The sequence below is a fragment of the Nelumbo lutea genome, chromosome 5 (assembly GCF_056320005.1).
Source record: "Nelumbo lutea isolate HS-2025 chromosome 5, American lotus-T2T, whole genome shotgun sequence".
Classification (NCBI taxonomy): domain Eukaryota; kingdom Viridiplantae; phylum Streptophyta; class Magnoliopsida; order Proteales; family Nelumbonaceae; genus Nelumbo; species Nelumbo lutea.
Genome location: NC_142688.1, coordinates 79,541,236 through 79,602,692, shown reverse-complemented (window position 1 = coordinate 79,602,692; position 61,457 = coordinate 79,541,236). Strand labels below are relative to the sequence as shown.

Here is a 61,457-nt window from a genome sequence, read left to right as displayed (position 1 = left end):
GAGTTTTAGACAATTTCCCTTAATTTATTAAGTATGGATTTAATTAATAAAACTTAATGATAAGAAGAAACAAAAATGACTTAAATATATGATTCATTGAACATAAATGCAAGTTAATAACTTAAATATTAGATTTAATGAAAGAGAATTGAATGCATTGAATATCTTAAAATTACCTTTCTTAAGCTCATTTAATATCAAGAACCGATTACTTTATTTGCCTTCATTTTTTATCAATGAATTTAAATATTATTAGAAAAATAAATTTTGTCTTTAAAAAATTTCAAAAATATTTTTTAGGGCATTGGTGATTTTTAAAGTAGTATAGATATATACAGCGCCAGCCAAAGGCGTCCATTTTTGTGGGGCAGCTTCCTTTCATAATCAAGGCTTGCAGACAAATGGGTTGACTCAATGTCAACCCATACTTAAATCCATCGCAGACGACAAAGGAAAAGAAAGAAATTGGTCATTAGCATTCATCAAGGTCTGTGTAACTTGAACCACACAATGGCTACAGCTGCTGGGAGAAAATTACTATACAGAGAGGAAAAATCCATCCAATCAGGGGGCCCCACAAAATTGATTAAGGCTGTATTAGGTGTGTCTTTATGAGTGGTCTTTTGGCTGTTTATAAGTTAGGAATATGAAAATACATGAAAAGCCCATTTTAGGCTGATTTTGGGAAGCTCTAAATTAAACTTTTCGTGTTTTTCATGTTTTATTCTTCTGGGAAAAGATGCATATCTACCAAACTTACTTCAAACTGCTCAGATCTTTATGCAAAATCTCAATGCGTCTTTTAACTATCAAAATTATCAGAAAATATTTCCAAAAAAACGTACCAAATGGGCCCTAAATTACACCATGCATTTTTTTGATAAAACAAAAAAAAAATCTAACAAGGTTCTGAAAGCAACAAATAATGTACATCTGTAGATGTAATGAACAGCCTTAAATTAATGTTGTGTAAAAGACTTAAATCTCCTTGAGTTTTCTCATCAGACAAAGACCTCCCCTCCTTTAACAACCCGTCCAAATCCGTTAGCATGTGATATTAAATGTTGCTAATTGTTTTGAAAACCCAAGTTTGCCCTTTTGTGTTCCTTTGACCATGATTCCAGAAACAACGGGTAAATTTCAATAATATGATTTGTTTATTTTCCATGAGAAATTTCAATATGGTTTATGTTTCATTTGTCACAATATTGAAGTGAAGTTCACAACTGTTGGATATTTGGTTTTTGTTTTTGTTTTTCTTCTCTTGGTCTTCTTCTCTTAGTTTATTTCTCAGAACCAGACCAGTTTTTTTTTTTTTTAATCTTTTCTTGTTTTTCTGTGGACCTTCTCAAACTTAACAAAAAGATTCTATTTTCTTATTCTCCTTTATAATCACGTTTTAAAACTTAAAATTTGCATAGAATTGGCTTTTGAATCTAGTGATCTAGGCTGAATTTTCCTTTCTAGTTATTTCTCTATTTTGATAGTTGATAGTTGATACTTGATACCATTATTTCTTTCTGTTTATTTTCTTTTCCAGAAAAGCAGTGAATTATGTGTTGATCCATTGATTTGATTCCATTACAATGAGCTAAAGATATAATAACAGAGAATTCAGGCCAGATCAAGTGTTGGGGGGAGAGGAGGATTTGAAAGTGTTTATCAAGTAGCTGATGATAAACACTTCCAAATGATGGGGATGACTCTTTTCAGGTCTTCATTTCTATTTTTGGTTGCTCTATTTTCTCTATTTCTCTTTAATGATTCCTTCTCTCTTTCAATTTTGCAGAGAACATGGTTGGTCTATGCATAGGCAGAGGTTATATTTCTGGGACAGATTTCTCATGCAACCAAGCAGACAATCAATCTCTTCCATCTCTAATGACCATATTTTCTCAGAGGAGTTAACAATAATCACGGCTGTTGGATTCCACTATTTTGAAAATTTAAAAACTTAGTAAGGGCAAAAAAGTCTTTTACCCATTAATGTTTTGGTAATTAGACTAAATAAGTAAGGGAATTTTCATCACAACTGTTTGGACAACTAATGCAAAGCAAATATTGGTCCAAGTCTTTCTCCAGGGTCTTGAACGGATAGGACACGGTTGGTTAGAAATTCAATAGTTACCAAAAAATCGGCCGGGTTATAATTGATGTCAAGCTTTCCATTTATCAGACTAATCTGGAAATGGTTGATTAGTTCCACAATTTGCAGAGATTACATGAGCAAGAGGAGTAGCTTATCCACCAACTGGGGTTTTAACTTTGTAATCACAAAGAAGAAATCTGATATGTAATTTGTCTTTCTGAGCATTTGGGGTTTTGAATTGTCACCAACATGAATCACAGAATCCAAGCCTGTCTGCTTGTTCTCTGCCCAATATCAATTCTAGCTGTGCAAGCAATCTCTCCAGATGGTATGTTTGTTTCCTGAAGGAGGATGCAATTAATGTATTCTGTAGTTAATTTAGTTTAATGGATATATGGAATTATGGTTATAGTACAGTTCCTAAACCTGTATTTTTTTTTCTTTCATTTATAAGAGTGCAATTTCAACATTTGAAGTTCAGATATTGAACCTTCATTTCTTTATTTAGTTCTTATGTTTCTTCTTTTTTATGATACAGAGACTGATCCCTCAGAGATTCTAATAATCATTTGACTCAATTCTTTATATATATATATATATATATAGCTACTTAGAAGTTCATCTGCACTGGCAGCAATTCTGTTGAGCAGTAGCCTCATGACTGTGAATTGGTTAAAACAGAAAGAACAGAATCAGTGAAATTTGAGTTGAGGAATAGAATTATGATAGTCTACTGATGAAGAAGGTTTAGAGTTGAATATTGCTCATAGACAGACTGAATCATTCTGTTCCGTCTGTTCTAATCCTAACCTTAGCTATTAACTCTTGTTTTTGCTGTTGCTGATGCAGCTGGTCCTCTATATTCGTTGAGGTCTCTCTGGCCAAAAACACCAACAAGCTGGGACAATCCTGATCCATGCAATGGTTGGGTAGGAATTATCTGCAACAACGAGTCTCGCGTCATCTCCATGTAATTACTCCTACTTAGCTTAATTAATGAAGCTTCAAGCTTCTACTGCCGGCTTAAAGATGAAATCATATCATCTTTGCACTAACTATGAATTTCAAAATCATAGAAAACTGTCAAGCCTGGGCCTCAAGGGTCAGCTGCCTGGAGATATCGGATCCCTAACTCAGTTACAAATTTTGTAAGTGTTCTTCTGCTTGCTTTTTCTGCTACATTAATGTGTTTTTTTTTAGGGTTGTTATGGAGTTCAGATCTGCACCCACAACGTCCCACAGCACATCTTCGCCGTCTATTGGGAACATCTCCCGATGATAGTACTAGAACCAATAATATCATCATTGGGAGATGTTCCCAATACACGGCGGCGGAGATGTGCTGTGGAATGTTGTGGGGCGCAGATCTGAACTTGTTTTATTATTCAGTCCACCCCAGAAATCTGAGCCCCACCGTACAGGTGGGATGAATTCTAACTGTGGATCGATGCCAAATCTAGGCCAGGAAGCAGTTTATAGGGGGGCTACTAATAGACTAGGAGGAGGCTGTAATTTCAGATTTCTGAGGTGGATTGCAGTGTAATTAGCTCGTTTTTTTTTTCAACAACTTTGGTGCTGTTTACTTCCATTGTCTTTTATTTAAACAGCATTTTGTACGACATGCATCTTGAAAATCCAGAAAAGCAAAAACACTTTATTGACTTATTTTTTTACAAATATGCATCATTAGATGCTATTAAGCACCACATAAGCTCTATAGCAAAAAAACTTGTGGAGAAACATTTTAAATTCCATCAAGGAAAGTGATTATGTGGTGCTGAACTGAACTGGCATACGTTTTTCAGATAAACAGCAATGAAACCAAACACCATCTTTGGGTTATATTGTAAAAATGTTTGTGATTTGTGAAGATTGAATACAAACAAGAATATAGAATAAACACAATGAAAAAATTAGAAAGAAGTACCAATCAGCCCAAATCAGAATTTATTAGGCCCAAAGTACAGGGGGAATGCATCCTGACCGTGAATTGATGCCAAATTCACAGGCAGAATGTGATTTATAGGAAGGCAGAGGGCTATTTGTAGGGGTTGGGTGGGTGGATGGGGGGGCTGGAATTCAGAATTCTGCATCGTGTGTTTAGTACTTTTCCCAAAAAATTAAAGCAGAAATCCTTAAATCAAAGGGAAGAACCATGGGGCAATCTCGAAATCTTTACAATGTAAGGATAATAGAAGAGTTAATTTCAATTTCTGGAATTACAAAACCAACTCCACCAAAAATGGTAGATACATGATTAAAATAAAGAAATGAGATAGAAATTTTCAACAACTGAGCTGAAAAATAGCCTCCAAAAATAACCTAGAAAAAGGCCTGATACAGTGAAGAAAGATATGTAGATTGAAACTTGGGCATTGAAAAATCTTTTTTGGCACAAAACAACAAGAACGAACTCCCTTCCACTTCTGCAAAATCTTTTCTTCCAAACTTTCCCTTTCTCCTTTCTTGGGAAGTAAAACAAACCCCTAACTTACGGGTGTAAAATGGGTGAATTGGGTCGGGTTCAGTGACAAACCAACCCCACCCCTAATACCTGTTCTTGGGCCTTGACCTAGCCCAATCCAAGATAAAAGCCCCAAGTTGGCCACCCCAATCCCACATCAATTGAATTCAGTTCTACCTGTGTCAAGCTCGAGATTGTGTGATCTCCGGAGGGCTTGATTGTGCCTTGGTGTATATAATGGTGCAAATATATAGTACAAACATATATACATAGTATAGCATAAGTACAAAATTTGTACTTATAAACATGGTTTTTAAAACCAGCCCAGAGACTGAACCAGTCAGGGGTCCGGTTACCGTGTCGAACAGTCTGACCATTCGAACCAAACAGTCAGCCTGTTCTGACAAAAAATTAAAAAAAAATAATAATAATGAACAGTCAAAACTGTTCAAATTGTTCGAATGGTTAACTGTTCGGGTCAGCGGTTTGCTAACCAAAATCAAAGGTTTTTGGAGAAAATCCGATTTTGGGGAAAAATGGAACCAATCAGGTGACCAGTTTTTAGTTTTTTCCAGTCAGACCGTCTAGTCCGATCTGGTTTTGAAAACCATGCTTATAAAAAATACAGGTACACAATGTGTATAGACATTTTATAAATAAATCATAAAAGTAACTGGGCAGGCTAAAGTTGGGCCGGGCTCAAGAGGATGGATCAGCCAAACTTGGTCTCAAGCCCCAAAAGCCTTGAAACCAAACCCAACCTATGTTGTGATCAAGTCCAATCTTTTAGGACCAAGCAAAATAGAACCCAAAAATTCAAGCCAACCAATAATATAAAAGTTGAATAGAGTGGGCACAACCAAGGCCATGTTTGGGAGTGCTTAAAAATAAGTGCTCATTCAAAATAAATGCTTATTTGGACCGGAATCACACCACTAAACACTTATTGGTGTTTGGTAAATAAGTCCAAAATAAGTGATTATTTTAAAAATAATGGCTTATTTTTAAGCCCAAATTTCTAGTTTTTTAAGTGCTTATACAATAAACACATTCATTTTTTTTCCAAAATTATCCCTAATTGAATTTTAAAATACCACTTATAAAATTATCCCCAGTTGAATTTTATAAAAATGATTTCATAAAGTGCTTTTATAAAAGTACTTTTATAAAATTGCTTTCATAAAAGCAATTTAATTAAAGTATTTTCATAAGGATGTATGTTTTGAAAATTTAAAAGTAAGTGAAGGATAAAATAGTTACAAATGCTTATTCAAGTGCTTATTGGAGAAAAAGACTACCAAATGCCCAATATGAAATAAGTGCTTATTTTTTAAAGTTGGATGTCTAATGTAAATAAGTATTTAATGGAATAAGCACTTATTTTTAAACATTTATTTTTAACATAAGCACTCCCAAACAAGGCCCTAAGTTACATTCCAACCCTTTTTCTCTTCATCAAAGAGCTAAACCATGGCTTAAGATAAATAACCAACTTTTAGCTGGTTTACCTAAGAAGCCAACTGAAGAGGCCTTTGACTTGAACTCTATTCGCCCAAGTGGCGATGGAATTGGTTTCAATTCTTTCAGAACTGTAAATTCTGATGTTATTCTTGTCAAAAGATGCAATATCGCCTGATTCTGAGTTAATTACTGCAGGGACATGTCTTACAACAAAGGTCTGAGTGGCCCTATCAACGGAGCAATTGCTGGCTTGACGAACCTTACAAACCTGTAAGAAAATATGATGGATAAATGAAGTGGTAGAATCCGTTCAGGTCTTTGCAAAGAAGTAATTAAGTTTTTATTTTCCTTTGTTCTAAATTGTCGCAAAAACACATTCTTTAGGTTCAGTTTGGAAAGAGTACAAATGCAAATATGTACACTGAAAATACATACAAAATATAAGGTTTTGTGCTCTACAATTTTGCATTTGTGGGTGGCTCAGTTGGTATATTTGTTTGTTCATGTTGGTTTATTTCAAGAAAATACAATACACGTTTTTTAAACCATTAAGGTAGTGTTTGACAACCAAAAAAAATCAATAATATTGTCAAACGCCCCCTAAAATGATGGTTTTAAAAATAAAAGCAAATTTTGTAGCGAAGAAATTATCTAGTTGCTTTTCTTTTTGAAAACAAAATCAATCATACTGTCAAACACTCCCTAAAGTAATGGTTTTTTAAAACAAAAGCAAATTTTATAGCATAAAAGTTAAGATGAAAACATGTTATTTAAAATGGAAATTTAAGAACATGAGTATTTTTCATTTTAATGTGTTTTTTTAACAAACTTATTTTCCAAACCACTTTTTGCTATGAAATCAAAGCCTTGGACATGATGTTGTGGCCCTACCATGAATTAGATGAGGTGACATGGTGGTAGGGCCACAGCAATACATTGAAGCATGGTTTTCAAAACTGGAATAGACTAGATGGTCGGACCGGAAAAGTCGGGAACAGATCAGTTGATCAGTTTTGTTTTTGCCAAAACCGGATTTTGATCAAAAAACATTGATTTAGTCAGCAAATTGCTGACCCGGGTGTTCGAACTGTTCGAACCGTTTAATGGTTTTGACCATTTTTTATTTTCTAATTTTTTTATTAAAACGGGCCAACTGTTCGACCTGGAAACCAGACCCTGATGGGTTCGTTCTATAGGTCGGTTTTAAAACCTTGCATTGAAGGCCATGAATCATGGTTTTAGACACAGGGCTAAAAGCCTAAAACCATGTTATAGTCAAAGTGAACTCTGTTTTCGAAGCAGCTGGTTTAGTTTTCTTTTTGGAATTTCAACAAGAAAAACAATACACAGAACACCCTCCTAAATCAATGGTTCTCTTCATGTTTAGGATTCTGATTGGATGCAGTTTCTCGGGGGTGATTCCTGACAATATAGGATCTCTGCAGCAGCTGGTCATTTTGTAAGAATTTGAATCTTTTTCGTTTCTTTGGTAAATAGTTTGAACCTTAAAAGATAATAATCTGCTCATTCAATGGATTAATAGATACAATATGAAGGGCCCATTTGGTGGTGGCAATAAGGGCTTGGAATTCGGAATCAGAACCCCAACTGTTTGGTTGGATGGAATTGAAGTTTCATTCTCATTCTTGGTGGAATAGCATTTCCTCATTATGCCCATTCCCTCCCCTCCCTTGACAATAAAATTCTATTCCAGTGGATTTCAATTCCTATCTGAACCAAACAAATTATGAGAATAAATCATTATTATTCTGATTCTGATTCTGATTCCCATTCTAAATCCATATTACATGGGGATATAGAATATCATGATAAATTCTAGAAGAAATCATGGATTGATATGCAACTGGAAGATAAAGGGCCATTTGGGAGGGTTTTAACTATGATTTTAGCTTCCTAAAGTTACCATGGTAGAGATTTGTTTATAGAGCAATGTAAATAGGAGTCCAGATCAGGTAGGCATGTTAAATGAGAACTTTCAAATTTTTTTTACACCTGTCCCTTGAAATATCCCCAACCTACCCTTGAAAAATATTAAAAACAACTTTTAACAGTTGTTAAAATATTTATAAAGTGTCCACTAAATGTACTTCCTATGTTGTGCCTATTGTAAATAGTTGTACAATACCAAAATTTGGCTTCCCAAATTATTATTATTTTTTTTTATGTTCTAAGCTTCCCTAATTCTTTATAAACATTGCCTATAGGCTTTGCTGGTGGGCCCCACCTCATAAAATCCCCATAATTAAATAGAAAACCTTTCTAAATTCTAATGGACTCCACTGAATCCACATTATCTTAGCAATGATCATTTATGGACTGGCCAGGCCCAGCCCACCTTGATTGGCCAACAAACTTTTGGGCCCAATCAGCCATATAGTCATAATATTTTTAAATATACTCTTCCCATAAAGTTAAATTAAAATTTTAATTTATATGGGTGATCCTGGATGTCCGACCCAGCCTAGACCTTGGCATATAATATCAAGCCCAAGATGTGGGTTGGGTTGGGCCTGGCCCAAGCAGGTCTTAATGGTATTGATGCCATGTAAAAACCAGACCCTATTGCACTCTCTGGACGAATTGATCCCGGGAATTAAAACATTTTTAAACATTTTTCATAAAATATATAACAAATCTCAAATAAGTTTGAAATCAACTGTTGGTAGTTTAAGTTGCCATCAGAGAGAATGTTGTCCCCGACCATTCACTTTGTCTGACAATGGGGCTGATTCTGTCACTATGATCACCCACTCAGGTGAATTCTCAGATTGCCCCAACATACCAGGTTTTGACCCCGCTAAGGATCTCGCTGATTGGTATATCAAAGAAAGCCCAATCCAACACCTAGTGTAGTATCATAATCAAGTTCAGGGGTTAGGTGTAACTTTCCAATTTTGCCCATCAATCTCCAAGGTCCAGGGCACAAATGGAAATTGGTTGGGTTCAATGTTTCTAATAAATATACACTACATGTGCTTTGGGTCTAATCCTGGCAACTGAGACAAGCTAACCCAACCGATTTGGCAACACATTAGTATCAGCCTTGGTAGGATAAACCTCCCCAGGTCTATCCAATGGTTGAGAACATTTTAAACTAACATGAGTCTCATAAGTGTCCAGTTTAAGGGTAATTACATAGAAACATAGCAAATATAACATGAATTAATTATGTACTTTTATTCATTTACAATAAATGGATATGTATAGTAATCTGATTTGGGCTATAAGGGCATACAATGTCTAATACTTATCCAATCTCCTCACCTTATATAAGGATCATTCTGGAGGCCCCTCAAAGATGATGCTGTTAAAAGTCCGATTTAGAGAAATTGGTCTAATGCAAGTTTGAGGGGTAATAAGGCTGCATTTCCATTCCTTGTTTTAAGGACTTATCTCCTTTTTACAATTAAAATGCCTCTACGAACATTAAGTTTTTAACAACAAAAATGAGATAAGTCCTTAAAATAAGGAATGCCAAATAAAGCCTACGAGAGCCGGAGAGAAAAGGGTTAAGCTTGATGTAGCAAAAAGTGTTTTAATAGAAAGGTCATTACCCAATGTTGGGGTCTTGGGAAGTGATGGATTGGATACAATCCTAAACCTTTGTCATGTTTTTTTCTTTGCACAAAGTGACCACCTTCATATTTGAACCCGCATTCTCATATTTACCAGTAGGGATTGATACAATCTGAGCTTCCTACGAGCTATTCAATCTTAGCTGTGAAAAGCTTGATCCATCTCAATCTAAACCAAGCTTGGAGATGAGAACGAATCTAATCATGCTCAACTCATGACTCTAATTGAGCTTATATTATATATAACATTTTTAATTTTTTAGACATATTATATATATAAGAAAAAAAATTATATGTTTATATGAAGTTTGACTCATTGTCAAGATCAAACCAACATATAAGCTTTTGAGTCGAACCAAATTTGAACTCAAGATTCTAGAATGAATTGAGCTTGAGCCTGAAATCAAACCTCAGGTTTTTCTACCGAACCAAGCTCAAATAATTAGATATTCAACTCGGTTCAGTTTGGCTGGAATCCACTCCTATTTGGCCACCCCTAACTAAAAAGAAGATTTAACCATTCTCATTCAATAATGGATTCACATGGAATGGCCAAAAGGATTCACATATTGTACAACAATAGAAACATCACATTTATCTAATTTATAATATAATAAGCATACTAGGATTGAAAAAGAAGAAGGAAAGCTGATGAATTTTATATTGCATATTATTCATGTAAAATTTTACTGATGAGATTCTTCATTCTCAACCATTCTATTCTATGTAGATCTCTGAATTCTAACAGTTTCAGTGGATCAATACCTTCTTCCATTGGTAAACTATCTAAACTTTATTGGTTGGATCTCGCTGACAACAAGCTCACTGGAACCATTCCTGTCTCTAGTGGGAACCAACCTGGTCTGGATATGCTAACCCATACTAAGCATTTGTACGTACCATCTCATTTTCATCATTGTATTAGTTCCAAATTAATTTGTTTTATTCTTTCTCCAACTCATTTGAAACATAAATAAAGTAAAGTTATGCCCTTTTTACTAAACAGTCACTTCGGAAAGAACCAACTCGGTGGTGAAATCCCGGCTCAACTTTTCAGAGAAAACATGAGCCTTATACATGTGTAAGTTCTAGACCAGCTAGTATTTGTTCAATTAAAGACCTGATTCTACCATTTACTTGCATAAATTTAAGGTGAATTTAGCCATAGAAAGATTTTCTTATTATCTAAGCATAGGTTTCCATTCGTTTTTTGGATTTTGAGGGGGAAATATCGTCAATGGGATTTCTTCCCACTAGGGAAGAAATTTGACAACACCTTGATAAGACAAAACTGTCCCTTTTAATAATGGATTTTTATGGTTAAAACAGTCATTAATTATCTTTTTTACACATTTATGTAGAAAAATATGTATAAAGCACTAGGCAAGTTATATACGTTATCTTTGTTCGAAATCATTCTGCAATAAAATTCATGTAGGCCACTTGATTAGTTTGATTTAAGATGTCTGATCACTTCATTCATCTGAGATTTACATCCACTAAAACTCTTTCAAATCCCAACCAAATGCCTAGATTCTTCCTAGAATCCAATATCTTTGTACAGAATTGTAACCTTTGAAAGCTATCTCATCTTTGCTAGTCTATATGTCTTGCCAACAGAAGGAACAAGGTATTGTCAGGATTGATATATATCTGAGAGTTTCTTACAGTGGGATCAATTGTGTTCCTGTGAATCAAGGCAGAGTAGTTCAGAATTTTTATGTTTTCCTTGAAATACTAATTGATTGTTTTGAGCAGGATTTTCGATAATAACAAATTTACTGGGCCTATTCCTACCACAATAGGACTATTGAACAAATTGCAGGTTCTGTGAGTATTCAACATCCACTCATCTAATGGTCGATTCATTCTAAATTTTCTACTACTACTACTACTACTAATGGATTTTCTGTGTTCTGGTTTCGACCATTTTAATCCCTACAACAGGCGCCTTGACAGGAATTCATTAAGTGGACATGTCCCTTCGAGCCTCAACGATCTTACAGACCTCCAGCAGCTGTGAGGACTGAGGACAAACTATAACTCACTCTCTTAAAGCTTGTTTGAGTGAGTGGAAAGTGGTTTATATATATTTCACTGCACCTTGAACTGACTTTTGGCCTTCCATTTTCAGGCAATTGTCTAACAATCAACTGACAGGCCCAATGCCTGACCTAAGTGGCATGAAGAACCTCAACTATGTGTAAGTAGGCAATAAGAAGCAAAACATCACTTAAATGAACTTTAGTTCTTCTCATCCTTCAGTTTCAAAATAATCTGAAGTACATATTCTTATACCAAAACATATTTTATTTCTGAGATGAACATATGTGCCCTGTAACATTTGACACAGTTCCATTGTATTTCACTAACCCCTTTGTGAACTGCACCTTGTAGGGACTTTAGTAATAATACCTTTGAAGCATCAGATGTTCCACAATGGCTTTCAACCTTAAAAGTCTTGACCACATTGTATCTCCCTCTCTCCCTCTCTCCCTCTCTCTCTCTCTCTCTCTCTCTCTCTCTCTCTCTCTCTATCTATCTATCTATCTATCTATCTATCTATCTATCTATCTATCTATCTATCTATCTCTTTCTATCATATATCTAATCTTGCTAGCTGGTATGCAGAATAATGGATAACACACAACTTCAAGGATCATTAACATCGGCCCTGTTCAGCCTACCTCAACTGCAAAGTGTGTAAGTATTAGCTGACCTTCAAGTCTCAAGAGCACCACATTAGCTAACTAGTTCATCAAGTATTATAAAGAAAAATGAGAGATTTATATATACATCCTCATAGCATAAATAATAGATGCTTAGAGCGAGGATTATGGTTTAAAAATGTGGTTGTGAATGGCAGGAATCTAAAGAACAATCAAATCAATGGTACCCTAGACCTCGGCTATAACTACAGTGCTGCATTGCAAATCGTTGATGTGCAGAATAATCAAATCATGTCTGTGCAAGATCATGAATACCATAAGAAGTTGCTGTATGTTTCTTGACTTTTCAATATATATACAACATTCAGAGATGAATTGTTATTAGCATTTTTAATCAACTTTGTCATGCATGAATTCTCTTCTATAAGTACAGCCTCTCACTACTTTTATTTCAGCCTAGATGGTAACCCATTCTGCAGCAGAAACACTGGAGCTGATCCATTGAACTACTGCACGAATCAAGAGCTATCAATTCCACCATATTCCACAAGCAAAAAAAACTGTATGGCTGATTCCTGTCCTTCAGATCAGGTGTCCAGCCCCAACTGTAAATGTTCATACCCGTACATGGGCACCCTATATTTCAGAGCCCCTTTATTCTCTTGGGTTGGTAATGTGACCTATTATTATGAGCTGGAAAAAACACTTACTGGATCATTTAAAAAACTTCAACTTCCAGTAGATTCAGTTTTTCTGAGTAACCCCAGAAAGAGCTCAGATAATTACCTTGAATTGGATCTCCAAGTCTTTCCTTATGGAACAGAACGCTTCAACTTTTCTGGGGTCTCAAGTGTTGGGTTTGTTCTCGGCAACCAAACCATTAAGCCCCCACCATCTTTCGGGCCATTCTTTTTCATTGGTTCAGAATACAAGGCCTTTGCAGGTAATAAAAAGACTCCACTACTACAAGGAAAATTTTGATCATGTCTCACTCTAGTATATATTTCTCTTTGATTCATGACTCAGAATCATCCCCAACATCGAAAAAGTCTATGAGCCTTGGAGTAATAATTGGAGCAGCAGTTGGTGTATTTGTTCTTGTGCTAGCACTACTTTGTGCAGGATATTACGCCTTCCGTCAAAAGAGAAGAGCTGATAGAATTACAGAGCAAAGCAAAGCTTTTTGTAAGGCCATGATTTAATTGAGAAAAGTTTTAATCAATTTTCCTGATACCCATGTGGTGAGCATTATTTGATGGCTTTAATGGCAACCAATGCAGCTTCTTGTGATGCCAGTAGCAGTGGCAGCATACCTCAGTTAAAAGGAGCAAGATGGTTTTCATTCAATGAACTTAAAAAATGCACAAACAATTTCTCAGAGGCCAATGTCATTGGATCTGGGGGTTATGGGAAGGTAAGCTATTGTTCTATGTCTCTTGTTTGATCATGAAGAGCCTATTTGATTATTCTGATGATGAAGATATATTTGTATACAGGTTTACAAAGGAACACTTTCTGCCACTGGCCAATTGGTTGCCATTAAAAGAGCTCAAAGGGGATCAATGCAGGGTAACGTTGAGTTCAAAACTGAGATTGAGTTGTTATCTCGGGTTCATCATAAGAACCTTGTCACTCTTGTGGGATTTTGTTTCGAGAAAGATGAACAAATGTTGGTCTATGAATATGTTCCAAATGGTACTCTAAAGGAAAGCATTTCAGGTACTTCCAACTCATTTGCTTCTTCAAAAGTGAATCTATTTTCTCTTTTTCTCTGGAAACTTATTAGCTATAGCATCTGAACCTTCTAAACATTATGTAGCTAATTATGAGTGTTTCAAAATCCCTCATGGTCAATCATATATTATCAATATAACAAGCAAAGCAAAAAAAAAGTTTTTAGTTTCTACAGGCAGGATTCATTGATTTATTCGAAAAGCTCATCCTCATTACTTGGGGTTTTATTTATTGATGTATATGATTTGTGCAGGGAAGTCAGGAGTCCGATTGGATTGGACAAGGAGACTTAGGGTAGCCCTTGGCTCAGCCAGAGGTTTGGCTTATCTACATGAACATGCCAACCCTCCCATAATACACAGAGATATCAAGTCAACCAACATTCTCCTGGATGAACGCTTAAATGCAAAAGTTGCTGATTTTGGACTCTCCAAGCTTATGGCTGACAATGAAAAGGATCATGTCAGCACTCAAGTCAAGGGGACAATGGTAAGTGAGTACTCAGCTATGAATCTGTTCAAACAATCTCTGGTATTGCTCGAAATGTTAAATAAAGATGTCTTGTGTTGTATTGATGCAGGGTTACATGGATCCCGAATATTATACCTCTCAGCTGTTGACAGAAAAGAGTGATGTATATAGTTTTGGGGTGCTAATGTTAGAACTGATAACTGGCAGGAGACCAATAGAGAGAGGGAGATACATAGTGAGGGAGGTGAGAGTAAAGATGGATAAGACAAAGGATCTATATGACCTAGATGAACTTCTTGACCCAGTCATTGTATTAGGCACTTCTCTCAAGGGATTAGAGAAATTTGTGGATCTAGCCATGAGGTGTGTGGAAGAATTAGGATCTGACCGCCCAATGATGAGTGAAGTGGTGAAAGAGATCGAGAGCATTCTGCAGTTGGCTGGTCTGAATCCAAATGTTGATTCTGCATCCACTTCAGAAAGTTATGTAGGTTCCAGTGGAAGTCACACCCAACATCCTAACAGTGACAGTAAGGAGTTCTTTGATGATAGTGGGGGTTACCCACCTTGCAAGGTGGAAGCACAATGAGTTGAAGTGTCTGATTAGGCTCTGTTTGGTGTAAATGTATAGAAGTACATGCAAATGGGCCGAGTGTCAATCCTGGTTTTCTATTGCTTCAAATTAATTTAAGCTTTGTTTTTTATTTTATTTGGAAGAAGTAAAACAGGAAGTAAAAGGATGTAATCACACAGCACTGGCTATTTGGCTATGATTTGCAGATACAACAGAAAAAGAAGGTAGTTTTCTCAAGTTTCTAAATTATTTGAAGATTGTTTGGATTAATTTTAGGCTGCATTTGGCATTCCTTATTTTAAAATGCTTCTATGAACACTAAGTTTTTAACTGCAAAAAGGAAATAAGGAATGCCAAATGCAGTAATAGTCTTCACTTTTCCTTTTTGATAAAGACATGGTCATGGAAATGGATCAGGTTTGATACCAATTTTTTTTCCATAGGCTGCGTTTGTTTTAGGTGTAAATTCAGTTTTACACCGATGAAAAAGTTTGTGCCGGTTCGGTGATCGATGAAAAATTAGAACCGGGTGAATTTAAATTTTTACACTGATGATGTTTGGTTGTCACAGTGTAAAGTGAAAGGCTTCCACTCTGTTTCTGCTCTGAAACTCTCCCTATCTCGGCAATGCAATGCCGGAGACTAGCGTGTCATCGCCGGATAATTTCCTCTTCGGAAAATACGAACTCGGGAACGACTCTCTCTTTCTCTCTCTCTCGATATTCCCCACCCTACTCTGCTTCACCGCCATCCTCTTTCTCCGTGAGGTCCCACCGTCCTCTAGCTCCACCCAAGAGAAAGAATAAGATCATTATTTTTCAATATCTTCAACAACATCATCACCATCATTATAGCCGTTTATCTATTGGCTTTTGATGTCACCGGAAATCATGGCCGACTTCTTTCCATTACTTTTGCCATCGTGCTTTTCATCCAGCTACTCTGCATTTCAGAACTAGAGACTAAAGTCAAGATCCAGAGATCTTGAACATCAGATCAAAGAGCCATTGTTGGTTCGTGGAACCACACCGGTGACACAGCAGCAGAAGCCACAGGCGAAGATAGGGAAAGTGGAGGTGAGGCGTCACCCCCTGTGATCAGAGAAGAACACACGATCCTAGAAGTGATCAAGATCCTCCATTTCTTTATTCAGTTCTTATGCATCTTCTCTACGATGATCCGGAGACTGATCTCTTCCAGATTCTAACCAAACATCTACTTATCATGTTCTGAGCATTATCCCCATATAGAAAAGTAATTGACAACACCAATTCATCTGAATTTATGTTCAAAACCCAACTTACCAAACTAGTACTGTGTACAAATTAAATTTACTCATAAATTCTCCCCTAGGTTGGTTTTTCAATTTTGTTTGTCTTTGAAATGATTGGGGAAGGTTAGAATTAGATTGATGCATCATTTTTTTCTAAATACCAATTCTACACTTTTATAAATTATTTTACATACAAAATTACTGAAATAACTCCATTTCAACAAAAACCTTTTTTAACAATTATTTCAGTAATTTTACATACAAAATTATTGAAATATGTTTTTTTGTTGAGTTAAAATGCGATTATTTCAGTAATTTTGTATGTAAAATAACATATAAAAGGGTAGAATAGATATTTGGAAAAAACTGGTCATCAATCTAACGTTTTCGGTATGGGACAGAGACAAAAGGGAGGTTTTTGTTGAGTTTCTCAAAAGTTCAGGAGAGGTATTTGTTAAAATGAAACTATAGTGGAAGTTTTTATGATTATCAAAAAACTTTAGGGGAGGTTTTTGTATTTTACCCTTATTATTATGGGTTCACTTCGAATTATGTAAAAGAAAACAGAAAACTAAAAACCATGGATTCACTTTTGGACCGAACCCGAATGGAGGACCAATGCTAAGTTGCTAGCATCGAAGGCCTCAGTCAAATATTGCAAAAAGGACATTAAGCACCTCAGATTAGGGGTGTCTGGACCGGTTTTGGGTTGGACTTCGTCCAAATCAAAATCAATTTGGACTGATTGAACAGATTGGATGGATCAATATGATATATTGGATTGGACCTGGTCCGTTCATACTGAATTTATATTGGATTGAGCCAATATCTGGTCCATTGATAGAGGATAAAAACATAGGTGTTGATTGACCAGGCTTGAGTTGAAACCAATCTAAATTAACAAGAATTTAAACAGATTGGACAGTCTCTAGACCGATCCAAAATGGTCCAAAATATTTATTGGATTGGATTGGACCCGGTCCATTTGTAATGGACTCACATTGGACCGAGACCAAATCCAATCCAATTGACCCTCGAAAGTCAAAATACTAAAACAAACTTCACTAGAAACCCAATGTTTTGGCTAAATGACAATGATAAACAAAAAATGAAGTAAAATAGTACTGATAAACAAAAGTGATGTAGTGCGATTGGGTCACTCCTAGTTGGCACGCACGTGGCTCCTGAGGGATGCCTGAAACGAGAAGGAAGAAGAACTCCCGGGGGGTTTTCCCAGTGGGAACACTCTGATGATTAAGTCAATATTCTATGTGAGAAGCAAAGGGAAAACGAAGGCTAAGAGTGCGGATTGCGCAGGTGGTTCGAAGATACCTTGTTCCTTGAGAATCAGATTCTTATAACAGAATTCCGTTGCATCAGGCCCTCTGCCTTCTGACAGGGCAGGTATAACCGCCACTGTCAATCTACCACAGCCGTTATAGGCAAGGCTAAGGTGGCACGCGCGGGGCCGTCATCGCAGGGTACGTGCCTGTCAGGTGTAAGACACCTTCTAAAGGTGGCAGGCGCAACGATGTCTGACGAGGGACATGGCTGTTGTCCCCAGATTTGTCGGGTATGGTGGTCGGGCAGGAAATCTTTCGGCGGTGCGCCGAACTACCCTTTCACGAGTCACCCCGTGTCGGGCTATCCCATAGGTGGCGAGCTGCCTGTGGCAAGCTATGCCGAGCTGTCTGGCCCGAAGTGTTTTCACCCCGGGGTGTCTAGAGGTGGGTCGGTAAGCTCCCATCGAGGAGTGGCCCGAAATCCACCAAGAGGAGCTCGAGTATCGAGAAGGGTCAGGGTACCCCGACCTCGGGGCACCCCGAAGTGCCTTAACGCCGGGGAGGAGATGCAAGCCAGATAGCTTCTGGCAAGTAGTTTATCTGCCCAATTGTCGAGCTCAACACAATGGGACCCTCCCCCGAGTTGAGGTTATGTTAGTTGCACTATCACGCTGAGTCACTATTTGCGCAAGGTCACGCTCACGTGTACCCGTGCTACGAGGTCGGGCCAAATCACCCTCCATCAATTGCCCCCCACTCCCTGCACTGGCGGCTATTACCCAGCACGGGGAGGTCATGACGTGCCGGGTGGATTTGGCGTCAGTATTTTTGTTGCTTTGTCGTGCACTCCATCTAGCTAGACTGGGCTAGAGCCCGGTTCGATCGAAAAAAGACTCGAGTCGCGTCCAGATTACGCGTGGACTTCACGCGACTTGGACTTCACGGACGTCAAAAAAGCGCTAAATCGTTTTTGCCTCGATGAACCCGCAGCTATGGCTATAAATAGGGGGTCCCTTGGCCATTTTCTTCGCCACAAAGCTTTCGTCGTTAGCGTTTGAGCTCGTGCCAGGGGTCTCTTAGCTCGAGTCCTCCAGTTTGTCCTGTTCTCCCAGTCCGGTTGTGTTACTTTGGTGAGTCCTCCTGAGCTTCCTTTTCCCTTCTAGTTTGTTTCCTTCCCTTCAGTCCGCTATGTCGTCTAGCGTAGACAACCTAATCGATGAGCCCAAGGTGGGTACCTCGGCTCGGGGTGTCCCTTCTGCCGCCTAGCCATCCGATGTATGGGTGGCTTCGGGTCATCTGGCATCCACCTCCCACCGAGGTCGGAGGCCATATTAGTTCGGCCCTTCTATAATGACTTTGGAGAGGCTTCAAGACCTCATACAAAGGTTCAACCTCCCTAAGAAATACTCATATATTCTTCCCACCAGCAAATTTCCATGGGAGCACTGTCTTGACGAGATCGTGATCTTTAGGGATCAACTGATAGTCGGGCTCCGACTTCCTCTTCACCTTTTGATCGTTGAGGTTTTGGTACACTTTAACATCACACTGGACCAACTCCACCCGAACTCCATACGGAATGTGGTGGGGTCCATTTATCTTTGCTTTGATCGTTCTCTATCCATAGATTAAGATATTCTTAGCACAATTTTGGCCATAAAGAAGAGTGCTTCGGGTGCTCTCCCCAGGCACAGGCGGTCCTACTACCTGTCCCCCCGCCTGGGTTTCAAACTCATGCACAAGCTCCTGAGTAAAGTCCCAGCTTGGAAACGGGACTACTTCGTAGTTCAGAGCAGCACGGGGTGGCCCTTCCCCACTGATTGGAGGATGGTCGTTCAAGACCCCGGTGTCATCCTAGACGGGAAGACTAAGAAGGCGCTCCAGTCACTGGCTCAGCTCGGGTTGAATTATAAAGACTTCACATCCGAGGAGAATTTCATCTAGACCAACTTGAGCCCGGGTAGGTTTTCCTTCATTTCAGCTTTCCATTCATATGTTTACTTCGGGTTGCTGATGTCATGTTTTGTTGTAGGTCCCATGGAGGCGAAGAGAATAGATAACCTGAAGCTCTTCTACCAGATGAAGGGAAAGAAATGCGTAGCCAAGAATGTGTGCATTGAGTCCCCGCGAGCTTCAGCCGAACCCCAACCTCCGCAGACTTCAGCCTCAGGGCACGGGGTGGTAGCGAAGCCTATTATCGATTTGGAAGAAGGGGTTGTGCCTCATGGGCCCGAGGTGATAGCGGAGCCTATCGTTAGCCCCACCGAACCTGTTGCCAAACCCACCGGTCTTGCTGGCGAAAGCGTTGTCAAGGCTAGTGCTGTAGGTGCTGCTGCGGGGCTCATCCTGCCGAAGCGGCTGCCAAGGGCTCTGAGAGTTCCACTCGTGATGTGGAGATGACGGCATCCAGCTCGGAGGGTCAAGGGAGCCAAATCGTCCTAAACCCCCAGTGCAGCCTGAAGAAGAGTAAGCTGGCTGCATACCCGGGGGAGGTCAACGAGTGGGCTGAACTCACTCCTGGACAGCTCGGTGCCCAAGCTGCCACTCATACTATGGTGGTGAGTCTCCCTTCTCTTTTCTTCTCTCTTTTTTTTTTTTGACTGGTTTTCCTTTTGCAGGTGAACTCCGCCATTCGCACCTTGACCCTTCAATCAGACCGGCACCTGAGGCAGGCTTTGGAGGCTGAGAAGTCATCTCGCACAGCCCATACTGAGTTGAGGCCAGCTCGCTGTCAGGTCCACCGCCTGGAGAGTGACGCCTCGGCTCAGAAGAGCTTCATCGAGGTGTTAATGGCAGAGAAGGGGGAGCTGGCCCGAGATAAGGATAAGTTGAGGGTCGAGGTAAATGGGTTCAAGGTCGGTCAGGAGGCCTTAGGGCTCGAGGTGAATAGCCTCAAGGCTGAGCGGGATGCCCTGAAGCTCGAGGTGCAAGGCCTCAAGGAGGCAAAGGGGAAGATGGAGCACGAAGTGGGGTACCTCCAGCAAGATATAAGAGAGAAGACCACGGTCTTCGAGAGTGCTCTCGAGGAGGCCAAGAATCATGCCATCATCGACTATGTCAATTCTTCAAGGTTTGACGACGTGATGACGGAGGCCTACCGTAAGGGCTTCAAGCTCAGTCGGTGGCTAATCAAGCACCTCTACCTCAACCTGGATACGAGCGCCATCATACTACGCGAATTACTGACGACATCGTGCATTAGCCTAAAGATGACCCAGATTCCGAAGATGAGGGCGCCAAAGATGAGGCAGAGGATGCTGGTCCAGCTACTGACCCTGAGGGGGTCCCTGACAGAGGCGGCGAGCTCCCAAAGTAGTTTGCTCTTTGTATTTGTAAATTGAATCTTCTCCCTTTTTCTTTCTTGTAGTTAAGACATTCTCAACGAAATTTATGTACTAAACTTCTTGTAATGAAGAGATTTTTTCTTTCTTTTTGCCAAAAGTTTGTGCATTTTATTTTGTCAAAGTGGTCATTCACCCCAAGTTGATAACCTATCGTATTGAACTTCCGAAGTGGGTGTTCCTTAACGGCCATCATACTATTTTGTAGGGGTAGCCTTGTGTATGTCGGGGTGAGGGACATAGTAGGGCGCATGCCCGACCTGTCTGCACTCGGGGTAGTTTGCCGTTAGTTGTCCTTACGGGTTCAACTCTTCGCATGCCAGGGCGGACTATTTGTTGTAGGGTTTGTGCCCGAGCCGCCTGCACCTCAGGCGCTGCAAGTACTTAGCTCATGTTGATGGGGTAACTTAGTTTTGTACACTGTCGAGGTTCCTTCATTAGCTCGGCGTTTCAGCCCTTAGGCTGGAGGAGTGGCTCGTGGCCCACTTTCGGAGTCTACCCATGCCATGGAGGCGACTGGGTCCTATTGTGCCGAGGTCATATTAGCTCGATATTCTGGCCCTTAGGCTTTGGGAGTGGCTCGTGGCCTACTCAATTCCTACAGATAGTATTGTCTTAGGTTGACAATATTCCATGCCCGAGGTACTTGTTTCCCTTCGAGGGTCTCGAACTCGTACATTACTTCCCCGAGCACTCGCTTCACTTAGTAGGGACCTTCCCAGTTGGACCCGAGCTTGCCAGCGCCGGGCTTAGGTACCACAACTTTATGAAGGACTAGGTCACCAACGCGGAGGTTCCGCCTCTTGACCCTGGTGTTATAGTACCGAGCTACTCTTTGCCGGTAGGCTACGGTCCTGATGTATGCAAGGTCCCTTACTTCGTCGAGTAGATCGAGGTTGGTACGTAGCTCATCTTCATTTGACTGTTCACTATATGCTTCTAGTCGCAGCGTAGGTACTTCGATCTCTGCGGGGATCACTGCTTCAGTGTCGTAGGTGAGATTGAAGGGTGTTTCTCCCATGGCAGTCTTCTCCGTGGTCCAGTATGCCCATAGAACACTGGGTAGTTCATCTGCCCACAATCCTTTAGCTCGGTCCAATCGTGCCTTTAATCCGCGGAGGATGGCTCTGTTCGTGACTTTTGCCTGACCGTTTGCTTGAGGGTGTGCGACTGAAGTAAAGTTCTGTCGGATTCCCATGTCTTGGCACCAGTCTTGAAATTTGATGTCCTCGAACTGCTTGCCGTTGTCAGAAATCAATACCCAAGGTAATCCAAAGTGACACACGATGTTCTTCCAAAAGAAGTTTTGAAAATTTCTGGTACCATGTGTTGGCTGCTCCCCTGAAGGTGGTGGAGAAGGCCACGCACATGCACGACTCACTTGCTCTTGCTAGGTGCATCTACGACTGGAAGGCATCTATGTGATCATTTGGGTCGAATGACCCGTCGTACTATTAAGAGGGGGGAGTTTGAAATCTTTAGGCATTGGGACTGCCAGGAGCTCGGGAGATTGGGGGATTGAACTGAAAGAATGAGCGCTTTGACCTTACCTGAGCTTACCTCTTCTTTGCCTCCGAGATCAGGTAGGTCGTGGGTAGCAGACTGGTGAGCTCGGTGGCGGTGTCTCTGCTTCCTGGCGGGCTCAGCATTCGTGCTGCTCACTTCTGTATTGTTAGGAACGATGTGCGTGGGAAGTAGCTCAGGCCACTAGTGATGGATTCAGACAGAGGGCTCCTACTTGGAACCTACGACCAGGACTTCGAATCAGTTTTCCAGGAATGGAGTACCAGTCTTTGAGGGCTGAGACGACGTGGTCCTAGAGAGATGAGGTCCTCCCGACCTGACTGCCCATGTCGAGGTCGGGGCGGCTGGTCTTTCTTGTCTGCTGTGGGTGGAGGCCTGACTCCTTGGAGGGTTCTAGGGGGCTCTCCTTAGCGAGATGGGTGCTCCTCCTATCAGCGAGACCTAGCTCGCTATGAGACTGGGTGTCGAGGGGGAAGCTGTGATTGCTGAAGCTGAGGTTGAGGTAACTGGGGAAACTACTGCTGATACTAGTACTGGGAGACCTGGTGCAGCACATGTTGTTGATAGAGCTGAAGTTGCTAGAACTGTTGCATTTGGGCCTGCATAGCCCGCATGCACTACATCAAGTCCTCCAGTTGGTTCGGGCTGGCCATTGGGGGCACGACCGAAGGTTCGGTGAACGTCGCTCCGATTGTAGCAGGGTGTGGCGCAACAACAGGTGCCACTGCAAGAGGCACATTCAAGCTGGGGATTCCATCTGCCGAGAGGGGGTCGGTGAACTGTCTGATATAGATCGTAGGAAGCTAGGGTTGTTCCCTAAAGTTATCCATTTCCGTGCTTCATCCGACGTTGCTAGAGGAAGCCATGAGTGTTGAGTTTCTAGAGAGTAAAGAGACATGAAAGTTTGGAGAAAGGCTTTTCGAAGCATTTCCCACAGACGACGCAAATTGATGTAGCGCGATTCGGTCACTCCTAGCTAACACTCACGCGGCTCCTGAGGGGTACCTGAAACGAGAAGGAAGAAAAAGAACTCCCGGGGGGTTTTCCCAACGGGAACACTCCGATGATTAAGTCAGTATTCTGTGCGAGAAGCAAAGGGAAAACGAAGGCTAAGAGTGCAGATTGCGTAGGTGGTTCGAAGATACCTTGTTCCTTGAGAATCAGCTTCTTATAACAGAATTCCGTTGCATCAGGCCCTCTGGCTTTTGAGAGGGAATGTGTAACCACCACTATCAGTCTACCATAGCTGTTACAGGCAAGGCTGAGGTGGCACGTGCGGGGCCGTCGTCGCAGGGTACGTGCCTGTCAGGTGTAAGACACCTTCTAAAGGTGGCAAGCGCAACGATGTCTAATGAGGGATATGGCTGCTGTCCCCAGATTTGTCGGGTACGGTGGTCGGGCAGGAGATCTTTCGGCGGTGCGCCGAACTACCCTTTCGCGAGTCACCCCGTGTCAGGCTATCCCATAGGTGGCGAGCTGCATGTGGCAAGCTATGCCGAGCTATCTGGCCCGAAGCGTTTTCACTCCGGGGTGTCTAGAGGTGGGTCGGTAAGCTCCCGTCGGGGAGTGGCCCGAAGTCCATCGGGAGGAGCTTGGGTATCTAGAAGGGTCAGGGTACCCTGACCTCGGGGCACCCCGAAGTGCCTTAACCTCGGGGAGGAGATGCAGGCCAGACGGCTTCTGGCGAGTAATTTATCCGCCCAGTTGTCAAGCTCAACTCGATGAGACCCTCCCTCGAGTTGAGGTTATTTTAGTTGCGCTGTCACGCTGAGTCACTGTTTGGGCAAGTCAACACCCACATGTACCCGTACTGTGAGGTCGGGTCAAATCACCCTCCATCAAAAAGTAAGAAACAAAATACAAACAGATTTACGTGGTTTAGTTTAGTCTACACCCATTATGGAAGGAAAAGCAAAAATTCACTATAAAATCAATAATATAGATTAATTACAGGTTATCCACAACCTCTCACAAAAACCCTAAACCCCAAAAAACACCCCCTCCTCCCTACTCCCTCCTCCCAAACTACAGCCCTAATTCTTATTCAGGTCGGAACCAATAAACTGAATATGAATCGGATTTAGTGACTCAAACCCTATCCGTGTCACTCATTGCTCTCTCTCTCTCTCTCATCCCTCGTTGATCTCCTTACGAGTCTTTGTTTCCTTGGGAATTGGGTAATGACTTCCTTATAACAAGTCAATGCTTATCGCTCACCCAAGCAACATGGGAATCTGGGTCAGCATTGTAGTACGTTGTGAGGGACAATCTTGTGGGTGGCTGATTTGAAATCTTCTTTTTCTTTAAATAGTGAACCAGCAATTTGGTCTATGGTGACAAAGTCAAATGAACTACATACTTCCGCTACTCTTTTTCGTTAAGCAGGGGGACCGGGAATTTGGAGTCATTGGGTCCATGATGACCAGGCTAAATCAAATTGCCAAGTGGTAATATTCTATTGTTATCAACTTCCATAACGGGCAACCGAAAGAAATTTGGAGTCATTGAGTCCATGATGACCAGACTAAATCAAATTGCCAAGTGGTATTATTCTATTTGTTATCACTTCCTTGGAACGGCCATCCAGGTTGTATTTATGTGTTTGTAAGGTGGCTGGTTGGTGGTCCTTGAATCACCAAAGATTCTTGGAGGGGCAATACCTGGCTCCGGACCCTATGGACCCGTAAGATTGTATTGTAGCCTTGACTTGCTACGTGTCCTATATTAAGAGGATAAGGTCCCACCATGGAGACTAATTGCCAAGTGGTACCTCACTGGTGGCCCCATAACTGAGACAATCCCGGTCTCCCATTTGTAGAGATCAATTGTCTATGTGAAGAGAAACTTCTTAATATGTGAACAGAGGAATTACAGTGTTAAGGAGTAAGGACTTCCAAGACCCCAGATTACTGGGACCAACATTGGGTAATGGTAGGCAGAGGGCCTCTTATTTAACTACTCTCGTATAGATGAATACACACATACATAGTCTATATTATTTTCTCCAAAGATATAAAAAGATGACAGGACGTGATCAATAAACAAAAGGATGCAACCAAACAAATTATAGTGATGTGCAGAGATGGTCATCCAACTACTACAAGAATATTTGAAAAAGTATTTAACAAGTTTGTGATATGATTTTCTTTTCTCCTACAACTATTGACTTTCCTGCAACTGCTAGGTAAGACTTTCAAAATCGATTGCTCATGGGGAATACTTGAAAACAGTATAGATATTTACATGACGCAATTAGATGCAGGCCTTTTTATATGGTTTAAAAGAACCAGGTATGAATGGGAAGAAACTTGAAATTGTCAAAGAAGAAGAGAAAGAACAAGAAGAAAGAGGAGGAAGAGCTAAGAGAGTTCTAATCAATGTTTAGCTTGTCATACAACAGATACATGAAAAAAATTGATGGATCTCTAGAATAGCCAAAGGGTACATGAGAAAGAATACAGTTTTCTCCATTGGGACTTCAAAACAAAGGAGTTTTCAAGTTTTGCAGCAGTTGTGTAAGAATCGCTCACCAATGAAACTGTGATAGAATTTGTCATTTCTTTGACATTTGGGTGTCTGTGACAAATGGATCAAAGAATCAAGGCGTTCCTGCTCGTTGTTCTCTTTCAAGTTTCATCTGCAGCTGCTCAGACAGATCCTCAAGATGGTAGTTTGATATTCTGATTTTATTCAGCATAGAAAAGTGGAATGATGGTTGCAGTTTCAAGTAAATTACTTTGTTGAGTTTGATAGAGAATAACTGTATAGGAGAGGACCACTAAACTGTTCACAAATTCAGTTTCAAGTAAATTACTTTGTTGAGTTTGATAGAGAATAACTGTATCAGAGAGGGCCACTAAACTGTCCACAAATTCAATTTCAAGTTAATTACTCTGTTGAGTTTGATAGAGAATAACTGTAAAACAGGATTCATGTAGTGACCCATATAGAAGGGACAAGGTTCTGTAAGAAAAAGTTTGAGTTATTTGCAGGAGAGAATCATGTACCTTAGACTATAAGTGACCATTTTGTATGCCAAAAAGGCTTAAAAAGCTCGTTTTCCTAACCCAACTGCTGTTGGCACTGATTTTATTCTTTCTTTTCATTCCATCATACTTTTCTTTTAGAATTCTTACTCCTAGTAAATAGGCACCAGAAAATGATCTTTGTATAATATTTCTTTCTTTTTGTTTTTCCTAATGCAGCTGCTGCTCTGAATTCATTCAAGAGACTATGGAAAAATACACCATCCAATTGGAATAATCCAGATCCCTGCAATGGCAATTGGGTAGGAATTACCTGTAATAGCAATTTCCGTGTAATCTCCATGTAAGTTGATAACATTAACAAATATTATATACTGCTTATGGATGATTTTTTGTTCTGAATCTATCACTTTATACCATACACAACCAACTTCAATGTTTAGAACATTGTCAAGCATGGGATTGGAGGGCCAGCTGTCTGGGGATATTGGGTCCCTATCTGAGCTACAAACTTTGTAAGTCTTCTATTAGTACTTCACATTCTTTTCCCGTTAATCCAAGATATCTTTAACAACTTTCTGCTTCAGGTTTAAAACAAGAAGATGGAACAACCTGACCAGATGGCCTCCCCCTTCCCCCAAGAATTACCCACTGGCTATCTTCAATTTATTTATTTTTTATGTAATAGTTTATGATTTTAATCTTATGAAAAGAATTATCCCTAATTAACAGTTGATTCATGCAGAGATCTATCTTACAACAAAGGTCTGACTGGTTCTCTCCCGGAAGCAATTGGGAGCTTGACGAAGCTTTCGAACCTGTAAGAAATCCATATACTTTTCTAAATATTAGTTCAAGTTCAACTAGTTTGTAATAAGAACAAAGTGATTTTACCAACTAGTTTTTTTCCTATATCAGGATCCTCCTTGGGTGCAGTTTCTCTGGGCCGATTCCAGATGCAATAGGATCTCTGAAGCAACTGGTTTTTTTGTAAGATTTTGGAATTTGAAAGATAATTCTTCTGTTTTGTCGAATGATTTAATAAAGATTCTCTTTCTCATGAATTCTCATCTCTTGACATTCAATAAATGATAAAGTCATGCAGTCATATATCTCATTTGAGTAGGAGATGAAGAGGATGAAGATCCTGAGGCTCCTTAAATATGCTATTTGAAACTTCCTTTTATTTCTTCTTGAAAATTATTTTTTCCAATAATTAAGTTGAAAGTGCTTCTAATAATCTCCTAATTCCATCTTTCCATTATTGCCCAATAAGAACCATCTTTCAGTTCCTTATGATTTAATATGTTGTGGACAAGTTATTTGACCTCCTGTACCAAATATATGGAAACACGACAAATTTTTTAACATTCTTGCAACATAATTTCAACTCTTGGAAACATCAGAAGTATCACCAAAATTTTAGAAAATGATAATCAAACATGAAAATATACACATTAAACCATTTAACCAACTATGAAAAATAAAAGGAGAAATTATATAGTTGAGTAGAAAATATTTTATCCACGTCTCTCAGAAACTGATTAACTGCTAGCCATGAATTTATCAATAATAATTTAACAAATAGAAGCATAAACATCATGTTTCTTCAGGGTCTAATTACCTTATACCATAAACAACACCAAGTAATTAGTTGCATCCTGATTTTTGGACAACAATTTGGCCCAAAGTTATAAAACTATTAATTCTCCTCAACATTTTTTCCCTTGAGTAAATATCATATTAAATACCACCTTTTTTTCTTAGTATAATAACTGATTTCCCTAATAAGTTTGTATAAATAATTTCCCCCCAATGTAAATAGAATTAAATATTATTACTTCGAATGTTTCCTCATCCTTCTTCTCCAAATTTTTTAAAGTCAATCCTCTGTAAACATATGATTTAGTTCAAAATAAATAAATAATTATGCATGTTGTAACCATTTAAGGAGGTTCTTTCTAATGCGAATGGTTTTCTTCTCTAAAAAACAACTGCCGTGTCAGCAAAAACAATACACTTTCTTCTGATGTGGTAGTTGCTTTTTTGAGAAAATAAAACCATTAACATTTGCAAACACCCTCAAGTTTCCATGCATTTTTTTCTCAAGTAAAACAAGTTATTATGTAAATGTTAGAAAACCCATTCAAAAAAAAATTTCGGTCCATAGAGGTTGAAACATCACGAATTATTTTACCCCAGAAAAAAAAAAGGAAAAAAGAAAGAAGCAGCATTCATATGTCAGTTCAGAACAGAATATAATAGCTGTTACAAAAACCAGATCTCATGCTATTGTATATCTAATTGAGAAAATCTCTGTATATAAATCCAAATATGAATCAGATATCTCAAAGAACCACATCTGCAGAATTATATGATATGTTAGTATACAGTTCAAAGTTTTTACCTGTCTTCCATTCCATAATGTTATTTAAATATGATTTGAATGACCAAAAAATGTGAATGGACATTAGTTGTATCATAACGAATATACTGAGGTACTGGGATGTCAGGGATAAGATTCAGAAATTCAAACCATTTTGTGATACTGCATTCATCATCATCAGCCAAGCCTTATCTCACATTTTTTGATACTGCATTAACTGATAAAAATTAGATATTTAGCAATTCTGATGCAAGATGTTTCTAGCTCTATTTTTCTGAAGAGGATTTGTCTGAAATTATGCACTGTCATTCTCTGCAGATCTCTAAATTCTAATAGCTTCAGTGGTGAAATACCACCTTCCATTGGTAATCTATCTAAACTTTATTGGTTGGATCTAGCTGACAACAAGCTTACAGGAACGATTCCTGTATCTAGTGGGGGCACGCCTGGCCTAGACATGCTAACCCATACCAAACACTTGTATGTCTAAACTTAGTCCAATTGAATTGGTTTTATTCCTTACTTGGAGTCATTTTAAGTCCAAATAATTAGAATTATGCCCATGGTGCAGTCATTTTGGCAAAAATCAACTCAAAGGCACCATCCCGTCTCGACTTTTCAACCCAAACATGGTTCTTATACATGTGTAAGTTCTCTAAGTGGGGTAGCTACCATAGAAAATGTTACTTTTCCATTAAATGATTGTCTTGTCTATATGCATACATGCTACTGATGCTAGTGTGTAAATAGAACAATATAATTTTTACTTAGAAGTTATAGATTCAAGTTTCAAACAAATTATTTTCTATTCATTTCGTTCATGATATAATAATACCAAAGGTATTTTTACTTCACTTTATTAATAATGTTTAATTTTTTTATCGTTTTTGTGTTTATTTTAGAAAGCCTAATCAATATGCGATTGCAATCCAAATTCAATAGAAATCTTATATAAATCTAATGGCTAAGATTTGATTTGAATTTAAATATAAACAAATTGAAATTGGATATACCTAATATCTGATTCAATTTGATCCGTTTGCACTCATATATCTATAACAGGTCACAAGCTCAATTTTCTTAATTGGAAGCTTGCTTTTAAGAAGCCATATCTGTATCTTAACAAGGATTTCTTCAATATGCCCTCATTTTATTCATTATTAAACCACAAATAGTTTTGTGTTTATACATCTACAATAATTTCTTAGAATGGATGATCATATCTTTACAATTTGTTCTCATTGAAAGCATTTCAGGTCCTCATTTATAGTATATCCATTTAAAACTCCTTCCTCAAATCCTATCAATTGTCACCCTGGGAACTTTGTTCAACTCTAAGATAATAAAGACAAGGGAAGGTCTTTCCTTTTCTCCCTTAAATTTTCCATCAATTGCCCACTCCTCAACATAAGTAAAATTTGTTGTATAACAAGATGGAATCATGTATCAATCTTCGACCAATTTCTTCCTCACAAAATTTCATAGTGACACTCAAAATTTGATCCACCAATAATTGATTGAGCTCTTTTGTTTATCTTTCTATTATTATATGTAAATTATTTCATTAATCTGAAATTTTAATTTTACATAAGCTCTGTTAAACAACTAAGTTAGCCATGACAGACTAATTCCTCTTGTTTCTTGCCCTCATATTTCTCAGAGCTTCTTAAACTATATAGATACCAGTATGGGATACATGTAGTTGATTTTTATCTCAAAATTAATGAAGTCCTCTGGTAATAGAAAGCGCAAATTGGCAAAAATTGGAAATATAGAAATTTACTATAATGTAAATGAAAGGGAAAGTTAACAATGATCAATGATATGTATGCAAACATATACACTACAACTGGTGTGTCATTTTGTACAGATACTAGTGAACTGGGCATAGATTAGCAGACATGTAGTGAACTCCCATTGTGGATCCAAAGAAATTATAAATATTTTGTCCAGGTATACTAAGTGATTATGTTCACAGACTACTTGATGGTAACCAACTCACTGGGAGCATCCCTTCCACACTAGGACTTGTCAAGACTCTGGAGGTTGTGTGAGTATTTCCAGCCACTTAAAAGTCAATCCATCCAAAACTTCTAGTACCAATGGATTTTCTGAATTCATGTTTTGATCATTTCATCTTTGTGATAGGCGCCTTGACAGGAATTCATTAACTGGAACCATCCCCTCAAACCTCAATAACCTTACTAATGTCCAAGAGCTGTGAGTAAAAAATAGCCTGCTACCTTAAACTTGACACTTGTTTCAGTAATGAAATGAAACTATTATTTTTAGTGATTTTAGTTCACAATAACTGAGTTTTGGCTTTCCATTTTCAGGCACTTGTCCAACAATCAACTGACAGGTCCTATGCCTAACCTTACAGGCATGAATGTTCTCAACTATTTGTAAGTAGATATGGTACCATTGGGACACATATATTAACTGTGAGATGCAAATGAAAGAAATTTCATCCTTGAATTATTTCCCAAGAAATATGAATCTTCGTTCTCCTCTATAAACAAAAGTATGCACCTATCCCAAAAAAATGGCTACTCCTAAGATGGAAATCTAATCACTGTGGTCTGTACAATTTCTATAGAATGCCATTCTATTGTTTACTAACCAAATATGCTTTGGACATGATAGGGACTTGAGCAATAATAGTTTTGATCCATCAGATATTCCTCAATGGTTTTCAACCTTACAAGGCTTGACCACGTTGTATGTTCCTCTCTCTCTCTCTCTCTCTCTCTCTCTCTCTCTCTGTGTGTGTGTGTGTGTGTGTGTAAATTTCATCACAAATAACAAATCTCATAATGCAGAGCAATGGAAGGAACACATCTTCAAGGAGAAATAACATCAGCTGTGTTCAGCATTCCTCAGCTGCAGAGTGTGTGAGTATAAATTGGCATTCAAACTTTCAGTACTATATCTAGTAGGAAAAAAATAAATCAAAACGCCCAGGCATACAAAAATTATAGTTTGTAGTGCACATTTATCTACTCAAAGCATCAACATAGGAGATATATCCTCATCATTTGCATAATTGATTCTTAGAGTCTAATTATTTGAAAATTTGGTGGTGGCAGGATTTTAAAGAACAATCAGATAAATGGTACATTAGATATTGGCGCTAAGTACAGTGGTCAACTGCAGCTAATTGATTTACAGAACAATCTCATTAGTAATGTTTTGGAAGGAAGAGGATATAGTAATTCCTTATTGTAAGCCACATTCATTGTTTTATTTAATTTCATTACTTCCACGGGCAGTTTAACTAAGGATTTTCTTTCAGTTATCTGTCAATTTCAAAGTTTGTAGGTGGCATCTATTTCCCTTTTTTCTTTTGGTATATCAGTTTACTATGCTTATCACAAAAAATAAGGGAAGGCTCTCACTTTTTTCCCTTTCTTTTTGTAATATTTCTTATTCAGCCTACAGGGTAATCCTTTTTGTGATTCATTAACCGGATCATCAACCAACTACTGCACACTTTCACAGCAATCTATTCCTACATATTCTACAAGACCAAAAAATTGTCTACCCCCTTCCTGTCCTTCAGGTCAAATGTCCAATGCCAACTGTAAATGTGCATTCCCCTACAACGGCACCTTATATTTCAGAGCTCCCTCTTTCTCTGATTTGAGTAATGAATCCCTCTATATATCTCTAGAAAGTTCACTTATGAATTCATTTAAAACGGCTCAACTTCCAGTTGATTCAGTTTCCCTGAGTAATCCTAGAAAGGATTCAGATAACTACTTCGACTTGGATCTCGAAGTCTTTCCTTCTGGAACAGAACGATTCAATGAATTGGGGATTTTGAATATTGGATTTGTGCTCAGCAACCAAACATTTAAGCCCCCAAAGGGTTTTGGGCCATTCTTTTTCATTGGATCACCTTATGGTGCCTTTGCAGGTAATTAAAAGCATATCCTAGTATGACCAAAGTAATCTGATGTACTATTGTTAAATTTCACTCTAATGGATCTTACTCCATATTTATCATTTAGACTTATCCTCAAGATCAAATAATTCTGTAAGCATTGGAGTTATAATTGGAGCAGCAATTGGTGGTTTTCTACTTGTATCCGCACTACTCTGTGCTGGATATTATGCCATCCGCCAAAAGAGAAGAGCGGACAGTGTTGAACAAAACAAGCCTTTCTGTAAGAACATGATTTACTTGCAATAAGTTTTCCAGTTGCTTATATCTTGTCTCTGCTTTGTATACCTTCTTAGTTCTTAAGGATTATTGTGAATGTTATTGCCATAATAATGCAGCTTCTTGGGACCCCAACAGTAGTGGCAGCACACCTCAATTAAAAGGAGCAAGATGGTTCACATTTGATGAGCTTAAGAAATGCACAAACAATTTCTCAGAAGCCAATGCTATTGGATCAGGGGGTTATGGGAAGGTAAACCTGTTTCTATATCTCTTGTTTTGAATATGTATAGCTCATGTATTCTGATGATAATACCTTAACAGGTTTACAGAGGAACACTTTCCACAGGTCAATTGGTTGCCATTAAAAGAGCTCAACGAGGATCAATGCAGGGTAACATTGAGTTCAAAACTGAGATAGAGTTGTTATCTCGGGTTCATCATAAGAACCTTGTCAGTCTTGTGGGATTTTGTTTCGAGAGAGATGAACAAATGTTGGTCTATGAATATGTTCCAAATGGTACCCTAAAGGAAAGCCTTTCAGGTATTTGAACTCATTCCTAGCTTTTGTAATGAATTTTTCTCCATTTCAAATAAAAACTACTACCTGCATTATCTGGAAATTCCATGTTGCCTAAGTTTGAATGAGTGTCTGGCATTTGTCCATGGTGAAATCATATATTATTAATCCCCATAGCTCAGAACTTGATTTATTTTCACATATGACATATGCAGGGAAGTCAGGAATCCGGTTGGATTGGACAAGGAGATTTAGAGTAGCCCTGGGTTCAGCCAGAGGGTTAGCTTATCTGCATGAACATGCCAACCCTCCCATAATACATAGAGATATTAAGTCAACCAACATTCTCCTGGATGACCGCTTAAATGCAAAAGTTTCTGATTTTGGTCTATCCAAGCTTATGGGTGACAATGAAAAGGATCATGTCACCACTCAAGTCAAGGGGACAATGGTGAGTAACGAATCAACCAAGGCCCTATTCACACACACACACACAAAAGAAAAAAGAAAAGAAAAGAATCACATCTTGCCTATAGAAGGGATTTAAAGTGATTTAAAGTGTGCTTCAATTCCTTACAAGAACCAAACTTATCTTGGTGCAGGGCTATCTGGATCCTGAATATTATATGTCCCAGCAGTTGACTGAGAAGAGTGATGTATACAGCTTTGGAGTGGTAATGCTAGAGTTGATAACTGCAAGGAAACCAATAGAACGAGGGAGGTACATTGTCAGAGAGGTGAAAATGGCTATTGATAAAACAAAGGATCTATACGGCCTTCATGAGTTTCTTGACCCAGCCATTGGGTTAGGCACCACCCTCAAAGGATTTGAAAAATTTGTGGATCTGGCAATGAGCTGCGTGGAAGAATCAGGAGCTGACCGCCCAATGATGAGTGAAGTGGTGAAAGAGATTGAGAACATCATGCAGTTGGCTGGTCTAAATCCAAATGCTGATTCTGCTTCTACTTCGGCAAGTTATGGAGGAACAGGTGGAGGGCACCCCCGACATCCTTATAACGATGACTCGTTTGATTATAGTGGCGGTTACCCAGCTTACAAGGTGGAACCACATTGAGTAGAATGTGTTTGTCTAGCTGGATATTGAAGAAGTTGGTTCCTTCAACTCTTTAAATTACTTTGGAGGCTATCTGGATCTTAATAGTCAGTGCTTATTGGGAAGGACAATCACAATACTTAAGTCCTTGTTATGAAGGAGAATCAACAAATCTGGATTAGAAAGGGAACATGGGTTGAATTTGCTTATTATTTTTGACATTGATATTAGAATAAGGTTTAGATCAAAAACATTTTTTGTTTCAGAACACCCATAGGAGTACAATTGTTGATATTTTTTAAACTCATGAAAAGAATCAATGCTTTGTTTGTATTAGGAAGAGGATTCCCCAGTAACAAATGCATGGGAGTGCAAATTGGGAGGGTCATGTTTTTATAGCCTTTGACAGATGTGCACTATGTTGTGCAGAAAGAAAGTTAAAACTGATGAATTGAAACTGAAAACAGGGGAACTCAAAGGTGTTAAGGATCTATATATTCACTATGAAGCATATTCAAGTCCATTTTACAATACTTTTAGGCTGAGCTTGTGGGTAATGCATATTTCTACAGAAAGCTATTTCTACATACGGCTTGGATATCTTATCCATGTTACAATTACAAGGATCTACTACCAAATTCTTCTAATTGAGATAAATTAAATTTATTTTATCTGCATCAAAAGAAAACACTAAAACCTATCAGGAGAAACATTCATCTCTCTCTCTCTCTCTCTTGATATTGAAAACTGAAATCTTATCACAAAAACCCCAAGTGGTCTTCGCATTTATCACTGCACATGTTAATGTGTAATGGCGTAGGATCCTATTTTTTCCTTTTCCCCTGTTCATAATCTTAGAACTTTTGTCCAAATGGCCCTTTCATCCACCATGTCTCGGTTTCTCACATTTATTTATGGAAGCATTTCCCCCACCCTTCATTTGGCCAACAAGAATCAAGTCACGGGCTTCTCCAACACGGCTGAAAAGTACCACTCATTCATTTCGATGCCCCTATCAAACTTTCGGCCAGAATTCCACCTCAATTTCCTGAACCCAATACGGTCAATCATGGGAATATAGGTTGCGTTCAGCTGTGACCCGAGGCAGAAGAAACGATCAAGCCAGAAGAGCCCACCAGGCCTCAAGACCCTATAGATGTCATAGAGCGTAAACTCAAGCATGGCATCTGGAATCCAGTTGCTGAGTACATGCATGGAGTGCACAATATCCAGTGTGCCTTCAAAGAAAGGGAGCCTCTGTGACACAGTAAGATGGAGAGGGATCAGGCCACGCAACGCAATGAAGCTGTTGAACGGGCCGTCCAAGTTGATTGAGGTGGTGATGATGGTGATATTTCGTTCCCTCATCCTGGCTGCAAATGTGCCGGTTCCACCTCCTATGTCCAACCCAATACGAATCGTACCAGGTGGTTTGGCTCGCAAAACCTCGTCAATCCCATAATCAAGTCCCCCATTGTCGACGATCCACCTGCTCTTCTCCCGGCCCTCCAAATCAAAGCAATCCTTGCAATCGTAGTGACCCTTGGAGCGCTTGCGATCGATGAGGCACTTGTAGCTTTTGCAGCTGTAAGGATCCCATATGATGCTGGTGTCGGCAGGGGTTGCCCAGAGGCTTTCTGGGAGAGGGGTCGGGTCTACGTATCCGACGGGAGACTTGGGGTGGCACCGCCGGCGGGGGAGTGGCTCACACCCTTTTAGCATGAGCCTCTGTGCAAAAACGTCATCTACTGGGCATTCACCTCCGACATCATATGTCATGTACTGTTTCAGCTCATCTAGGAGTTGAAGGCAAGCTGCACCAACTGGGGGGAAGACTTCGTCGGAGCCCACCCTGGGCGCATACCCCAGTGGGAGCTTGTGTGGGCCTATTGCTAGCTTGAGCTCATCCGACAACTGAACACTACTGAACCCAGAGGATTTCACTGGCTCGGTGGGCTCCTGGAGGCGGCCACCCAGCTCGGAGAGAAGGGTCTCTAAAAGCGATTTGGCAGAGATGAGCTGCTGGTGCAGCTGAGCAATACGGGTATTGCTGGAGGCAAGATGGGCTTGAGTGGAGTTGAGCTCTTGCAGAAGAACCTTGGGGTCCAACTCCCAGAGAGAGGGATGGTGAGTGTGATCAGACAAGCTTAAGTTGAAGGACGAACCTGTGAAGATGTAGATGGTGAGAAGATTGGTGAAAATTACCAGGAGAAAGATCTTGAGCCTAGTCTTGTTCTGGTTCTGTTGATGTGGCTTTCGAGGGTAGTCATCCATACCACGCCCCATCCCCATCTGCCTAGCTGCAGCTCTGTGGATGGTGACTGGTGAGTGTAGTCAAGTGCTGTGACGGGAGAGAAGAAGGCGGGAAGGGTGGAGTGGAGTGGTGGTGGTGGGGTTGATACTTGATACTTGATACTTCGATGAGGTTACATATTTTATAAAGTTAGAGCTCGTCTCGCTCATTGTGATCCGCCGTTGAACCTGCAACCTTACTTTCAACTCAATCCAGGAGGGTGGATTGTGGGTATGGGTAACTAACTACCTGCACGGCTGCACCTGGCAGTGGCACACTGCTCTGCATTGGTGAAGGAAATGGCAGTGGCACACCTTGTTCTTTTCTGATTCTCTCTTATTAATTTCTCTCGTCTGTTTTTACAACTAATTAGGTTTGGATTGCCTTATAAAACAAGTAAGATCGACAACTTTGGGTTTTGACATCAATTTGAATTATGGGCCAACGTCCATCTTCACAATTGGCCCTTAACTACACCTAAATCATCTAATTTATACACCCACGGTTACAAAAAGGTTCAAATATATTTAAGAGAGAAAAGGAGGGCCTGCTTTTTTAGAGACGGTTACAAAATGGTTCAAATATAGTGAATGTTGCAGCAATCAATCAAATGGTGTAGCCCATCCCCTTTCCCTTAACCCCTAAACCCTGGTGGCAGCCGGATTTGATCTTAGGTCTCTATTCTGACGAGTCAGAAAATCTATCAATTAAGCCATTATCAGTTGGTTTCTGCTTATGTATTTGAACACTTTTAAACACCTCTTAGACTGGAATTTACATCTCTGCCGTGTATTAGAAACATGTTCGGACGATAATATCAAAACAAAGAGATGCTGTGGGACGGAGATGTGAACTCCTTAAACTCCAAAGAAGGCATCAATTCCTGTTAATACAGTGCTGCTAATAGCTTTAACATTTGGCAATTTGGAAAATCAAACGTCTTAAAGAAGCATAACTTTTTGTTGAAAGATGTGAATCTTGAAACCAGGGTTGTCCATACCATTCTCTCTCTCTCTCTCTCTCTCTCTCTCTCTCTCTCTCTTTCAACATATCTATCCTTCAATGACCATCACAAGTGAATTCCTTTGTATCATTTGGTAAATTTGGCAACATTCCTTCCTGCCCAATTACGTGAGAAAGGTAAAGTGGTAATTGGTAAACCATTTCTCTATCCCCAGCATAGCATACTTTGTGAAAAAAAAAAAATCCCATCGACGCCCTCCGTGAGGAAGATGGAAGCTTCTCCAGTACCTGTTTTGTAAAGACTCCTGAAGCAACAGTGCTCTGTCATCCAGGGAAGAAGGGAAAAGACTCCCGAAGCAACAGTGCTCTGTCATCCAGGGAAGAAGGGAAGAAGTTGGGACTTGGAACAATAGCAAAACAAAGTTAAGGTTGTTGGGTTTGCTAAAGTTGTAGTTTTTTGTGGGGGATTTTCTTCATTGGTACATGGTTAGTTTAACTTTGAAGTATTTGACTGAGTGGATGTAATTGGTTTGTAGTGATCCTTCTTCTCTATGCATTTTTTTTGTGTGTTTGGAGCCTGAATTGAAGCTTCCCTTTCATCTAGGAGTTTCTATTTCTCAAATATTTGTTTTTTATTTCAATGATCTGTGTTCTTGTAGTGTTATATTTTCTATACATAAGCATGTTTGACAATTCTACTTCCTGAAGAGGGGTGGAGGGCCTACAGACCCTGAATTTGAACCTTGACGATATCGGTGCTCATCCATGCTTCAATGGAGTTTTCTATACCTGAACATGATAGGCATGCAATTATTTGAGTGTCCATAACTCAAATCCGATGACAGATCAAACTTTATTGTCTCAACAAAAGAGGAGCTTCCCTTGCTCATGTAGGATGTAGCTATAAATCATGAAATATGCATCCCAAAGATTGGATGTATTGACAAGTCCATTTAATTTTCAGTTTAGTTGGGACTCGGGAAAGAATATTACAGAAGGAATAAGGTAGAACTTGAAGGAAGAAAGAGGAAAAGAAGTTAGAAGTTTAGAAGGTTCATTATAGTTCTATTGGAGAATTAGAAACTAACAAAGAAGAAGAATATTTTTTGGTTAGTTTCTGTTAGTATTCTATCAAAATTACTCTCCTTAATTCTATGAGAGATAGTCCTATCCAAAATTGGCTGTACTTTTCCTCTTTGTATTCTAACTTAGGTAGCCGACCTTGGCTCTCTAGCTCCTAATAAATAAAGGTTGTAATCAGTTGAATGGGATACGAAGAATTATTATTTTTTCATTCGTCTTCTTTGCTTATTTCTATCATGGTATCAGAGCCTGCAATTTGATTGCAGGTAACATCGGTCGGTCGATGAGAACGACGCCGTTCTTCCACTCTCGCCCTCTTCGCTTCGATTTTAGTCGGTTAGTCCAACTGAAGAGAAGGGTCATGTTCGTCAACGTCCTGATCCAAGTCGTTGGACCAGTAAGGAACTGAGTAATTTTGATAGAATACTAAAGAGGTATGGGATTTCTTACAAGCTCGGTATTCTATTTCTGATGATGTGCATCAGTTTCAGCTCTATAGGCGTCTTCACCATATGAAGCAGCAACCTGAACAGACCATTCACAGTTATGTCTCTGAGTTACAAGTTCTTTGGGATCAGTTAGCATAGTGTGAACCTGAATGGGATAGTACCTCTGCAGCTACTACTTATTCTAAGCTCCGCGATCGTCAACGTGTTTGGCATCTTCTGATGACTCTCAGGGATGAGTACGAACCTATTAGTGGTACTCTACTTCATCGTAGCCCATTGCCTTCCCTTGAAGTTGTAATCAAAGATTTGCTCTCTAAAGAAACTCGACTAAAAACACTTTGACATGAGTGATCCTTATTATCTACTGATGTTGTTCTTGCTACTTCGGGTACGTCTGCTACTTCTTCAACTTCATCTAAATCTTCAAAAGGGACTTTCTGCAATTACTGCAAGAAGACTGGCCATACTATTTCGGAGTGTCGCCGCTTGCAAGCCAAAATGGTGTCTGGACAGAAGTCCTCATCCATGAGTTCTCAGGCTTCGAGTTCTACTGCAGCTGCTACCACAGAGGATTCTTCTGCTAACACCTCTCCAAAATTCTCTCTTAGAGATCTCCAAACTCTCCTTCACCAGCTCCAACCTGATTCTGGTATGTCTTCTAATACAGTCTTGCCCGTCACTCCAGGTACTACCTCATCATGGTATTTTGATTCTGCCTATTGCAATCATATGACATCCAACTCACCCCTGTTTACTTCCAAGTCAAATCCTTCTATTACACCAATTGTTCATACTGCCGATAGTTCCACCTTAACTGTCACAAGTGTAGGAACTATTTCAACATCTCGTTTGTCACATCCTAACACTTTTCCAGTACCTCAATTATCTTTAAATCTTATATCTGTTGGACAATTATGTGAACTTGGTTTTGAAATACATTTCTCAAGTCGTGGTTGTACTGTGCAGGATCCACGAATAGGGAAGATCATTGGAACAGGCCGTAAGGTTGATAGACTGTTTGAGCTATCATTTCTTCAATTACCATCTCTTGCTGCTATTGCCACCTCTAGTGTCTGGCATTCTCGCCTTGGTCACATTTCTACCTCTAGATTAGGATTTTTAATTTATAATGGATGTTTGGGTCCTGTTAAAACAACCCACGTTGATTGTGTTTCATGTCCTCTCTCAAAACATTATTCTTTGCCTTTTAATATTAGCGATTCTGTTTCTTCTGCACCGATTGATCTTATTCATTCTGATATTTGGGGACCTTCGCCTCATAATACCATGGGTGGTTTGCGTTATTTTGTGATCTTTATTGATGATTTCTCTCGATATACATGGATTTATCTCATGCATAAGAAATCTGAATTACCTACAATTATATTCAATTTGCCACCATGATCAAAACTCAGTTTTCTTCTATCATCAAAATTTTTTGCACTGATAATGCCATGGAATATAGAGATTGTATCCTTATCAAATTTCTTTCACAAAATGGAACTATCATTCATAGATCTTGTCCAGGTACCTCTCAACAAAATGGGCATGTACAACGAAAACATAGGCATATTCTTGATATTGTTCGAGCTCTCTTAATCTCTTCCTCTTGTCCTGAACGATTTTGGGGGGAAGCAGCCCTCACTGCGGTTTATACCATCAACCGCATTCCTTCTCCTATTATTGATAGCATTTCTCCTTATGAACAATTGTATAGCCATTGCCTTGATTACCAGTCTCTTCGTGTCTTTGGTTGTGCTTGTTTTGTTCTATTACAACCTCATGAACATACTAAATTGGAACCAAAAGCACGTTTATGTTGTTTTCTTGGGTATGGTATTGAACATAAAGGATATCGATGTTGGAATCCTCTTTTCCAACAACTTTGCATATCTCATCATGTTACTTTTTGGGAACACAAAATGTTCTCAAGTCTCTCCCCATTTCAAGTTACCATGACCTCTTCACATTTTTTGTCTAATCCTACTATTTCGCTTTTTCCTGATGATTTACCTGCTGGTCTGACTACTTCTTCATATGATAGCTCTAACAGTACTGTGCAACCTGCAACCTCTCCGACTACATCTACCTTGGCTATGGATCCTCTAGCTCTACCTTCTTCTGATCCCTTGATTGCTCCTACTGAGTTTGACTCTAACCGTTCTAATGCTCCTCTCCGTCGTTCTGGTAGAGTCACTAAACCTTCAATTCTTCTTCGTGATTTTCATTGTTATTCTACCATTGTATCTTTATATGAGCCTTGCACCTATCGCGAGGCTAGTACCGACCCTCTATGGCAGAAAGCAATGGCAGAAGAAATTTAAGTTCTTACAAGCACTCATACTTGGGATTTAGTTGACCTGCCTCCAGATAAATTCGCAATTGGTTGTAAATGGGTCTACAAAATCAAGACCCGGGCAGATGGTTCAGTTGAGCGATATAAAGCTAGATTGGTAGCAAAAGGGTTCACACAGGAGTATGGCATTGATTATGATGAGACTTTTGCCCCAGTTGCCCATCTCACCTCTATTCGCAGTCTTATTGCAATTGCTGCAGCAAAGCACTAGCAGCTATTTCAGATTGATGTTAAGAATGCTTTTCTCAATGGCGATCTTTCTGAAGATATTTATATGCAACCCCCTCCTAGTTATGATCATCTCCCTAATCAGGTTTGCCGTCTCCGTAAGGCTCTATATGGACTTAAGCAGGCGCCTCGCGCATGGTTCTCCAAATTCAGCTCTACTGTTTGTTAATGTGGTTTTAAATCTAGCACTTATGATCATGCCTTATTCATTCGTAAGACCTCTCAGGGTTGTGTCCTTCTCCTCCTTTATGTGGATGACATGATCATTACTAGCAATCATTTGCAGGGCATTTCCGCTCTTAAGACTTTCCTTAACAAACAGTTTGAAATGAAAGATCTTGGTCACCTCAATTTTTTCCTAGGCGTTGAGGTCTCCTCCGACCAATCGGGATGTTATCTGTCTCAGGCCAAGTATGCTACTGATCTTACTTCTCGCACAGGACTCATTGATACTAAGACTGTTACCACTCCAATTGAGCCTAATGTCCATTTTACAGCCACTGACGGTACTCCTCTTAGTGACTACACCTTATAGCGGCAACTAGTTGGCAGTCTTGTATACCTTACTGTGACTCGTCTTGATATTGCGTATGTTGTTCATATTGTAAGTCAGTTCATGTCTGCCCCTCGCACTACTCATTATGCTGTTGTGCTTCATATCATCTGTTATGTCAAGGGCACTTTGTTTCATGGACTTCACTACTCTAGTTCTTCCTCTCTTCAGTTGATCGCATACTCTGTTGCTGATTGGGCCGGTGATCCTATTGATAGACGCTCTACTACTTGTTATTGCTTCTTTCTTGGAGATTCTCTTATATCTTGGTGTAGTATGAAGCAAATGGTTGTCTCTCGTTCCAGTACTGAAGCTGAATATCGAGCTCTTGCTGACACTACCTCCGAGCTATTATGGTTACGTTGGTTACTCCATGACATGGGACTTTCTCATTCATCTGCCACTTCACTTTATTGTGACAATCGTAGCGCCATACAGATTGCCCACAATGATGTATTCCATGAACGCACTAAGCATATTGAGACTGATTGTCACTTTATTCATCATCATGTGCTCGAGGGTACTATTCACCTTGTTCCTGTCTCGTCCCAGGATCAGTCTGCCGATATATTTACCAAAGTTCACTCTCCTCTTTACTTCCGTGCTCTAGTTGGCAAAATCCAGATGAATGATACATTACCATCTTGAGTTTGAGAGGGGATGTTAGTATTCTATCAAAATTACTCTCCTTAATTCTAGAAGAGATAGTCCTATCCAAAATTGGTTGTACTTTTCCTCTTTGTATTCTAACTTAGGTAGCCGACCTTGGCTCTCTAGCTCCTTATAAATAAAGGTTGTAATCGATTGAATGGGATACGAAGAATTGTTATTTTTCATTCGTCCTCTTTTGTTTATTTCTATCAGTTTCATAGGAAATAAATATTAGAGTGGTGGGGGAGGCCAAAGACTTTTTTCCTCTTCTGTTTTTATTTTTTTTAATGTAGTATTAAAGTAAGAGAGGAGAAAAAATCAGATGTGAGAATCTTTCCTTTTTACATTTTGGTAGATGTCGCAAAATATGCCATCTCACACCTCCCCTCCATTAATCCACCATGGCTGAATATGTAATAATCATATACAAGAAATGTTGTGTTTACATTGCCCCATCCCTCTTTCTCTCTCTGATTAATTTGTTTATATATCTTTTTCTCAGTGTTAATAAAGGATAATTTGGTACTTTTGTTAACATATAAAGAGGTGATTTTTATTATTTAAGAATAAAAAAAATCATTTAAAATACATTTGACTAGCAATAATTGTTAAAACTAAATCATTGATAACAATAAGTAATTCATAAACTAAAAAAATAAATATATATTAGTAACTACTTACATATATTATTTATATAAAATCATAAAATTTATTTAATTTTAAAAAGAATTATTGATTGTTACTATTGATAATAGCAATTCTGTTATTAATTGTTAATTAATAATTTTAAACCTTCCGTTTCAAACTTCTTTTTAATGCTCGTGCACAGGTCCCTACCAAGGTTCAAAATATCAATATCGATACTTTTTTTTTTTTCAAAACCAGTTCAGGGGGACCGGTTTAAGGCTCCTCCACCCCCTGAACCGTTCAGACCCCTAATACAGCCTCTGTAGGAGCATATCAGGAAACTTCCAAAATGATACATATCGGCCAATATGGACCGGTACATGTTGATACTTTGAACATTGGTCCCTACTAGTAGATTAATGGGCAAAAAAGACTTCTCAAGCATTTGACACAAATGGAAGGAGAGGGAAAAGGTTTGAAGAATGATTTTAAGGCCACCATTTATGAAGCCAGAAAGGTAAAACTTTGACCAATATAACCCCTATGAATTTTGATTAATACTTTATCAATTTTTCAGGTATATGCCGTTTCGGTATTATAGTTGTAAGATTCAAGGGCCTATCAGAAACGTAGTGTGTATTTAAAAGTTTAGACTGGTAGGTGAGGTCCCTGAAATGGATTTTATGCCCCTTCCTCCTTCGTGCCAAAGCCCTTAAGGCTGTGTTTGGTTGCAATGCAATTTTATTTGCATTAATACAGATACATGAGAGTGTAAATGAAGAAAATGCAAATTCCCATTTAATTTTGTTTTGAATATTACTTTATTCTACTTCATTTTTATTGCAATCAAACAAAATAAGCTAAAATTTGAAACAAAAATAGGTAAGAATATACAATGAAACCATTTGCACTGCCATAATTTTGCATCAGTGCAAATTTATTTGCATTGCAACCAAATATAAAGGAGTGTAGACAATGTGCAGGCCCATTCATACCTTACACTGGATCACTTGATCAAACAAAATCTGATACCATCTCAATAAATTATTCAGCCTAAAAGCTTAAGCTATTAGATTTTTATTCGCTAACAATATTGTAAAGGTAATAAAAAAAAATGTATCAAGATAAGTTTTGGATACACATGAATGCAGGGAAAATAGCAAAATACAAATAAGTTATGAAAGTTCAAATATATTATAAAAATGTATCAATAACACTAAATATAAATCTCAAATAAAATATAAGAATCACATACTTTAATGGTCCTTATGAAGAAATATATCATAACCAACATATAGGAATATATAAAATTATGTCATTGGTCATTTTTTAACGACTGACTTATTGCTTTGACTTTTAGTAAATGAGTTATAAATTAATCGATTAAATATTATAGAAGGCTTAAAACTTAATTGACGTATGTTATATGCTTAACTATTAATATTAATATCAGTAAGTAACATGCTTAACCATTGATTACGAAATACATAAAGTTTAAGTGGTTACCCCCTTCAAAATTAATCACTCAAATTACACCCAATTTAACCACTGATATAAATATTTAAGTTTTAAGCACTTAAACTATCCAAAACAAAAAGAAAAAAAGAAAACAAGTATAAAATCAGTAATTCTTCTTATTAAAATTATTATTTTAAATTTATTTGCATTTGTAAAATTATAAAAAAAAATCATGAAAATTAAATTTTTGAAAATTTTAATGGATCTATGGATAACGTTGATCATTCATAGATCCACGTTATAGTTATTTCGACTATGATATGGAAAAGATATGATATCTGAAAATTTTCTAACCAATCAATTAGAATCATAAGTACGGTAGACAATAAGGTGTTATTTATCAAAATTCATGGGTGAGTTTTGATTAATCAAAACTCTTCTCATACCATATCTTTTCTGCAACATAGATTTTCCCTATTCTTTATCATCACATTACGTAAAATATATCAATTTTCTATTTATATAATTTTTCTAACTTTCATTTAAAAAGTCTATACACCCACCCATAGGGGAAAAGAATCTAATTATCCAACCATTCAAAACACAAATCACAAACTATGAAACTGATAATATTTTCTTATTAGAATAATTATTTTATGGTCGATATGATATCCTATATGCTACAATATTAACAAATTAAAAAAAAAAAAACTATTTTCTATGCATTCCAGGAACCAATGACTTGTTAGAACATACCATATGATACACACCCATTAATATGTTGCGATATTTTGAACGTTGCATGATCAGATTCAATTTATTAGAGAGTAATGATGGATTTTATTAAAGAAACTTGACACCTAAGAGAGTTTTTTGTTTCTTTCTGATTTTTTTAACTCTTAATAATTTAATCTAATTTAAAAATAAATATGTGTGCAAAAAAAAATGAGAGGAGATTAGTGCCAGCACTATCATGTACAAAAATAAAAATAAAAATCAGCGCCAGCACTTATAAGGTGGGAAGAGTCTACGTTCCTGAGCTAAGCTAAGCTCTGCTAGTGCTACCCACGAAACGCTACTAACAACCTACCCCAGAACCAGAAAACGCTACTATAATAGAGTCATATTCATATAGATAGATTGAATCTGCAAAACCGGGTCCTGGCACACGGTTCTAAGTTGTTGACTTTTTTATTTTCTAATTTCTTTTATTCATATCCATGTGATATTAATTTAATTTTTGATGGAGTTAGAACTTAGGAGGGTTGCTAGTACAAATTACAAATGGGCAGTTCGGCTCTCTGTCTACCTGTAGACATAGGAAAAGCTTCAGACTTACGAAAGTGGCAAGAAAACTTTCCTTCTAAATTACATGGCTGTGGAAGATAATGACCCATGTGACTGCTCATGCCTTTCGGGGAACAAGATCATTCTTTCCTATATTTTAATCTTCCCAACCCTCCATTAAAATGGAAATAGAATAAGAATAAGATGACTGAGAATCCCAAGTAGCATTGATCCAGAGGGTACCCATTTGACTGAGACTACATGGGGATTAATCAGAAGCACACTCTTGACTGCGGTAACTTATAGCACTAAAAAGTTGAAATTGAATTCTCTCACTATCTGTACCCAGTTCTTGAATATCTGTTCTTCCAGACAATTGACGCCCAAACAGTCCGTTTTTTCAAACTCAAAACTTTCTGCTTAGATAATGGGACAAACAATACTTTTTCAGATGCCAAATGCTGGATTGTGTGCATACTTGCTCACATCCTAGAAAAGTGCAACCATAAAGATGTGCAGTAAAACTTAAAACACTCGGTCTTTTTTCAGAAATATGTAGATGCCACAGAAAACAGAATATGATGCAATAAACTTGTCCAATTCCTATAAATAAGGGCAACAAATCAGATGATTATGATTGATGGGTTATTCAGGTGAACTCCTAATTAGGGGTGCCATGAGCATATTTTTGAAACCAGACCGGTCCTTTGGTTTTTTGCAATATTCTGAACCAAATCAATCGGTCAACCAGTTGATCAGTTTGATTCTTTGGTTTTTCTTATAGGTCAACTGAAACCAAACTGGTTGGCCGGTCCTTCGGTTTTTCGCAATATTCTGAACCGAAACCAAACTGAATCAGTCAGTTAACCGGATTTTTTTTTTTTCCATTTCCTCTGTTCGATTCGGTTTTTCTGCTTTTGATGAGCAGCGCCTCCTAGTGTACATTGTCTAGGGGGAGTGTATTGAATGGTGGATGCCACTTATAGCCAGCTGCCTGTCATATTTGCATATACAGATATGGCATTGGAAGTTTGTTGCAATTAGATTTTCACATAAGCCTGGCCTTTTGGATCCTTGGGATTCTATTGACATTGTTCGGAGTGAAGATAGACATGAATCTAATGGCCAATAAGCAGTGGCACATAGATATCACCACTCACCAGATAGAGAATTCCCTTTGAAGCCACTTTTTCTGGGTTCTTGAAATAACCTGAATTGCATTCGTCTCCTAGTGTAGCCCAAAACACCCAACCATGCGTATGCAGATGTTACCAAATAGACAGAATTATTGTGTGTATGTGTGTGGTATTTAGGCATACCTGTTTTCATCACAACTTATATGAGTTTTGAAATACCCATTAATTTCTTTTTTTTTTGAAAAGGATAAGGTATCATTAATATTTGTTGCCTCATTTGAGTATTGTAAATTATAGATTCCTAGCATCCAGGTGAATGACTAGGGATGGTTAACAAATCATACCAACAAGGGGAGGGAAGGATTGGGAGACATAACAGTACCTGCTATTGCCTAAATGGGGAGCTCGGTCTGAGGAACCACTTGGGCTGCCCTACTGAAAACCAATGAAAAATAAGAACTTCTTCTCTAAAACACAGAAAGAACCACATCTATTATATATCTAAACCACAAAAGCAAGCATTAGCCAAGGAATAGATTATACTACTAATAATAGAAGTCTGCTGCTGGATATTCTTCTATTCATTTGAAATCATTAGAAAGAAATGTCAACACAGTAAGTAATCTAAAGATTCTAAACGTAAATCCCACAAATAAAAGAAAAGAGAGGCATCTCTCTTTTCTTTAAGTTTTAGCTTTTTCTATTAAAAACTATATATATTCTTTAATTATTAGCTTTCCAAAACTCCAATACAGAAAAGCATGACATAAAAGGAAAACTACACTTTATTGATGCATTCTCTACACAAAAACAACCCTTATAGAAGGAGAAAATAAAGACAAGAATGTGAATTTAACAGGGACTTACAAGGAACATTGGCTTTTTTCTTTGAAGGGAATACCACATTTTCAAGATGAACTTCCAAAATCCTAGGCCCTTGCTTTGGGTGTTTGGGTTGGGAGCAGTTTGTGCTTTTTTCTTTTCTTTTCTTCCCGTATACTTCTTGTATACTCTCCTCCTTTCTTTTAATAAAATTTACCTTATCTTTTTCAAAAAAAAAATACAGGAACTTAAGGTACATATTGCTTTTTTTGAAGTGGAACTTCCAAAAGTTTTAGCATCCAAAGTAGTTTGATGTTCAGAAACATTTTCTCCACTGCAAAATAGATGATTTCTTGAATTCTTTCTCTCAATGCTTCCCAAACAGCTGCTAGCCTGCTACCAACCAACTCTTGTTGCTATTGCAGAGAAAGATGCAATGGCTGAAAAAGAATTGGACTACTCCCTTATAGAGTAATACTAATCATTCAGGTGGCACATAATTCTCAAGAAGATGAATATTCTGCCACGCACAAAGCAAAACAAAACAAAAAGTTAGGTAATGATTGCCATTAGGATATAAATACGCCAGATCATCAAGTTGCAGGCCTGCAAAATTATTATAAAGTTGCAACTATGACATAAATAAACCAGAAATATCAAGTTGCAGCCTTGCAGCAACATTAAAAAATTTCACAACATTATCCACAGAAAAGAGTATGTTATCTTAATATATTGATAGAAACTTGAGAATTAACTAATTTTCACATTAAAAAGAAAAAAAGGCATTCTAGTGATTTGCTCCGTGCTAAGTGAAAAGGCAGATATCACAAACAGATGGAACCATGCCTAACTTCTCACAAACATAAAATGTAAGACATGATGATTAAATAAAAGAGGGAAAACAATATGCATAAAAACAAAAAGAAATAAAACCTTAATCTTGTTCCTGTGTTCTACTTAAACGCTTAGAGAAATGAGCAAACCAAATTTAGCTGTAAACGAAATTCAGACTACAATACAGTGTAGCAAAATATATACACCATCTCAAAACCAGATAAAATACAAACTCTATTGTGTTATAAATTGAACACCCGTATCAACAACATATGAAGTATGTTGTTGTGAGTTATTACTCATCTAGTAAACGCATGCAGGCACTTTGATCTGTTATACAAAGGGTGATGAATAATATGGGTCGACAATAATTTCAACATTTCATGTATCTCAAGACGAAGAGGGTGCACTACATCCCCCGCAACGAATTCATTCACTTCCCCATTCACCTCAATGACACTGCATCCCGGTGTCTTTTTGATCCCCTTATCGCCAATCAATCTCCGAATTCTCTGTGCATCTTCAGATCTCCGTGCACCCAAGTAAATGTTTGATAGTTGAACATAAGCACCATCTTCTTCCAATGCATCTTGCTCAAGCTGTAGGAGCTCTTCAACTGCAAGCTCCGCAAGTTCAACGTTACCACGCATGCTGCAACCACTGAGCAATGAACCCCAAACAGAAGCAAGTGGCTTCATTGGCATTCTTCTTATAAGTTTGAGAGCTTCATCTAAGCGGCCTGCCCTGCAAAGCAAGTCCACAGTGCAACTATAATGCTCGTGTTTTGGTACAACACCGTATTTAGACTCCATATGGTTTAGAAGGAAAAGGCCCTCTTCCAGAAGACCAGCATGTTTACAAGCTGTAAGAACCCCAAGAAGCACAACCCCGTCTGGCATAAGCTCGTCTTCCTCCTGCATTTTCTCCAAGCAATGAAGTGCTTCCTTTGCGAACCCATGCACAGCATAGCCACCGATCATTGCAGCCCACGAGAAGACATTTCTCTTGGGCATGCACCTAAATGCTTCCACTGCTTTGTCAATACACCCGCACTTGGCATACATATCAACAAGTGCTGTCCCCACAAACACGTCTTCGGTGAAAGCATCCCTCTTTTTAATGTACTCATGGATCCAGATTCCCTGCTGAAGAGCTCCCGAATGAGCACAAGCTGTGAGGCCAGTAGCAATGCAGAACTCATCAGGCTTCACATCAGAGAACATGTTACGGATAATATTCAAAGCCTCAGAAGCAGAAACCCAACGAAGATACCCATTTATAAGAACGTTCCATTGGATAGCATCTTTCTTCTGAATTTCGTCGAACACATTTTGAGCACCATCCAAATCGCCGCATTCCACGTATAAACGGATAATGGCAGTCTGAACGTGATTGCTAAAGGAAGCCAAACCGTTCTTGAGGACACAGCTATGAATTTGCTTTCCGGCAGGGACCCAAGAGATGCTTGCACAGGCGGCGAGTGCAAAGGGGAAGGTGTGTTGGTCGGGAACGACGTTGTGGTCGCACAACATGAGACGGAAGTAATCAAGAGCAAGCAGAGGTAGAGAAGCGCGAGAGTAGGCTCTGATTAGGGTGTTGTAAATAAACGAATTGGGAGACTGGGTTTGGTGAAAGAGAAGAGAGGCATAGGATAGGCTGCCGGAGACGGGGAGGGCACAGAAGGAAATGAGTTTGCTGATGGCGTAGTTGTTGCGGTGGAAGCCGTGAACGATGAAGAGAGCGTGGATTGCCTTGAGTTGTTGCATGGTTGAACAACGGTGGGCGAGGGCCAAGCATCGTTTCCATGCTTGGTTGCTGCGGTTGCTGCAGCTGCCGAGCAGTCCAGTCATGTGCGTGCATTGTCGACTGGAGTCTGCTTCCACTTCCAGAGTTCCAGTGGAGACTGAGAAGCTTCAGCCATACTGGCTAACTAATGGTCAATTTTTTTTTTTTTGTTTTTTCTTTGGGGTCGATGGGCCTGAGCTCACATTGTTTGGGCCGTTCGACATTTCGGGCACAAGTTTTTATCTAAGTCCAACCCATCTTAGCCCAAATATTTGCCTTTGGGTTTATATCCAGATAAAAATGCATTTACTTTCTCTCTCCACTCCGTCTTTCTTTCCAATTTCTTTCCCATGTCAAATTAAAGTTTTATAGTAAAATTATTTTAAGGGAAAATTTTCGATTCGTACCTTGTACTTTGAGCCTATTTCATTTTGATTCCTGAACTTTAAAATGCAATAATTCACTACCTGAACTTTTAAAATATCACAATCCAATATCTGTTATTAATCAACAGTTAATCTTCTGTTATGTGACATTTGAAAAGGACACAAATGCCCTTGAAGTGTCATTTAATTTTTTTATCAACCATCTAAACATTGACAAGAAATTAACAGTCTCAAATCCTTGTTTCTTCAATTCAAGAAAGTTGAGGTTATATTTAAGTGGTCATTCTAGTGATCCCAATTTTCTTGAATAGAAGAGGTAAGGATTTAGGACTATTAATTTTATTTCAATGTTTGAATAGTTGATAAAGAAAATTAGATGACAATCGAAGGGCATTTGTGTCTTTTTAAAATGTCACGTAATGGCTGATTAACAACTAGTTAACGGCATGTACTGGTTATCATATTTTGAAAGTTCATGTATTAAATTGTCGCATTTTAAAATTTGAGAACCAAAATGACACTAGACCCAAAGTACAAAGTACTAATCGGTTTTTCCAAATTTTAATTTATTGATAAGCCTAAATATTGAGTCCAGCCCACATAGATACGAACCCAGCTTAAGACCCTATAAAAACCAAGATCGGTCCAGTAAAATCGAGCCCATGATCATAACGAGCCCACCCCTCACCATCCCACTTTTGTGCCTCACATCGTTGTGTTTATAGGTTCAGCCAAAATACGAAAATGGGTATGCAGAAAATGGATAAGAAATGCAAAATTTTAATTAATTAGAATTATAAAGGTATAGTTTATTTGATAGAAAATAAGAGAGACAAAAGAATTGAGGGAGAGTTAATGAATTTTAAATGTTTTGAAAACTGACTTGAAATCGGAACTGTTTTAATCACCGGTTTCTGGGTCAATGGTTCAACTGTCCAGTCTGAATAGATCAGCATATGACAATTAAAAAAATTAAAATAAAAAAGTAAATACAATAAAAACCACCCAAAACCTTTTTTGGGGTTGAACAGATTGATGGTTTAATTTCCTAGGTCAACTAATCACTGACCAGTTCAACAGTTTTTGGCAAAAATAATAATAATAATAATAATAATAAAACAATTTAGAGATAAAACAAAATCGGTATCCTAACCAATTTTCCGGTCAAATGGTCCGACCATTTAAGTCAACCATGGTTCAAAAACCACGGATTTTACAAAAGCATGAATTTGACAACCTAGCTTGAGCTAAATTGAAAATACTCAGCATGGGCTTAGTCTCAAGTAGGTTCCATAAAGCAGTGAATCATGTAAAAATCCATATTTAATGGGTTTAGGTTGATAAAATGACTGAATCTAAAAGTATTAAATATGTGCTTGCTTCCAAGTTCCATGGATCTTATTTGGAATAGCATGGTATATTTTTTTATAAGAAAAATACTTTCTATTAAAAAACAGAAATGCAAGAACCGTCCAAACATAAATATGTCTTCATCTCACCCCATCAAGGCTGCACACCACTACCATCCTCCTCCATTCGTTTGGTTCGAACAATCAGATCGTTTGACCCGAAAACTGAATTTCTGATAAGTTCGTTATTCAGTTCGGTTTTAAAAACCTTGCTCTAACTTTCTGTCAATTCTAAAGGTTGCATACAAATTCTAGCCAGACTTAACGATTTCTAAGACACCCAGATCTGAATGAATTTAGATTTAAGCCTTTAATAAATTGGACCCAGGTAGGTGTAGCTGGATCTGGTTTGAACTTGACCCAGTTATAATAGTAGGGGTGTTCTTCAACGTGAATTATTTTCTTGTTACTGGTTCCAAAAACAAATCAAAACCATCTGACTTGCAAACAAATTGTTTCTCAAAACAAAACCACAAAACCATACACATGGTGGTTGTGTATGTATTTTTTGTTTTCAAATTTGAAACCAAAAGCATATTATTGAATTTCTGGTGTTTATTTAATACTGTGTTTCATAAATTATAATATTTCTGCACTACAAAATACGAAAAAATTTGTACTTATTTTAAAAACCATTATTTTGATGGCTCCAAAAAAACATATATTGTTTTTAAAACAAAACCAACATATTTTTGTTTTTCAAAACAAAAACAAAAATCAAGACGCAAATTCAAAAACAAGTAAACACAAAAACATTTATGTTGTAACACACCCCTTGTTAGCTGTTAATAGGGGTGAATTTGAGTCGAGCCGAGTCGAATAGTATGAGGCTCGAGCTCGGTTCGCCAAGGTAGTACAAGGCTCGAGTTCGGTTCGGCTCGAGCACGATTTTAGAAAAAAAGTTTTATAAAAATAAAAAATTATATATAAAAAATATTTTTTATTTGTTATTTAAAAATTAAGGATTATAATATTTTTATTATATATATTATTGAAAATGAAATTTCAATTTTCTATGAATATGATAGATCATCCATATATTTATAGCATATATTCAACCTTTATGGGTAGACAAAAAATTCATTTTTCACTTTTTTGTTATTTTATATTTTTTAAATTTCTTCATAAAAATTCCATAGATCTAGTAATAATATCAAAAAAACTATGATTTTCAACACAAGAAGTGTAAATCAACATATATTTAAACATTCTCAACCATTCACATGTACAAACACACACACACACACACACACTCAAGAACTCATAACATATTATGGGAAAAGTTGAAAATTTTTACTTTCTTTTACAATATTTTTCAAATCTTAAAAAATCTTCAAAAACCTTGATGATTCACACTTGTTTTGGGGCTTCTTTCCCCATTTTTTTTAATTTCTTCTTATTATAAAATGTTAGACAGTTTTGTATGCCCTTAACTTCAATCAAAATGATGTACTTTATGAGTTTATTGTAAATGAATAAAAGTGCATATTTGATTCATGTTCCCTTGGTATATTTCTGTGTAATACCCTTAAACTGGACACTTAATGAGACTCGTGTTAGTTTAGAATGTTCACAGCCAGTGGGTCGGTCTAGGGAGACCTATCCTAACAAGGCTGACACTGTGGTGCCACCAAGTCGGTTGGGATGGCTTGTCTCAGCTACCGGGGTGAAACCCTAGGCACATACAATGTGGGATTAATTGAATCTTTGAACTAGACCAGATTTTCAGTATTGCCCTGGACCTTGGAGATTGATGGGCAAAACTGAAAAGTTACACCTGACCCCTAGACTCGATTATGATACTGCACTAGGTGTCGGATTGGACTATCTTTGATGTACCAATCAGTGAGATCCTTAGCGGGGGTCAAAACCTGGGTATGTTGGGACAGTCTAAGAATTCATCTGAGTGGGTGATCATAGTGACAAAATCAGTCCCTTTGTCAAACAAAGTTAATGATCGGGGATGCACTCTCACTGATGGAAACCAAGACTGCCGGCAACCGATTTCAATCGTTGAAATTTGATTTGCAAAATATATTTTATATGAGATATAAAAGTATATAAATTATGGTTTTGAAATGATTTGAAAAAGGTTTTAATTCCCGGGATTCATACTTGAGAGAGTGCAACACTGTTCCTTGCAGTCGAGGGAGAGGTCCTCTCTTTTCGGGCAGCGTACGATCATTATGGGCTGAGAGGTTAAGTGTAAGGCCATTGAGGATAATGCCCGATGGGCTAATCTTGCATCTGCCCACAGTCCCTGGGTGTTACAAGGTGGCTTGGGCCAGGGACCACTTAGGGTAAGTGTTGGGCCCATAGAGCCCATCTGATGGGTTTTAGGGGGTGCACTGTCCATAACAGTGTATTCGGCCAGGCCTTGTAACAAAGGCTGGGTTGAACCCATGTGGCTGATGTGTAGATCAATGTTTGAGTCCCATGCCATACAAGGAAGCCCAACTGGGCAACAGTTTGGAAGGCTTAATGAATACATAACCCTAAATGGGCCTTAAGCCTATTTTGAACTAGGCTAATTTGATTAGTCTTTAAGGAGCGAATTCTGAGATAAGATCAGCTGATAGGATTGGGCCCACACCCTATCCACTCAGAGAGTCCAAGATCTAAATGAGATTTAGATTTGGAAACTTCCTAATTAGAGTAGGAACTGGCTGATCTAATCTGCAGATAAGATAAGGATTATCCCTTATCTTAAAGGGACTTCTAATCCAGATGTGATTTGGGTTAACAACTCCTAATGGGATTAGGAGCTGATCCCTTTAAGTCTATAAAAGGAAGAGGGGGCGGCAGCCTTTAGACATCCAACACACAGACAACCAGTAGTATTGTCTTCAGAGCTGAGATCACAAAAGAGAGAATTTTGCATCCTATAAATTCTCTTTAGCCGCCTCCTTCCTACAGCCGCCGCCTATAGCAGTTCGATCTCTATTCCTTGGGAGAAATCAAGATTGGATCTTGATTCCAATCTTTTGGAGAAAAGATTGGTAGGAGTTGTATTCACAAGCCGTCCAGGTGATTCTTGGGAAGAATCAGGTTCTTAGGAAGGACACTGTTGATTCTGCTCCACCTTGCACTGCGCCATCTTCAGTGGGAGCAGATTTTGGTTTCTACCTTGGGTGTGAATACCTCCATTGAAAGATATTATGTCTCTATATCAGGTATTATCTCTCTCTCCTTCTTTTGGTTCAGATCAGGTTCAGTTTATGGTTCAAGAATGATCATTGAAAATATGATTTTCTAAATAGGGAATTCGATTCCCAGTTGAAGGGAAAGAAAAAATTTTTGAAATTTGCCCCCTTTATTCCGCAATCTTGGGCGTCCATATGATGGATTTCTTATCTCTTCATAAAATTGGTAACATATTGATTGATACACCCTAATATGTTATCATTCCCCCATATCATGTAGTCAAAGATATATATGATACAATATGCCCTGTATTGGGTGTATCAAAACTTTAAACCTTGGCCACATAAATCATGTTTCACCATTATGTTTTGTAGGTGCCATATCCCTTGTTAATTTATCGGCACTCAAATCATTTCTTATTTCTTCAACCCATGTCCTTTGTAATCTATCCCTAACCCTTCCAATAACCTCTTCGACTGGCAATTAATCACTTCTTGTCATGGATACTATAGATGATGCAATTTACGCACATGACCAAATCATCTTAATCTACTTTGTTTCATTTTATCACTTAGTCCCTGTTCGCTTTTCGGTAAGTTACTTACCCGGGCAAATGCAGTTACCTGGGTAAGTTTTTCCTAGGAAACGCTTGCCCGAATAAGTGCATTTTACCCATGTTCTTTTATTTCTCATGTAAAAAGGTAATGACCATTTTAGCCATAATATCCATTATTAAAACGGGCATTTTTGTCCCATTCAAGTGTTACTTTGGCAACTTTCTCCCTAGGTGGGAAAGTTATTTACCACCTAGGAGGTAAGTGATACCCGGGAAAATAAACTTTCCCTGGTCCCTACATAAATCTGAAAAAAGAACATAGGGTTCTTGGTCAATGGGAACCAAAATCCCATTGACCATCTTCCCACCTCTCAAAATCTGAAAAAAGAACACCCCCTTATTGGAACTGTTCCTAGATTCTTCTAAATGGTTTCATTTTCGATTTTATACCATCTAGTTTTTTCACATGAAAGAGATGTTTTTGAATTTTGGATTGGTTATACTTAGGCCCTGTTTGATGATTAAGTACTTGTTAAAAGAAATACTTACACAAGTACTTCTTAGAAATATTTATTTTAGCAACCACTTAAGGTTGTTTTGTAACTCACTTTTCAAATCACTTATTATATTTTTAAGCACTTATTGGGGTGGGGATGTTTGGTAAGCTAATTTCCCCATAAGTGTTTATATTGACACAAATGACAATTTTACCCTCCACTATAGATTACTTAGATCTCTCCCTCTCCCTCTCATTTTCTTCACTAGAACTGTTGGAACCGCCGGAACTATTGATTAGACAATAGAAAGACTCCTCCGATTAACCTTCACAAAATTCTCGGGTTCCCATTTCCACCTCCCGAATCTCTCTTGACTTCCTTTCCTTCTTTCGTTGTCTTCTAGCTTTATCCCCAGCTATTACCCTAGCCCCTCCGAGTCTATCTTGAGTCCTCTAAAGTCTGAACCAGAAGAGAAAGAAGGAAGCTCATTCATCACTTGCAAACTTCGTTTCTCAAATCTTTTCAAATCTCTCTTACAGTGTTCTAAAACGGTTTCAACATTTCCTATAGTGCACCATTTTATCTCGATTCGGGATAGACCCATAAGAGGAGAAATAAGAAGCAATGCATATCAGGACCCCTTCCTCAGTAAACTCGATGGTGAAGATGGAAATGATGAAGAAAGAAGGAATAAAACTTATTAGAACCCCCCCAACCCGATACCCAACAGACCCTTGAGGAGAGAAATGACGAGAGCCATTTGAATATCATTTCAATGGAAAATTCAAGCTTGGAGACGACGAAGATGATGAGAAAATGAGAAAACCTGACCAAATACGGCAAACTCATTTTGGATCCAATAGAGAGGGAAAGAGAGACAGAGGTTTATCAGTAATACTTTTGCCCACAAATTCGACTTTGGTTCGGACATCATCGACAAGAGGACTTCAGAATCGCAGCAAAGTCCTTCAGTGCAGTTTCCTAATAGACCCGTGAAGGGAGAGAAGAGAGGGAGTCCATTGGACGAGAGTTTCCTCGAAAAATTGAGGCTTTGAGAAGATAAGAAAGAAAATACAAACGAAACTTCTCCCACCCAAGTTGCAGAAACTTATGTCAAAGCAGAACCAGATTTGATGCCACAAGATGCCAATGAAATTTTCAGGAAAATGAAGGAAACAGGTCTCATCCCAAATGTCGTGGCAATGCTTGATGGCCTTTGCAAGTTGGGCTGGTCCAAGAAGTCATGAAGCTGTTTGGGTTAATGCGCGAGAAGGGTACATTCCCAGAAGTTGTAATCTACAAAGTTGTAGTCGAGGGCTTTTGTAAGGCTCAGAAACTTGATGATGCCAAGAGGATTTTTAGAAAGATGCAGAATAATGGGATTTCACCGAATGCATTCAGTTACACAGTCTTCATTTAGGGATTGTACAAAGGGAAGATATTGGAGGATGCCATAGACATCTGTGTTGAGATGTTGGAGGCCGGTCATTCCCCAAATGTGACAACCTTTACAAGCCTAGTTGATGCGATTTGTAGGGACAAGGGTGTGGAAGAAGCGAAGAGCACCATTGAGAGATTGGAGAAGGGATACTTTGTCGATGAGAAGGCTATCAGAGAATATTTGGACAAAAAGGGGTCGTTCTCACCATTAATATGGGAAGAAAAGAAAACCAAAAATTTTTGTTCACTGCTTACAGGACCTGTAAGAACGGCTGTAGGAAGGGAAAAGCGTTAGACCTGTAAGAACGGCTATATTAACTATACACCCAACTCCGTCGATTGGGTTTTGCTCACCGTGGAACGTTGTCGATGGACTTGCAACCAAACGTCGCCGGTGGACCTGCAACCAAACGCCGTCGTTGCCTGTTGTTGTAGGGTTTTGACCGGAAGAAGAAGATGATAAACTCAAGTGGGGGTAATTTTGTCATTAAAAAAATAGGGACAGGTTTGTTCCATTCGAATGAAGAAACACTTCTTCAAAAAGTATTAAAAAAATTTTTAATAATAAATACTTCTTACTCTTCTTTTACCAAACACACAAATACTTAAAAACCACTTAATGTATGGTATCATGTCTTAAAATAAGTACTTATTTAAATAAATACTTTTTTTAAAGTATTCTCAAAAACTACTTAAAAAAAAAGGGTAGAATCGATATACAACATTCATAACTAATTAACCTCAGACCTTAAGCTCTGCTGGTACTGATACATCATTCAATATAGCATATAGAAGAAATGATGCCACTAGGAGTTTTCTCAAATTAAAATGTACCATTGACTTGCTGAACCACGATATTATTAATCTTTGACAACGGCCTTCATTCTGACCTGACGTAGTTACTGCAACACATTTACTTCACTATACTAAATTAAATGATTCTCCAGTTGCACCAGAAGATTAAAATTTTTTATTATTAAAATTATATCTTAATTCAAGAATTTTGTAAATATCGATAAAAGTCGTTAACCTCCCTAATTTAAATATATAGTTTGTGTCATGAATTTCCGTATTTACAAATGAATATTTAGTAAAATAAATAAAGGTAGTTGAGTCAAATAAATTATAACGTTGACTTATTCTAAGTATTGAGAATTATTATTTCTATCATGCGGTAGTAGTAATAAAGTCATCCCATCCCTTTTCCATAAGCCATTATGAAATGAGGGAGTTTGACGACCACTGTATGCCCATCCCTTCACCTTTGATACAACACAAAGCTTTGTCGTTGCTCACATAAAATGGTGATACATCGGTTATATTTTGGAAAAAAATAGTGCTTCAGTAAATGTTTGTTTGTTTAAAATTGTTTTTTCATAAAAAATGATGTTTTAAGTCACATTTTGGAAATCGAAAAGGTATGATTTATAGTAACATCGAATTTGATATTTTCTAGAACTGCCAACAAAGATATGAGGTGGCAGTTATTGGGACATGACGTGGCACTAGATAATAGGTATCAGTGCTGAAAACATTTCCTGGAGCATTGGTATCAAACAGAAAACTTTGTTATTGTTCCAGGAAACGTCCTACCTGGCAGCAACATTTCCAAACAAAAAAAAGACACCATTTTTCTCAGAAAATTGTGCTTCCAACCCACACATCAGCAGCATCGATGATAGTTAGTGTTGGTGGAAGAACCCATTTCTCTCTCTCTCTCTCTCCACTCCAACCCCAACTTTCACCAACAGAAAAAAATGGAAACTACAGACTTCAATAACTTTTCCTCAAGACTTTATAACACTGTTCTTGCACCAGCATCCAGATCTGTATTTACATGCTTGAAGGTGCATTCCTATTGGGATCCCACAATGAACTTTGCTACCTTTTAATCACTTTCTATTAAAACAGTTTCTCACAAAGTTTTGGAAAACCTTAGCATCCATTCTATTAAAAAAAACAAAAAAATAATGTTCAAAGCAGAAATTAGGAAATATTAATATTTTGTTTTTCAAAACAAGAAACTTTGTGAACTGCCATGTCAATAAAAATAATATAATTTTGCAGATGCTGCAACTGTTTATGTTTTTAAAAATCAAAATCAGACACATTGATAAACAGTCCCAAGTTAAAGTATTATTTTCAAAACAAAAATAATATGATTTTTCTCATGATAGTTGTTGACATGTTTCCTACTGTCCTCTAAAGTTAGATTGTGAAAAGAAAACAACAAATCAATCACATTGAAGAAATAAAATAGTCCGAGGATCTCTAAACTTTATTATAAACAAATCCATTCTATCCTCTTGTTCTTTGCCTTCATTTTATATATGTCAAACTTCAAAATCTGTTGGTAATTTAGTAGCTGTGGGATGATAATTTTTGTTTAATATATAGAAGTATTTGTGCAAATATTATATATTTATATATATATATATATACACAAATATAGTTCAGATCTTTTTTTTTTTTTGTCATCTGCAATTACGTACTAGTGGGTACCCTTTCAATTATTTTACTTTTTTGTTTTTTAACTGTTTTGTAATTCAGCTGTTATGAATTTTAATTTATAAAATTCCAAGAAATGGTTGATTGAATTATTTTTAGTTTTGTTATTTCTAAATACAATAAAATGTCAGTTTAAACAATATTTTTACACACTTCATAATATCATCATTTGTTCTGGCTGATTTTCTCACATAATTAATGAATACGTCAAACAGATTTGCAATCATGCTAGTGATTTATACACACTTTGAAGTAATTTAATGCTAGGGGTGGATCCAGGACTTTTAATAAGAGGGGGAAGACATTATCATAAATTGATTCATAACACTTGAGTAATTAAAACAAAAAAAAAAAGAGGTAAAAATATTTTTACTCTAAACATTTAAAAAAAAATAGATACA

General features: G+C 38.2%; 4 protein-coding genes and 1 pseudogene across 8 annotated transcripts; 3 read left to right on the top strand and 2 right to left on the bottom strand.

The window, feature by feature from the left end:
* Window positions 1-1,058: 1,058 nt before the first annotated feature.
* Window positions 1,059-15,295, top strand: LOC148853041 (leucine-rich repeat receptor protein kinase HPCA1-like). 3 transcript variants are annotated; one of them, XM_088946729.1, is made up of 22 exons: window positions 1,059-1,133; window positions 1,541-1,713; window positions 1,790-1,957; window positions 2,072-2,417; window positions 2,939-3,059; window positions 3,166-3,237; window positions 6,210-6,284; window positions 7,402-7,473; window positions 10,341-10,502; window positions 10,617-10,691; window positions 11,369-11,440; window positions 11,558-11,629; window positions 11,745-11,813; window positions 12,008-12,082; window positions 12,242-12,313; window positions 12,477-12,608; window positions 12,735-13,222; window positions 13,306-13,464; window positions 13,560-13,693; window positions 13,776-13,998; window positions 14,267-14,502; window positions 14,594-15,295. In XM_088946729.1, the coding sequence occupies exons 4-22, from the start codon at window positions 2,339-2,341 to the stop codon at window positions 15,071-15,073; spliced, it is 2,868 nt and encodes a 955-aa protein (XP_088802855.1). In that variant the 5' UTR covers window positions 1,059-1,133; window positions 1,541-1,713; window positions 1,790-1,957; window positions 2,072-2,338; the 3' UTR covers window positions 15,074-15,295. The 3 variants fall into 3 exon arrangements, with proteins under 3 accessions (XP_088802855.1, XP_088802857.1, XP_088802856.1); XM_088946731.1 differs by lacking the exon at window positions 1,059-1,133 and having other exon boundaries at window positions 1,211-1,713; window positions 14,267-14,506; XM_088946730.1 differs by lacking the exon at window positions 1,059-1,133 and having other exon boundaries at window positions 1,306-1,713; window positions 2,216-2,417.
* Window positions 15,296-25,739: 10,444 nt separating this feature from the next.
* LOC148853040 (leucine-rich repeat receptor protein kinase HPCA1-like) lies at window positions 25,740-34,931 on the top strand. 2 transcript variants are annotated; one of them, XM_088942741.1, is made up of 19 exons: window positions 25,740-26,146; window positions 26,685-26,808; window positions 26,909-26,980; window positions 27,211-27,285; window positions 27,384-27,455; window positions 29,170-29,331; window positions 29,423-29,497; window positions 30,830-30,901; window positions 31,000-31,071; window positions 31,188-31,256; window positions 31,498-31,572; window positions 31,674-31,745; window positions 31,941-32,075; window positions 32,286-32,770; window positions 32,865-33,020; window positions 33,136-33,269; window positions 33,341-33,560; window positions 33,752-33,987; window positions 34,139-34,931. In XM_088942741.1, the coding sequence occupies exons 1-19, from the start codon at window positions 26,065-26,067 to the stop codon at window positions 34,610-34,612; spliced, it is 2,862 nt and encodes a 953-aa protein (XP_088798867.1). In that variant the 5' UTR covers window positions 25,740-26,064; the 3' UTR covers window positions 34,613-34,931. The 2 variants fall into 2 exon arrangements, with proteins under 2 accessions (XP_088798867.1, XP_088798868.1); XM_088942742.1 differs by lacking the exon at window positions 26,909-26,980 and having other exon boundaries at window positions 25,935-26,146.
* A 129-nt stretch (window positions 34,932-35,060) lies between these two features.
* On the bottom strand, window positions 35,061-37,232 carry LOC148853039 (putative methyltransferase At1g29790). Its single transcript, XM_088942743.1, has one exon. It carries the CDS (start codon window positions 36,881-36,883, stop codon window positions 35,546-35,548), a length of 1,338 nt encoding a protein of 445 aa, XP_088798869.1. The 5' UTR covers window positions 36,884-37,232; the 3' UTR covers window positions 35,061-35,545.
* Window positions 37,233-48,447: 11,215 nt separating this feature from the next.
* LOC148853038 (putative pentatricopeptide repeat-containing protein At3g28640) lies at window positions 48,448-51,260 on the bottom strand. Of its 2 annotated transcripts, XM_088943499.1 has the most exons (2): window positions 49,781-51,260; window positions 48,448-49,017 (listed from the first exon to the last, which is right to left on the bottom strand). In XM_088943499.1, exons 1-2 carry the CDS (start codon window positions 51,179-51,181, stop codon window positions 48,979-48,981), a joined length of 1,440 nt encoding a protein of 479 aa, XP_088799625.1. In that variant the 5' UTR covers window positions 51,182-51,260; the 3' UTR covers window positions 48,448-48,978. The 2 variants fall into 2 exon arrangements, with proteins under 2 accessions (XP_088799625.1, XP_088799624.1); XM_088943498.1 differs by lacking the exon at window positions 48,448-49,017 and having other exon boundaries at window positions 49,473-51,260.
* A 6,049-nt stretch (window positions 51,261-57,309) lies between these two features.
* On the top strand, window positions 57,310-58,843 carry LOC148853037 (uncharacterized; annotated as a pseudogene).
* The last annotated feature ends 2,614 nt before the right edge of the window (window positions 58,844-61,457 follow it).

Coding starts and splice junctions, on each gene's coding strand:
- LOC148853040 (XM_088942741.1), top strand. CDS start 26,065: ATGGATCAAAGAATCAAGGCGTTCCTGCTCGTTGTTCTCTTTCAAGTT. Junction 26,809..26,908: donor AATTTCCGTGTAATCTCCAT/GTAAGTTGATAA, acceptor TTCAATGTTTAG/AACATTGTCAAGCATGGGAT. Junction 33,270..33,340: donor GATCAGGGGGTTATGGGAAG/GTAAACCTGTTT, acceptor ATACCTTAACAG/GTTTACAGAGGAACACTTTC.
- LOC148853038 (XM_088943498.1), bottom strand. CDS start 51,181: ATGACTGGACTGCTCGGCAGCTGCAGCAACCGCAGCAACCAAGCATGG.
- LOC148853039 (XM_088942743.1), bottom strand. CDS start 36,883: ATGGGGATGGGGCGTGGTATGGATGACTACCCTCGAAAGCCACATCAA.
- LOC148853041 (XM_088946729.1), top strand. CDS start 2,339: ATGAATCACAGAATCCAAGCCTGTCTGCTTGTTCTCTGCCCAATATCA. Junction 12,609..12,734: donor GAATACCATAAGAAGTTGCT/GTATGTTTCTTG, acceptor CTTTTATTTCAG/CCTAGATGGTAACCCATTCT. Junction 13,465..13,559: donor AGAGCAAAGCAAAGCTTTTT/GTAAGGCCATGA, acceptor CAACCAATGCAG/CTTCTTGTGATGCCAGTAGC.